This window comes from Vanellus vanellus (assembly GCF_965231255.1).
Source record: "Vanellus vanellus genome assembly, chromosome: Z".
NCBI lineage: Eukaryota > Metazoa > Chordata > Aves > Charadriiformes > Charadriidae > Vanellus > Vanellus vanellus.
The window spans coordinates 28,815,000-28,887,088 of record NC_138908.1 but is presented as its reverse complement, the minus strand read 5'-3'; the positions used below and the strand labels follow the sequence as shown (position 1 = coordinate 28,887,088).

Here is a 72,089-nt window from a genome sequence, read left to right as displayed (position 1 = left end):
TATGCCACCAGTCTGGTGGGACAGCCACCAGACTTACACCACAGTAGTAGGAATAATAAATAAGTTGCAGACAAAAAAAGCCCACCCTTGCTAATAAAGAGACGTCTTTCGCTGCAAAGGCACGTGTTTCTTTACAGATGAAAAAGATGCCATTCACTGCCCGGTTTCACTGCTCTTATCCAACTGAAATAATACTCTTGATTGCTGTTAGGCTGTTTGATAAAGGCTGGCAATTATTTTGGCAAAGGCTGGTTTACCTCTCCACACAATGTAAGTATGGATGAATATTGGTCTATAATTTTATGATTTGTAAGGACTCATAACCCATTGATTTTTTGCCTGTGTGAGACAACTAATATTTAGTCACTTCCTGGGCAAGGGAAGAAACTCTACATTTATGTACTGCTTCTGCAGTACTCAGTGGTAAACCTATTAGGCTCTGATCCTACAAAGACAACTACATTTAACTTTTTATACTGTGACACAATTTACCAAAGTCATTGTAATAGCTGGAGATTATCTGCAAGCTTGACATGCATGTGACTTCTTCCTTATGGATCAGCAATTTAATGAGGAACTGGAAGCCACAGAGTGATCGTCCAACAGTAAAAGTAGTGTCCTGGAGACGTGACAAGAAATTGGTATCTTGGTTATGAAATCTGTAACTGACAACTGGCATAAATATCAGCTTCTCACATGAAATTCCAGAATTAGCTTCAGTTTTACAAATCCCTCAGCTTTAAGAGGTGATGGAAGACATTACCATCTCAATGTAGTTTATGCATTTTCAAGAACCAAATCTTAACCACACACACCAATAGGGTGGGAATTGTTCCACTTTTCAAGAACCCTGAACGAAAGCTTGTTCTATGGAAGAAGTATTCTAAACACTGACTATTCATTTTCCTCAGAATGCCTGCGGTGACTGAGAGACAGCATCAACAGAAAAGAAACAGCTGCCACTGTTTGATGAAGATGGCAGCATTGCAAAAGTACACACTGAATGTGTAAGAGGAAGCATGGCTGTATGTTAACCAAGTCTTTGGGAATTTCCAGCATTCCTACTGCAGAGCATGACAATTTTATTTGCTCTGGTAAAAGAAAACACATTTATTTCTTCAGTAGCACAATTTAAAATAAACTCTCCAAAAATCAGTTCTCTGATGTAGTCTTTCTTTTATAAGGCTTTAGAGAACATTCTTTTGTTATTAAAAAATAGTCTAAACATGTACCGTCTGCACTAGTCAGACAAAGTAAAAAAAAAGTTTCCATTGCACAAGCAAAATAAATGTGAACCCTGTCCACATCAAAACAGAAACACAATCAGAAAACGCTCTTTGAATACAGTTCAGCCTAATTATGCTTCTAGCATGTTTTCACCAGCCAGCATGAACAGGGCCAAACCACAGATTAGAAGCAATTTTAATGGAAGCTATTTTTAAACAGACTTTAAACTCGATTCACTAGCTCTATTCTAAGCTCCGCACACTCCCTGTTCTTACTGAAAACTGCAGTTATTACATTATTACCCCGCATTAGTTTAATTCACACTGGTGAGCGAATGATACTTGTTCGCTCTGATAACCTAACCTAACACCAAGGCATGACAGGAAAGTTAAAAAAAATTAAAAACCCAATATTATATATATATATAAAAATACACACACACACACACCTTTTTCACTGGACCTTCTTATGTACGGCTTCAGGTGAGACATCTTGATGGGTCTTTTCAACCTGGATCCTGTGGTATCTCTTAATATTGCACAGCCATTATCTGTGATGTAATCTATAATACAAGGACCAACCCATTCTGACTGGAAACGGCCGTCTTTCCACCAGTTTTTTCTTTGCCTGAGGACTTCATGACCAACTTTAAGTCGAAGGGTATTTAATTGCTTTGACTTCTTTTTCACAGTGATTTTGTTTCTGATTTTTTGTTCATCTAAAGTGTTTTTCTCCACCTGCAGAAAGATACACATGAATTACATTTTCTTTTTCCAAAAGTAATAAAGTATTTTCATAACATTAGTTAATAATGCAGAAGCATAACGTTAAGTGGTTTTGGATGCGTGTAATTCATAATATGTAGGGCTGAAGAGTTCTGAAGAAATTTATTTTATCTTCATAAATCAATAGTCCATAGGCAATGGTTTTCAGCTTCCATAGATACGCAGCCCTCTAAGTCAGGTTTGAATCTCTCGACAGTAGGTCTCTTCTAAGGTTACTCCCTCCAAATACATATTGGAATTGTTACACTGGAATCTAGGAATCACAGGTGAAGGAAAAGAAAACCAAACAAACAAACAAAAAAAAACACACAAAACCCCACATTGCTTTAAAAGGCCAGTTATACTTTACACTTCAAGCTTTTCCATCTTTTTAATTTTCAGTCTTCTTACTAGTAAAATTTGAATATAACATTTACCTGGCAATCTGAGGCTTTCTCTTCTTCCAGTGCTTGACTGGCTTTTTTAGTTGTTTCAAATATTTTGGCAAACATACTGTATTCTCCTTCCACACATATATTTATTGGCTCAACAACATGTGGGTTACGATTAAACATTTGGAAATACGGGGTGTTTTGATCTGGCTCCTATTTAAATGGGGAGCAAAAAGCAAGCAAGTTTTGTGTACAGTTCTGTAGATATTTTTAGGGAATTCAGTCAAAAGAGAAAGAACCACCACATACCAAATTTGTCAAATTGAAAGCATAGGCAATAGCAGACAAGTGTTCATCCCAATCATTTGGATGGTCAGTGCAGTATTTGTTAAGGAAAGCTTTAATTGTCTTGCATGTTCTTTCATTTATATCATCTGTTTGAGGATAAGACAATACAATTTGTTTCATTCCAAACAGTGCAAACAGTTCTTCATTTACCTTCAAAAGAAAAAGAACACAATTACTGAAGGTTTCCCTCTTCTGTATCACAGTTCAAGTAAACAACCCAGCTTTCCATTTTGTTGATACGATGGTGACTGAGCAAGTCTCACATACACATTCTCACCAAACAGTCCAGGGTTAAGAGCGAGTGCTAAAGGAATCAGTATGGCTTAGGAACCAGTAATTGATATAGTTTCTAAACACATTTCTGCCACTAACTCCATTTCTTATTTCCTCCATATCATATTCTCATGATTTTATAATTTCTGAGAGGATCAAAGTGTGAGAAGTTCTTCATAATCACTATAGGCCAATCTAAAAAATACCCTTAGCTATCTGCTATACTGGACAATACGGATGAATGAAATACAGCATGTTGGAGTGTGAAAGATTGTGCTAGTTCAACTGAGTGACAAAACCTGCACTATGACTGCAGGAAATCATTTTGCTTTGTTCTTTATCCAAATAATAAAACCCTGGGAAACATTGCATAATGTTGTAATTGCAAATAATTGGTTCATCATTTTCTGTATGTGCTAACTTCTTTTTTCCCTTTTTTTAAATTAAAGAAAAAATATTTACAGTGGTTTTCAAGAATGGTCTAAAATTCAAATTTAATACAGGATAAAATGTATTTTTTCCTGGGGAGGGGGGGAATAAACCAGAGAAAAAAAGAAACCAGTCATGGAAATACTAACCTGGTAAACAAGCTCCTTCCCTTGATCAATAGGCATTTTTTGAGGTGGGCCATATAAGAAAAACACATTTATTATTGCCTTAGCAATTTCAGCTGCTGAAGTGTCATGCAGCGGCAAGATAACAGTCCATCTTGTAAACAAATCTGTCATAATTATGATGTACTCGTGGCTTCTGCTAGTAATATTAAAAGGTCCCATTAGGTCTATAGTGACTGCTGTCCATGGGTCCTCTGCTTTGATAGGGTGTGTTTTGGGTGCTGTGGTGGTTGTATTCTTTGCCATTTGGCAATGCTGGCAAGCATACACCTAGTGCAAAAATCAGGGAAGATGCTATCAATAAAAAGCAATGGTGAAGGTTTGAGACAATCAGCAGGATCATAAATCTCCACTATTCCTCTGTAAGTTAGGTCAGACCAGGCAATGTAAACCAAATTCACCTTATCATCTTTCTTATAACTTTTTACCCTTAGATTTTTGAGCCCCAGCATAAAACCAAAACCAAATAACAGTGAAGGTCAGAAGACGGACACGTGCAGGAATTCATAGCTGAACTCTGCCCACCATGAAAGCACTGTGCTCTTTCAAGTCCACAGTATAAATTTTAATATCCATTACCATCTGTAAATACTAAAGGAAGTACGAAGCAGCTGGGATTGAAAGAAAGTCCCAATCATTCCCCTTTTCGTTCTACTGTCTATGCTGTGGCTGAAAAACATTGGCACAATCTTCCATGCATAACATGGAACAGCTTTATCTACAGGACAGAGCCCCTTTCTCCAAGTCTGAATTGAAAGCAAAAACTCATTTTCAGTTCATGTTACAGTTGCGCGTGAACCCAAAGTATTCAGGTAATGCAGCAAGCTCATAGGAACGGTAATTTGGCCATAAAGGACATTTACACATAGTTTCCTCACGGTTCGCATTCTGCCTGGGGATCATGTCCATGTATCCTTGTGTTAAGGAGAATAAGTAACTTTCCCAAGATTTGTTTTATTGTAAGGCAGAGGCACCACTTTCATGTTCTTCTCTGCCAGCAGCCACTCTAGCCACATATCTTTGGGATGATATGCTGTATCCTAACAAAGATATAGAAGAGCCATTGCAAGAGAAATCCCTCTCAAAGAGCAGATATGTTCTGCTTGCTTAAAGGCGGTGTAGTTCCCCACCACTGGGTAATATAGAGTAATACGTAAGCCACATGGTCAGCAGTAAAAGAAAAAAGGAAACACTGTGCTTGGCCAAGACCATTTACAGTTTGACTGTAAGCTTATGTTTCCTCATCACAAAGCAGTATGGGTTCTTGCTGTATCAGTCATATGATTACAAAATGTTTGTAACAGACTACATTAAAAAAAATATCCTGTGGCTATGAAACCATACCCACTGCTTGACGTCATTTGTTACAGAGGTCCAGTAGTAATTAGATTCCACTAAAGTCAGTGTCCTTGATATGCCATGATGAGTGCCAGCAGCATTTTCGTGGCATTTCTCAAGCACCTTTTTCTTCTCTTCATCTGAAACAATTACCAGGCGCATTTGTTTTCTGTCCTTTCCAACATAGAACAATTTATTTTCTGAAAGAAGAAAAGTACCAGCAAATTATATGCAAGTGTCTTTTGTTTAGATTAGTACTAAACTACTGGGCATGATTCAGTACAGAATTTATTAAATCAACTTCAATTCCCTTCTGTGTAAATGTAGCTTGTTTACAAATACTTTAATTATTTCCTCTAAAGAGCCAATTGTTCACCCATGTTTATTAATCTGGACATGAGGCCTTAAGAGGGCAAGTCAGAATGCAAACAATGTTCCCATAGGAAGTCTGACTAAAACACAAGCTAATGCCTGTGGTGGGAAGGGGAAGGTAGGACATGTTATGAGACTTACTGTCTGCCTGCCAGCAACCTGACATTGCTGTTCGCAGCTTCCTCCCTGCCTTCTCTCTACATAGACTTGGCAGATCTGATGGGACTGAGAGAGCACAGCAGACTACAGAGGCTCATACACCTCCTTGCAGGGATGCAATAAAGTTCGGAAGAGCTGAGAGGTTCTAAGGTGACAGATGGCAAAGCCACCCTTGCATTTCTGCCCCGCCACACACAGCATCCTCCAGACGGGACCAAGCATTCCTTGTCTACAGCTGCAGATCAGAATTTTCCTTTCTGTAGTGTTTTGAATTATGGATTGCAATGGCTACATATTTCTGCAGTATCTAGAACAAGGTTTGGCTTTTAAGTTGTTGTATGAATCCCTCCTGGAAAGGACTACAGCAGACTGAGTTTTTGTTTCTGCAAACATCCTGTTATATATTAACAGAGGTTAAACAGTGTGTTTGTTTCATAGAAAATGTATATTACAATCGCAGTATTCTACAGAGCAAAATCTTATTTTCTTTTTTTCTGTATCAGCAAATCTTCACCTAAAAAGGTATTTTCAGAGTAGTCTGAGAGAATCTTTTACCTTTGAAAACAAATTTTTTGGCTGCTCTCCTAATTCCACTTCTCTCACTTGATAGTGTTGTGGGATGATACTCCCCTGTTCGCTTGTAGTAGGCAATCTGCTTCAGGTGGAGCCCACCATTTTTTCCACTACGGACCATTGTCAACCTGAACAAATGCACAGTATTTGTTAGATGGAGCAACTGTCAGAGGAGCACATCTTCAGTTTTTACTGGTTTCTTTATAGTTCAGCAGTATCCTGATGATGTAGCATCTAAAAGGATGTTACACTATGCACTGCACTGCTCTTGATATCCCCATGCTATCAACTTAAGCAATAGGGAACACTGCTTGACATGCTAATTTTGTTCTATGCAAAGTTGGTTTTGTCCACCTACATTTTAAAACTTCCAAGCAATGGGGACTTCCACTATATTCATTGGACAGGGGGGAAAACAAGAGTAGAGAGAAAAAAAATCGCTCTTCTCATTCCTAAACATTTGGATAGCTCTCAAATGCAGGTGCGCTGGAGATTAGATGTGTCTAAAGAGCCACACTAGTTGGAAAAAAATCACACAGACAAATAGGAAAAAACAACTCCCCAGACAGAAACTGACAGAAATTTATTTTGTTCATTAATTCATCTGACAAGTAGATTCTGAAGTCCCAAACCAGACCCTGCATGTAAGGTAACAATTCATTCCCTGACATGGGCTGACTTCCCTGATCACATTAATAAACCAAAACGTCATTAGTAAAATGCGTCATTGATAAAGGAAAAGTTTGTGTCTAGCAAGAATAGCATCAAAATAATTAGGAATTAATGACAAGCAGAAATATTCATGCAGGCTCTATATGATTTCAGTAATTTTATTATTTTTTTCCAGATCTGCTCCAGCAGCAACGAAGATGTAGATGGAACGGCAGTTTGATCCTGCTCTAATTGATGTCTACAAAAGCAGGATCAGGCTTGGGGTCTGCGATGTCATAATTTCTTAATGAATGCCGGTTATCCACAGCATTAAGCAAATTTCTTCCTTACTCTGCCAGTGTCTCAAGACTAGACAATGTAACAACACATAGCCTTCTAAAAAGAGTAATCAGTTTGTCTGCCAAGTAGCATATAATTATGGGGAAGTGACAGTATCCAGTCACTCTGGAATCCATGTTATCTCATTATACCATGATGCTATGTGAAACTCAAATGTGTAAGTCAGGATGTTTATTTTTCAATTTACAGATTCTCACCTACCTTTACTGTGCTGGTGGTGAGAAGGGGGCAAAGAGCTCTAAAAAGTAATCATGCCTGCTTTTATTTACTCCATTCCTCCCAGAAAATAAAATGCTGCACGATATTTATAGAATATCATGTTCTACATAAACAGCTGGGCTAAACATTGCTGTGTTATCAGTGCTAAACGGATGCCAGGAACTTCATATTCAAACAGTGACAAGACCTTTGCCCTACTGAATACTTCATTTTACATAACCTAGAGCTGACTTTCAAAACCAGCCAAGTCTCTTGCCATCCAACATTAGTATTTTAAAGTAAAATTCTCATGCCTGAGAGAACTAGCACAGATAAACTTTCCACCACTCCTATCCTGTCTGCAAAGAAAGAGGGTGTTTCAGAACAGGGAAGGAATGGAGCCAGAACAGAGTACTGTTTCTGGTGATCTTGGCTGACACAGCAGTTTTGTGTAAATACACATGAAAGCATAAGCCAAAGCAACCCACTGAGTTGGTAAGTCAGCTAAGTAACAGCAAAAAGGAAGGTGAGGCTGCCATGATAAAATGTGGGTTTCTGTTCTTTCAAAGAAGTCCATTAACTAGCATTTCTGACAGTAAAAGAGTACTGGTGAAGAGCAATTAATATATCCTATCTGCCAGGGATATGCATTCAAGCTTCATTCAGGGCTCTCCTGAAGCTGCAGTTACCCAAGCACAGCTGGAAGTCAAAACCAGCCAGGTATACTTTATCACTTAACTACTGGGATGTTGGACCATTTTGGCTTGACACAGACTTTCACACATGGCAAGAAAAGATGTTCCAGAACAATCACTATTCTTCCAGTAGTTTTTGCTCATTAAACTCTTGCTTGAAACAATGAATATTCTCCATGTAGTAATCCACATGGTTATCGATTGTAACAAAACCAAGTTGCACAGCTGTAAGATACGTCTGAGCAGGACCACAACTTATACTTCAGCTTAACAGAAATTCTAGCCTCTTTCCTGCAATGGCAGTTGCCAATGAAGAAAGAATGCATTATGCAGTATCCATATACATTTAATGTATTTAGTAGGATCCTGATCCAGCAAACTCTTAAGTGCTTCAATAGTCTGATGGATTGCTGCCTAAGAGGACAACATTAAACAAGCTTCCTTCCTTCCTATTTAGTTTCCTATGTCCCTATACATTTTTCCCCAATACCTAGTTTACTTTGTTTGGCCTAATTTAAAAAAAAAAAAAAAACTGAAATTAACAAATTATAAAATGTTCTGGGTTTGTTATTTAGAATAAACCATACCACTTCAGATAATTCATATGCTATTTCTATCAATACTCATACAGTATCTTGTAGTCTGTAAAATTCAAAGACTTTTACAATCAGTAATCAATTCTTGATACCTTTGAAGCTGCTTTACAGTCAAGGGAAGCATTTTGGCAAAGAGAATGAAACTCCTATACAACTAGGGCTCTTTTTGCTTTCATGTCTTCACCAGACTTTTTAATGCTCATTTATCCGCCACACAATCACAACACTAACTGCAAAACTGTTTTTTTTTTTTCAGTCCAGCTTTTGAGTAGTTCCCCTACCTCTTTCTGTAATTCCTACCAGAAAGTCCACACGGAGCCTTGAATATATCTTTTCTAACCAAAGTGCTTCCAGGAACCTGCAAATGAGAGGGGCACACTCACTTACATCCCTCCCCAGCTTCTGCAAGCCAGAGCCATTTTTGACAGAGACCCCTGACATTTCAGGACACCCTCATTTCTTAGGTATCTCCACCTCCAATCTTGACACCACCTAACAGGCCACTGGCACCGTTAGGCCACACGCGGGCCTGGGTTATGATGGCAGCTGCACCACAGATGACAACAGTGCCACCTCAGAGGCACAGGCAACTAAATTAAAGCATTGCCTTAGCCCGTGACAGCCAACTCACAAATACCCCTTTATCGTTTACTGCGACTGCCACACAAGGACAGGGGATGTGAGCAGGTGTGGCTCCCACATGACAGGTAGAGGGCCAGGGCAGGGGCCAGCAGAGCCAAAAGGTTGGGCACGCTAAACCGAGGGCCCGTCGCCCGCGGCAGCCGGACCTCCCAGAAGCGCGTGCTCCCGAGAAGGAGTCCCGACCGCCCTCAGCATCCTCTGCTGCGGCGACGCCACAGCGCCCAGGCCGCGCACACGCCTCGTTCCCGCCCGCCGCCAAGACTACAGCCCCCAGCATGCAACGCGGCCCACCGTACGTACAGTCCCTTCCCGCGCAGGGCACGCTGGGAGCAGTAGTCCCGCGCCACCGCTTCCCTGCTCGGCAAGCCTCACGCATGCGCGAAGCGACGTCGACGCGATCTTTTTCCTTCCCCCCCCCCGCCTCCTCGCCGCCGCCGATCCCCACCCCCTCCTCTCAGCTCCGCAGCGAGGTGCGTTGGCACGCCGGGAGCCGCAGAGAGCCGCCGGGCCCCTGGGCACGCACCTGCTCTAGCGGAGGTACCGGCGCGACCTACCCCGGAGGCCGCAGCCCACTGCCCTCACCCCTTCCCTGCCGCTTCACCGCGGCGGCAGCGGCCCTTGCGCCCCCGAGACTTATGTGGCGCCCCCGGAAGTGGCGGGCGGGAGGGTGTGGCGGGGAGGGGGCGGGCCGCCGCGGGGGGAGGGAGGGGTGCCAGGGCGGGGCGGAGCGGAGCGGAGCGGCGCGGCCCGCGCGCTGGCAGGCGGCGGTAGCGGCGCGTCCTCAATGGGACGCAGGGGTGCGGGCGGCGCCAGGTGCGGCGGCGCCAGGTGCAGGTGAGGTGGTTTCTCCCCGGTGCCGCTCGCGGGCCCTCTCCTTTCCCCGCCGTCCCGGGGGACGCGGGCGGCGCTGGCGGCATCGACCCCGCCGGCCGCGCCCCGCTTTCGAGGCGAGGGGGGAAGGGGCGGGTCGCCCCCTCGGGCTGCGGCCTGGGGACCGGCTGCGGCTGACGAGCCGGTCCCCGTTCCCGCCCCGGCGCAGCAGCTCCCCTGGTCTGAGGGCGGAGGGGCGGCGCCCCGGGGACAGCCGCGCCGGCGGATCTCGCCTCGGGCTCCCCCGGGCCGTGTCGGCGTCGCCGCGGGGCTGGGCTGGGCGCGGCGGCGGAAGGGCGGCATCCGCGGTGCCTGCGGCGGCTGCGGCTCCGGGCGGCCCCGCAGCGAGCGGGAGGTGCCGTGAGGGGTCGGCGGGCAGCTTGCTGCTCTGGTGGGAGTCGGTTGGCCCAGATCCGGCCCCAGTGCCCGGTAGCAGGGTGGGCGAAACCCTTCTGGTCCTCTTTGTCTTCCGCGCAGAGCGGAAACGTGCTGTTCAGCGAGCTGCAGCCATCAGTAGAACACGGTGTGCACGGCCAAAAAGCACGTCGAGTTCTTTTTTTGTTCTTTTTTTTTTTTTTTTGCGCCTCATTTTGTGGTTTATTATGTTCTCGGAAGCACTTTTACTGAAACAGCAGCGGCATGAGCTTGCAGCGTGCTGTGCTGTCAGAAAGACCAGGGGAAGCTTTTTAGTACGAAGAAGTACATGGGTGAAAGGCACTGTTCCTAAACGGGGGCGTGGTATGACATCTCCTAAACCACTGGATTCGGGGCAGTCTGTTAACATCCCAAAAACTGGTGATAAATTCCATGTAGAAATCAGACGGGCAAGGGAGATTGCTTGTAATCAAGCTAGGAAAGAAAAGCAGCAGCAGTCTCAGAGCTGAGAATCAGCTACACATAGTAACCAGAAAAATAACCCATTGGGAGCTGAGATGGGAGAGATGTATATAGATAGGGTGGTCTGTGTAACATTTATCTTTGTTCTAGTAGTGATTTCCTAAACCTGGGGACTTTACTAAGTATTCATAAGCTTTGAATATCTTGGTTTTCTGGCACCCTTATTGGTGCCCTGTAGTAGTTGATTTTGTAGTTAGCCACCCTCCTCACACAAGCAGGAAGACTGGGGGAGATCAATATCACAACCACAGTGAAATAAGTGGTTTCCTTTCTCATCCAAACCACTTTTATCTAGTTCCCTAAGCTGAAAAGCTACTCTTTACAGTTGTTTGTTACAGTATTTCAGCATTATATTGCATCTTTCTTTATGCATGTTATTTCCCTTCACCTATTGAAGGTGCTTAATTTCCATCTCTTCTGCCTCCCTTCTGCATCATTTTTCTACTCTAGTAGCAAGCCAAACTTTTTTTTTTTTTTGTGTAGGCTATCCAAAATTCCCTAGAATCTTCCTTTGTCTTGGTGAAAACACGCATGATTGTAAATGAGGAGAGGCAGCTAAACCTAGCACTTTAAACAAGTTTTGATTCAACCGATAGCAAAATTGTTCTTAACTGTTCTTGGTATGTAGAGCTGGTATTGGCATAAGGATTTGACTTACACAATATGCCTCTTTTATGGCTCAATGTGTGAGAAATATGAATTTTTATACTGGTTGGCTTGTCTTGGTTGGCTGATTCTTTCTGTGGAAGGGATTTTCATCCTTCTGGCAGTTGTGGTTACAACAGATCAGGCCTCCAGAGGCTGCGCCTACTGAACTTTGGTACAGAATTTTTTGCAAAAACTTTCTCATCTTTGCAAAAACTTTCTCATGTCTTCAAAGCTGAAGTAACAAGTTCTTTGCGAGAATATGGAGAAGCTATTTTGACATCTTTGAGTGGGATCTCCAAAAGTTCAGAAGCCAGGCTTTGGTGAAACATTGAAGTGTGTGACAAATACAAATGTCTTTATGTGATGTGTTTGACAAGGTTTGATTTAGAAAGGAACTTGAAGGTTAATGAGTGTGAAGGTTATCTGTTCTGTGGCTATGCAGGAGACACTTGTAACGCATGCCAGATGTCAGTTTCTGGTAGTGTTTGCCAGTTTAAAAAAATAATGCTTTTCTATCTTGAGGGGAAGACAGTGATATTTACCAGACAGGTTTTTCTAGACTTTCAAGGCTGTTCTGACACTTATGTTGAAGGACGGTAATGGTTCATTTTGCAGTTTATATTCTTATGACTGCCAAAGAGTTGAAAGATGCTCTGTGATAGTGCAGTCTTTGGGACTAAAACTCAGAGTTGTAGCAGATGTCATTATGTGTGCTGAAGAGTCACATTTCTGCTGGTGAGATACTGGGGGAAAAAAAGTTTGGCAAGCAAATAATGTGGTAAGGGAAAGACGCTTTCAAAAGTTATTTCACTTTAAGCTTGGTAATTCTAAATGACTGGAAATATTTTGCTTAACTAACTGTATAATTACTAGGAAAGAAAGCAAACATGGGGAAATCAGCCAAGTAATTACTGTTTGAAAACTATAACAGTTGTGCTTTAAGACTAGCAATCTCATTCATCAGCAACCTAAAAGGCATGTCTTTCCTTGCAGCAAAGCTGGCTTCTTAACACAACCCTGGTTCACATGGCACAGTACAACTCTTTAAGTTTTCAGTCCCCTGGGCTAAGCTACTGTAATACAGAGGGTCAGACTGAAATCTTACTTTAGGGACAAATATTTAGCTGGCACAGTTCTTGGAAAATAATTCAGGTCCCTGGGAGAAGATTTAGGCAATGGCAGTTAGTTGACTAGCCTAGCTATATAGCATTTCAAGAAATGTTAAATTCCCCTGTAAGTAACGCTGACAAGAGTTGTTTCCAGTAGGAAATGCCAGTAAGGTCGCTATTTCTGGATTTGTGTTGCTTGAGAGTGTAGGTGTCTCTCTGGTAAGATTTTGCACATTAGGTACCTACCTTCTGCTTGGAATCCAGAGCAGTGAGCCCTCTCCTATAAAAAGAAACCCAGTGGCCACCTTTAAAGAAAACTATTGGTGTATGGGGAAAGTGAAGTTGGATTATGGTAGCCTAATGGTTAGAACAGTTGAATGGCACAGAACAAATACTCTTTCTGTTCCCTCCTGTTGCAGTGGTTTCAAGTCCCTGTTTTCCGTTTATCAGAAGAATGTCCTAACCACCAAGCTGAAAAAAGTGTGGCTAAAAGCACCTGTACATACACTTTACTGCTGAAGATGGGGTGCGGGTAACAGTGCAGTAGTTTTTTGCCCATGAAACACATTTGGAGCAATGTGGTGAGTTGACCTTGGCTGGCCACCAGGTGCCTGCCAAGCCACTCTATCACTTCTCTTCCATTAATAGGGCAGGGAGAGAAAGTATGACAAAAAGTTTGTTGGTTGAGATAAGGACAAGAAGGTCACTCACCAACTACTGTCATGGGCAAAACAGTAGGATAATGAGAAATAAGAAAAAAAAAAAATCTACAAACACCTTCCCCCCCACCTCCCCTTTTCTTCCCAGACTCAACTTCACTCCCAACTCTTCTACCTCATCCACCCCCAAGCAGCGCAGGGGAATAGGGGCTATGGTCAGTTCATAACGCTTTGTCTCTGCCACTCCTTTCTCCTTACATTCTTCCCTTGATCCAGCATGGATTCCCTCCCATGAGAGAAACTTCATGAACTGCTCCAACGCAGGTCCTTCCCACAGGGAATTAGAATAGAATAGAATAGAATAGAATAGAATAGAATAGAATAGAATAGAATAGAATAGAATAGAATAGAATAGAATAGAATAGAATAGAATAGAATAGAATAGAATAGAATATTTCAGTTGGAAGAGGCCTGCAATGACCATCTGGTCCAACTGCCTGACTGCTTCAGGGCTTAAAGCATGTTACTAATGGCATTGTCCAAATGCCTCTCAAACACTGACAGGCTTGGGGCCTCGACCACCTCTCTAGGAAGACTGTTCCAGTGTTCGACCACCCTGTCGGTAAAGAAATGTTTCCTAATGTCAAGTCTGATGAACTTCCCCTGGGGCCACTTTGAACCATTCCCAGACGTCCTATTGGTGGGTCCTGGGGAGAAGAGATCAGCACCTCCCTCTCTACTAACCAGGTCACAAGAATGGGAATCTTGCATTGATACCACTACAAGTGGTTCTTCATGAACTGCTCCAGCGTGGATCCTTTCCATGGGGTGCAGTCCTTCAGGAATGGACTCTTCCAGCGTGGGTCCCTCATGGGGTCACAGGTACTGCTCCTGCATGGGTTCCTCACCACAGGCTGCAGCTCCTGCCAGCTGCTACTTCATCGTGATCTACTCCATTGGCTGCTGGGTAATCTCTGGCATGTGGAGCATCTCCTTCCCTGACCTTGGTGTCTGCAGGGTTGTTTCTCTAACATTTTCTCACTCCTCTCTCTCAGCTGCTATGCAGTGTCTTTTACCCTTTCTTAAATATATTATTGCAGAGGCACCACCAGCATCGCTAATGGCCTCAGCTTTGTTTAGCGTCTTGAAGCTGGGTGAAACTGTCTCTGTCCGACATAGAGGCAGCTTCTGGTGTCTTCTCACAGAAGTCACCCTTGCAGCTCCCCTGCTACCAAGGCCTGGCCATGTAAACCCAATACAAGCCCTCACCTGGCAAGGAAGACTCATGACTTCTCTTCATTCTTCAGAATGTTTCTTCAGGTCTCAGTAGAGTGAAACTGAAGTCTCTTTTGGAATGGGAGCTGCTATAATTTTTCTGGTAGAGTAATGCATAAAGTACTAGATAGTAATGCTTTTGGAACACTCTGCAAAATATTTGCAGTGTTTCTGCAAACAGAAAGAACTTAGCATGTTCACAGTTGTCATTTAGCATAGATTATGGCTCTTCATCTGACAGTCTGAGGGCTGTGCTTGGCTCGCAAGCACAACCAAGCGGCTGGCTAAAAGCAACAAATAAAGGCTACTTTTCACCTTCTCTTTTGGGAGGGAGGTTCTTGTCATGTCATTGCTTCCTGACAGAATTTGGAGACTGCCCTACCTCATTGCTGCAGTGGAGTAGATGGGGACTAGCAGGTAGAGCTGGTAGTGGTGACACATTGGACTGGGAGTCTAGGTGGGACAAAAAGGTGCGGTGTTCTTGGTGTGGGGAGAGGAAGGTGGTAAAGGTGTGGCTGTCCCTGTGCTGGACTGCAATGGAGCAAGTTATGGTGGAGTCCTGGGAGGGTCTAGGAGGAGAGTGAGTGGGTTGCAGCCTCCTGGCTGGAGCGGATATTCAGCTGCTTTTGAATGGAGTAGAGGGAGAGAAAAGGCTTGTTTTTATTTTATTGAATCCCTGTGTGGGTGCCTACCACTTTTTGCCTATGACATACTGTCGCCAGCAGAGAGGGGAACGTGCAGTGGTCTGCCCTGCTTTCTTCTGAAGCTTTGCGGATTACCTATCTTGATTTGGCTGGGGGATAGCAGACTAAATCTTGCATCTGGTTTCCTGTGAAAATACAGAATGAAAAAGAAAGTTTGGAAAAGCTTGTATTGATGTGTAGGTTACTTATGATTGGGGAAGATGTTAGCGTATTGTGAAATCTAGAGCTTGATGTTAGTTTAATGCAAGATCACAGCGCGTGACTTAGTTCCTGTAATGCTGTGTAGTGTAACCTTTATAGTTGCATCTTTTTCCTTTGCTACTTTTTTTTTAGCCTATTTCTTTTCTGTTCTGTTGTATATCAGCAGAATTCCTTGCTTTGTGTTATTGAGCAGAGTTACAGAAGATGGTGCTAAACTTCTTCAGGCTGAAGTTTGTATTTGATGAGGATAGCTAAAGGCTTTTCTCAGTTTCATGTTTCTTAATCAGCCTGTTACACCACTGGACCTTGTAAATTCCAGCAATTACTGAAAGCCTTTATATCCGTTTCTGTGGTTATTGTTTTGGTTGGTTTGGTTTGGTTTTCGTTTGTTTTTTGTTGTTATGTACAAAGCATTATTGGGCTAAAATGGTAATATTCTTTGTGGTTGAGGGATATTGGGATAGAGCTGCTCTACATGTTTTTTTAGATTTAGTCCATATCAGTAATGGGCTGACAGCTGCTACTCACCACCTCACAGGATGTGCGGTAGAACAGAACAAGGTCTGTGTGTAAATATTAATGTTTTGTATTACTGAGTACGTGACAAAGTAGACATTGAATATTTAAATTGGAGAGCATATGTATCTTTTGCTGTGTAAGGCACATCAATAAACAAACCGCTTATGGTTTGCTCACAGTGTTGTCTTCAGCAGCTTCTGTGTCTTGACGTCCTTTCCCACTTTTTTTGCCTTCTGCCTGTCCTGTCTCCTTTCTCTTCCTGGTCATCTGTCAGACCTTAGGAAATGCTGTTCTTGAGCATGGGCCTTGTTAGTAGTTCTAGAGTCTCGCATTTAAATCTGAAGTATTACAAAATTACTTTGAATTATCTCAAGAAAGCTGTCACACATCCACGCAGAGCACTGGGGATCGCAGTTGCTTGCTGCCAGCTCTCTCTGAGTTCAGACTCTGCTAGTTCTTTTCTTCTTCCATCTCCCCTCTGCTTCCTCCTTGCCCTCTCCCCATACTTTCTGTTTCACCAGCAACCCAACAAACTGACTGTCTTTGGTGGGTCGTTACACCATAAATCATGTTGCAGAATTGGAATTTTAAAACAGGTTAAATGCTTCTGCAGGAGTGAGGCAAACCTTTTTGCTGTTAAATGTACTGTTAATGGAAATGTTAGGTATAGCAGTTGTAGCAGGAAGATGTCGAAAGCTTTTTAAAAGTCATCTCACTGGGACACTTCCTGAAAAATTGCTGTTAAAATCATTTGGGTTTTAACTACTTAATTTGAATTGGAGGAAGCTGGTACTGGAAGCAGTTTGAATATGCCTACGGCAGTAAGAACTAAAACTTTAAAAGGAGCAATATGGAGGGAGGGTGCAGGGGAGTGGGCTGCTCTCCTATTGTTATGTACGTAGATGGACAGAATCATGTAGCAGATAAGTGCCTCTTATGCTTCTTGTACAGTTAACTGTTTGTTAAATTCCACAATGTAAATGTCACAAAGTTTTTTGTAGTTATTTTGTTACAATGGCATTCCCAAAAGTTGTTTTCCTGAGTGGTTTGTGATTTAGAAATGTTTTACAGGTATTTAATTTATGGTGTGGTGTTTTTTTTCTTGAGATAACAGATGAGAAGCATTTTTACTCTAGTTTTGTTCCATTAGTTTCCATTAGAGTGCAGTAGAGGATACACTGGTATATTTGTTCTTCTGATAGCTGTAGCGACACAGAAGAAAACCTGGTGAAATGCTTCTGTTTATACAGGAGTTGTATATTTGTTTTTATTAGTATTTGGAACATGGCTGTTAAAACATTGAGTCCTTCTTATATGACTGTTCAGACCACTGCTGCTATGTTGAGCTGATCTGTTGCTGACAGTTACTGGAATGCTAATCTTTATGGTCTAAGTAAATGTGGGAAGCACCAGGGCTGGATTCCTGAGCTGCTGAAACATGTGGAATGGGGACAGGAAGACTTTGTGGGAGTATCTGTTAACTTACTGAGGACTACGTTTTGGCTTATTCTTTTAGAATCCACTTGTGGAAGTGTAGAAATGTTCTGTTAGAAAAAAAAAAGTCTGTAGCACGCTGCTCGAGTGAACATGGGACTTGGAGTCTTTATCAGGCTACCAAAACCTGTGGTTCAAATACAGTCCTATTTGTATTTTAATGTTCTCTGTGTGTCATTTTATATATTTAGAATGTTATTTTGTGTACCTTCCACTAGTAAGTGATAATAATATCAGCTAAACTTAAGGATTTTTACTTCTCCTTTGCAGTGTGCTATTTTAGTGCTGTCTAGCTTAGTAGAAAAAAAACAGATTCGTGTATTTTAAGATGAGAATGTAAAAGTAGCAGATTTACTGTTTTCTTTTAATTTTTTTATTATTTTTTTTAACATATCATGAGGTCGTTACGAGTAGAAAGTTTTAGTACAGGTGGAATGAGCAGGCCATACGTTTGATTGTAAATTCTTTTAAGAAACAACACTATTAGTTAAATCGTGTTTTTCAAAATTAGCTGAGATTTTTTTATCTGTAAGCTTTAAAACAGCAGCCTGTGTAACAGCTGAGGTTTGAAGGGAACATAGTCTAATTAATTTTACCTGGAAAGGTCATTGCACGGTAGGAGATAGTTGCCTGGATATTCTTGATGCTATCTCTTTGGAAATGGATCAGTGTATATTCCAACACACAGCTTTGGGGTTTGTCCTGCTTAGATTGCAGTCTTCCATGGTTGAGGCATGCATGTAATCTTCTAATCTTCACTGTCTGATGAGGCTTATGCGCATGCACCAAATACTAGAGGATCTAACATAGAGCGTCTCAGCCCCTATATTGCCGCTGCTGCTCACTTCTTAATACAATAAAATGGTACTGGGAAGACTCTTCCCTGTTCCAGGGGCAGAAAGATGGAATTCTGCATAGGGCACCTTGTGTTAAAAGCTTCTCCCATCACCATTGGCAGTGCTTCTGGGGTGGGAAGACAGTTCCATCTTCTTGCTCTGCCATTTATTATTTCTCCTTGGTGTACAACTTGAGAACCACATTTTTATTCAAGCACAGTCTTACTGCATTTTTGACGTCAAATAACTGTAGATGTTTTTAGGAGACTTGTGCAAGTTGTTCACTATAGTTACAGTCACTCTCATATTTCTCTTGTCATAGCTCTCTTCTTGGACTCTTTTTATTTCACACACCACAAGAAAGAAGGGTATTCTTCATTTTTTATAGTAGCCAAAGCATTTGGAGGGAAAGAATTTTAATTCCCATCTCTGAAAGCATTTATTCTAAAAAATAATTTATTCATTATATTCTGACTCAAATTTATGCTAATGACAGTAGTTTACAGCATCTGATGGCTGGGAGATAAGGTGGTAACTGTCAGCAGTCAGAATGCCGATTTATATGCAATTCCATGAGTCCCTGCAGTAGTTTACAAGCCTAAAAATTGTCAGTATCTTTTCTCAAACCTGTGTCTTTGGCATTATTTTTACAAACGATCTGGAAACTCTGGGGCCCAGTGACAATAGCATGGAGTGGCAATCTAGTAATTCATCCACTTTCAAAAGGGTGAACAACATACTAGAACTTGCAGACAATAATCTGTTAACTCCAAGCAGACTCTGTGACTGTTCAAAGTCTGTTTTCCACGAGTGAAGCTCTGCTTGAAGGTTCTACTTGCCACCAATAACACCGGCACTGTCCAGATTCTTGAGTTAGGAAGGTAAAAAACCAGTAAGCTTCAGATAGGTTTGTTAGAGAATTAATCTTGTCAGGTTATATCTTTGTAGACGTTGTAGTCATTTGTAGACAAGTGTGTTGTGCTTTCCCTTTAGTTTTTATTTGTGTGGTTTCTACTTGCTTTGAAAAAATAATCACTTTGAGTGAGAGAGACTCAGGTAGTGCCAGAGATCCTCATGAAATAACTACTCATTAACTGCACATGAACTTCCCAACTTCGGCTGCTCTCACAAATGCACTACAGGAATAGGTAGGGGAAAGAAAGCTTGAGAAACCTGTTTTTGTGACCTGCTTATCTGCTTCAAGTGTTTGCTTTTCCCTTTTTTATGAGAAAACCTTAGGTTTTGAAAAGCTGTTAGGACACTTGTTTCCAATTTACAGAATCTGGGTAGTGGGAGGGGAAGCTGATGCAAGAGGAACTGTTAAACTTCATTTTCAGGCTTTACCAGGTTTTGGGGGTCTTTTTTGTTTTTAATACCATTTCAAAATTCTGTATGAGTTGCCAATGTATGTTGGCAATAACCTCTGCCTTTCAGAAGCTTGCTAGGAATAGGATTTGGAAAACTCGCTTTCTTCACCCTTTCATAAACAGGATTGATTTATCTCAGTACCTAATTTCTAACTCTCATGGGAGCAAGATGAATTAGGTGTTTGAAATTTCATTTTGTTCTTGTTGCTTGGAGGACAAATGGATGCAGTTTCACATTCTAAGGGAAAGTAGTTTTTCGTTAGCGGAATCGAAGCAGAGCAGATGCATAACAAATGCATTTAAGAAATGAATCATTTTAATCCCCTGCTGTCATTTCAGCATCCTTATGTGTCTGTTGTTTGGACTTCAGCTTCTGGGTCTGGAACAGCTGTATTGTTTACCCACGCTTAACCTATTGCTCCCTGACTTAGGACAAATTCATTCTGGGTAACTTTTGCTCTGTTTACCATTCTTTTTCACAGGAAGCTGAATGGTTGATCACCATTGGGAATTTACTATTGCTTCATTTCGTTCATAGAACAGCCAAAGTAATTTTGACAGATATTTAAAGACAAATTCAGTTCTGCTGAGACGTCATTTTTGAATAGCACTTACATAATGATCTGACTAATAAACAACTTACAGCGTTTGATCAGATGAGCTTCTAAACAAGTAACTGCTTATTAATTTTCTAAGTGGTAATAATGGGTTATCATTAATGGTATAAAGCCACGCACAACTTACAGCAAGAACAGGTACCTAGTTGAAACAGCAGAAGACTGAGCTCTGAGTCTGTCTGTTTCTGTATCCAAGTTATTTGGCCAAGTTTTTATTTTCACATGACTGGTTAAAAGGGCACCATATGTGTTCACATTAGTGAAGTACATCAGTGCTTAGAAGTACTTTTGACAGAAGGCAGTGCTAGTGTACATCTCTGCAAATACTCATTTAATCAGTGTGAAAAATAAAGCAATGCTTTGTTGGAAATAAATAAGCAGACATCAAGCTGGCACATACATTCTGCTTTCACACTGAAGATTCACTCAGTTTTTGAAAGAATAGGTTTCCATTTAAGAATAGTCCTAATGGAGGCTTTATAGTTTTCATTAGCATTTTTGTCTGTTTGCCATTGCCATTTGACCAGGAAACTTTTTGGGGAAAAACAGATGACAACAGGGATGGTGAGTTAAATATCACAAACACTAGAGAAGATTTTTGTTGTTTTATTTTTTAATAAAAGATATATGCTGCACTTTTTCTTTCTTAAGTTAGGAAAAAAATGCATTTGACAGCTTTTACTTTCGTGAGTTTTGTTATCTATTTATAAAATGTCTGTGTCAGTAGTTTGAAAGTATCTTGACATTGTTCTCCCTGCTCTAAACACACATCTGAAAGTGTAGACTATGGGTAGTTTGCACAGTTATATTTCTGATAGTTTGCTCAGAGGTATGTATATATCCAAACACTTTTTCTAAATGAGTTTATTTTTATGTGCCTTTATCAAATGTGTTTTTTCTTTTTGTTGTTTGTTTTTTTGGGCATTTCTTTTAGGTTAAAAAGTTGTGTCATCTCAGGGATGCAGTAGCCTATCGTGGGTTTCTTGGAGCAGCACCTCAAACCAATAATAAGCAGATGATACCAGTTAAACAGTGTCTGGCAGACTACGTCAGCAAAGTGGCAACACCGCACAAGCAACATCAAAGAGTGGGGGACTTTTGTGTTCCCGAGTCAGCGGGAAACATGCCCAGTATCTCAGCTGCCAAAGCGGCTGCAGTTTCTACATAAGATCTCTATAGATCTTGTAACCATGTCTGTTAGCGCAACAGAGAGTGATCCTCCTAGATTCTTCGTGGGTGGAGAAGATGGAGAAGAATTACTGGATTCAACCCGATCTACAGATTACGAACACTTCTATGACCATGGGGAAGAAGAGGAGGAAGAGTACGACTCTGTATGTTCTGTAGGGGCATGTGTGTGGTATTCTGTATGTTCTTTAGCATTATTTTACTTTGAAATAGTATTAGATCACAAAAGTCTACCAAAATGGTGTTCTGAATTGGGAAATTGTTCATAGTCAGATCGTGATCTGTCACTTATGTTTGGAAATGCAGCACACTTGAAAAATAAGTATACCCTGAACTTTGAAGTTGGTGTGCTTGACCTAATACAGAGTTTCACGGCAGCTGAGGTTGGTGTGCCAGCTTTGCAGGCTTGATGTAGATTTTGGGAATGAACTTGATGGCATAAGCCTTCATTTTATTTATTTGGATAATTAGTAGCAAAAAATGATTGTTCCTTTTCCTTTATCTGTGTTATCAACAGCTGCGGAGTTAACTTTTGATTTTTCAGTTTGAACAGACTAAACATTTCTTTTTTCATCTTACTGTTGTTTTCATTAAGATATGACATGTTTTCATTCTTTTCCCTTGTTTCGGTGTGTAGAAAGTGTATGTTGAATTAATCTTAAGTTATGCCTTTGTTTATTATGCTTGCAGAGTGTTCTGAATTATATTTTAGCATGGTGTTTACCAATTTGTAGGTTGTTTAAGACAAAGTCTTAATTTTCATCATGTTATGTAATTTTTTAGCTGTATTTTGCTGTTCTTTTAGTCTGTAATGTTTTACTTTAGGGAATAGTCAGATTAAATTTTCAGTGATTGCAAGCATGTCTGAGAAATTTAAGTACTAAAAATAACTTGAAATGCAGAAAACTAGTGCAAAATTAGCAGCTCAGACAGCTCAATTCAGTCGGTGTATTTTAGCAAGGGAAGGTAATTGGCTATGTTTTAAAAGACCAACAAGTTGAAATAAAGGCTTGTTCTGGGTTTGGAGGTTTTTTGTTTCTTTTTAAACAGGGGACTTGGTTGGCTGTTGGTTCCACATAGGAATACCACTGGGGAAAGAAATTTTTAAAGGCTTATAGCATGAAAAAATATAGAGTATACAGAAGAAAAGTGAAACCGTCGATGCACAAAATAGCTCAGAAATCTAGAATAGCATTTTCTGGTTTACTAGTTTTCCTTTTCATAATTAACTTGTAATATTAGGTAATAAGATGACAAGCCTTGTGACTACTAAGTAGATGTAGAAAAATTAAATAGTTTAAAAACTAATTGCTAGTTAATTTCAAAATAAGCCTTAAGTATGATTTAATTCAGATTTGGTATTTCTGACATACATTTGATCCTGTATATTTGTTCCTGATATGATACAAAAAGTAGTGTAGAGCTATTGAACAGTTTAATTTTTTGAGGTGTTTTTAGTAAGGATGCAGTGCAGCATGCTGTCATACTGCCTTTTGTTACCTGCTAGCAATTTACCTGATTAAACATTAAATTAAAGGTAGTATGTGAATTTTAACAGAAAATATTTACTCTAATATTGTGCTGCTAAAACCCGGTTGTATTCTGAGAAAACATAAAAATAATAATTGCTTTTCCCCCCCCTTCTTCAGCCACCAGAAAGACAAATCGCAGTTGGGATTTGTTCAATGGCTAAGAAATCCAAGTCCAAACCAATGAAAGAAATTCTTGAACGCCTCTCCATGTTTAAGTACATAACTGTGGTAATATTTGAAGAAGATGTTATTTTGAATGAGCCAGTAGAAAACTGGCCTTTATGTGACTGTCTCATTTCTTTTCATTCTAAAGGTAAATCTTCTAGTAATACCATAAATATTTTTGACATCTAGACACTTTAACCAGTTTGAGGGTATTTTTAATTTTTTTGTGTGTTGTTTTATTGGATTTTCCTAGGAAGTGATTCATTTGCCTTATCCAATATAATACAACTGACTTCTAAAATACAAGGTTTTTAAATTATACTGTTTTCATTGCTTGAGAAAGTCCTGTCTGACATGGTATTTAAAATAGCTGTTTCATTGATAAATATTTGTGGAGCCAGTGGAAATGGTGATCTAATACTTGGTCCAATAACTGTAAAGGCATGCTACTTTCTTAATGGGAGCATCAGGTCTCTGAATACTTGTTCATGTACCTCTTCTAATATATAGGTTCCTTTGTGGGCCTGGCAGTGGACCAAAGTTGAGCAGGGTGAATTAAAAATCGTATTTTCAGGCAGGGGCAATAAAAGCATTTGTTGTGGCCCTATGGAAGTGGAGGGCATGTGGAGTCAGGAGGAGGGAGTTGGAGACAGGACCACTAATTTTGGCAGCTGTACTGAAATTAGGCTGTAGTTTCATGATCGTCTTAAGCTGATGTTATGTGTGTTTATAGTTGAGGGAACATCCTCCCACTTAAGCTGTATCTCTGGTTGTACTCTAAACTTTGAGTAGGAATGTTCCAAACTATTTACTGGTGTTGTGTCTTGTAATTTTAACTTATTTGCCTTAATAAATATTTTAGGATTTCCACTGGACAAAGCAGTTGCCTATGCAAAACTCAGGAATCCATTCATAATCAATGACTTGAATATGCAGTATCACATACAAGACAGGTAAGTAACGCTAATTACCTGTAAACAGCAAACTGCTTTTAAGTCAGAGACTGTGAGAATCGTGTTATTGCATAGCAACAGTTCCAGTGTATTATACAGTAGTCTAAATAAAATTACAGTGAATGCTATGCTTTGTTAATGTATGCATAGTTTTCTGGGGTATGTCTTTAGGTGTGTGTTTTCTTTTACTGCTTTTATATTGATACAGCTGAAGATTTACCAAGGTAGAAATTTGGTGATGCATTTGTCTAAAGCTTAGCAAATAAAAAAGTTTAAACTCTGAAAATTTGTGTAGCATAGGTATGTATAGCAACAGTACAACCTCCTATAATTGTAGAATTCACATGACTTACGGAAGGTCTTTTTTCTGTTAAGTGGATATTTAACAGAACTTGTTGGTTTTTGAAGATTTGTGGTTATTCAAAGTGAATTTTCTTTTGGAGTTGCAGTCATGCATAGCAAATATTAACAAAACAATGGTGAGCAAAAAGCATCAACATTGGAGCCTTCTGAACACTGAGCAGACTTGCTGTTTTGTATGCCTTCAGTTGCTATTCTGTATAAACTTTTTCAACCCTTCGTATTAATAATCTCCTTTAACAAGAGAATTGTTCTATGTAAATTGCTGTTGCACTGCCAGAGTGGAGAGGACAGGACTGGCATAGGAAATTACATTTTTGTTGATATTGATGAGATCACTGGAAAGGTACAGCTGTGTCAATGACCTTTAAAGCATTATATTAATGAGTATTCTATATGTAATCTTACCTGTGTGATTTAAAAAAAACCCTCCCTTATTATGGACTGTAAAATACAAATATTAGCACAATTTGCTGTCTTACTCTGCAACTTTTGTTTTTTTTCTTCTAGGAGAGAAGTATATGGTATTCTTAAAGCTGAAGGCATTTTACTTCCTCGCTATGCAGTTCTGAACCGTGATCCAAACAATCCCCAAGGTAAAAAATGATGACTAAAGTATCAACCATTGGCATCTCTCTGTTTCCACCGGAGAACAGTACATACATAACCGAAAGCTAAATTTCACTTGCTAGACGATTAATTCATTTGTGTAGAGGTTGATTTCTCTTCCAGCAGTTAAAGTATTTTTGTGGATTAACCCCTACCTTGAGGCTGCATAAACACTGTTCAGCAATAACTAAAACATTAAGACTGTTTTGGTCACAATTTCAAAACATAGCACCATACCAGCTGCTGTGAAGAAAATTGATTCCATCCCAGCCAAAGGCAGTACAGATATGCATTTGAAAAGCATGATTCTGAAGCCTGGGGTCCCATTCCTCTTACAGCCGTCATAGAACAAGTAGAATATAAGGGCCTCCAAACTCAAACTGAGGTTCTAATATGTCACCAAAGAGAGCAGCTTTCATGTTACATTACCCACAATAAGTAATAATTTTGCTTAGGAAAGGAATATTGACAGAAACAAGTCAAGCTATTGAATACTTTCCTTTCTGAGTACAAGCAACCATGTAAGGGAAATCTAGTCCAGATAGATCTGCAGATAATATGCTCTGAATATAAATTGGAATTAATTTTTTTCTGTACCTGAAAACAAACTTAGCAGTTTTTTCTACTGAAATGAAAACTTACAGCAACAGTAGGAAATTGCAACAACAGGTTAAGACACAGGAATAAGAAATAAGAAAGAATAAATAAAATTGAAATATTACTGTGGTGTAGCTTTTAAGAGGCAGGGAATTTTAGGTGAAAACATCTGCGTAATCAAGGGGGCAAAGGACTCGGTTGTCCTACAAAAGTCAAATAAAAGCTGCTGCATGCAGCCAACCAGTAGTGCAGACATTCCTGATGCCTGGTTCCAGAGGATCTAATCATCCATGCAAGGAGCATCAGTAAACAATATGAGACAGTTCCCAGCCTATTAAAATACTATTGCGTCTGGCACCACACCATGTTCATTGTTTCCTGATATGTTCATGGTTCCCTGATACCTCAGAGAAAGGCACTGAAGAAAGAGACAAACAGCCTTACCCTCTGTCCTTGAAACGTTTCAAAAAACATATGACCCATGCAAGCTTATGCATCTGTAGGAGACAATTTCCTGTCTGACACTGAGGGAATCAACAGAACTCCTGGAACATAGTATTAAAGTAACATAACATAGAGGTGGTACAGCAGACGTGTTCCGCACACGATCATTAACTCTTTGTGCAGTCAGTAACAAAGCAGTGAACCAAAAATGTAACATAATCTTTTTATTTCAATATGCAAAATTACCCCGAATCTCTAATAATTTTGTTCCTTGATTGTATTATTACATCTCTGTTGTTTGCACTGTTTCTTCAGAATGCAACTTGATTGAAGGAGAAGATCATGTGGAAGTGAATGGAGAAATTTTCCAAAAGCCTTTTGTAGAAAAGCCAGTTAGTGCTGAGGACCACAATGTTTACATTTATTATCCAACATCTGCTGGGGGTGGAAGCCAGAGGCTCTTTCGAAAGGTGAGGGTGTTGTACTAAAGCTATTGAAAAGTTGCAGAAGTCTAACCAAATCGCTCGATAATTCTGTCCAATCCTTATGTTAGCTGGGACCTGTTTTGTTATGTCCTGCTTGTGTAGGAGTAGTGACAGATTGCAGAAATTAATTTCAGGAGAACATGTAGATGGAATGAAGACCCTTGTTCCTTGCAGTAGATCGTCAGCCACTGCAGATTCTTAAAGGTAAAAGAAGCATACACTATTGGTGCACTTTTAGAATCTTAAAAAAATCTTTTGGGAACGATCAAAACCTACTTGCTTCCTTTGGTACAGGAAGTGTTTTCTCAGTACCAGTGTGTTATTTTAAAGAGTTTTAAAGTTTCTCAGGCAGTAGCCTATGAGTTTATTAATAGAAAAATACTCCTTTCAGATTGGCAGCAGAAGCAGTGTTTATTCCCCTGAAAGCAGTGTGCGAAAAACAGGCTCCTATATTTATGAGGAATTCATGCCTACAGATGGCACTGATGTGAAGGTATGACAACTGCGTGTGCTTATTTATATTTAGAACAATCAAGTGCTCCAAGAGCTTGTCACTTTTAAAGATGAAAGTATATCTTTGTGTCAAGGATTAATTTTTATGATGTTTTGATACAGTTCACAAGTAAAGAATGTAATTCTTATTCTATCTAAACACAGTCCTTGTAATGTAGAGCAGCTTTGCTTATGTTCTTAGAATCAAGTGCTGGAGACTTACTACCCAACACATTGTCTTCCTTTTTTTGTATTGTATTAGTGCCAGAACAGCATATATTTTCATGTGTAAACAGATGCTGCCTAGATATTTTGTCTGAAGGTTACACAGAAATATGTATTTGAAATAGATTTTACCAACTATGTTAGTATTCTAATTAATAAACAAAAGTTACTTACTAAAAATAATAGGAAGTTGCAGAAAATAATGCATTGACCTTATCTGTAATTATTTTTGCTTTTCTGTTCATTTATTTTCTTAACAGATATAAAGATTAGGTATCATAGAAGAATGCTAAAATAGAGCAATAACAGAACAGGTGTTAAGCCAGCCATATGTGAGGATTGCATTCTTTACCTTTGTGTTAGTTCTGGCTATTTTAAGTCCATCACAAAACATGTGAAATGTTTTACAATATGCATGAGACATTACTGTATTTAGAGAAAAAGTGGAGGTTCAGAGAGTGTGAGATCTAATCCAGTCTTAGGCCAGAGAGACCTTCTATCAGTTCCAGCCAACATCTTCCATTTGGTGATACATGAGGGGAATGCTTGTTTTATTTTTTCAGACATTCTCTAAGTTGCTATGTTTTCATGAGCTGTACTTTTCAGATGGTTATACTGTGTAACACTTTGTGATAGATTAATCTGAGTTTACAGGTATCTGTGTAAGAGCTTTACAAACTGTTTCCAAGAAGGAAAGTTTCTTGGAACATGAAGAGATGCAGATGACTTGAGGGGTGGGGACCATTTTGTCTACTTGTTTTAGTGTAGTCATCTAACAGCAGCTGTGGACTTTAAACACCCCAAATAAAGTAACACCCCTTCAAGTAACAAGACTGTCAGCTTTATATTAAGCAGCTTCACCCAAGTCACCCTCCTGCCTGAATTGACTAAATTGGCAGTATTTGCAATCATCTGCTTTAGTTGAATACCTTTTTATCAAAGCTTAGAGTTCGGGTTTTAATTAAAGTGACAAGTAGCCCATTTTTGAGAGCTGCTGACAAGTCTTTTCCAGCATATGCCCCAGTTCTTTCAGCGAGCATCGAAACAGCAGCAGAGTAGATAACACAATCATTCTCTCAAGACCCTGCCTTGTCATGCTAAAACTGGGCAGGTATTTGCTTTGTTTAGTCCTGCCTAAAATACAAAAATATTTTTTAAGTGAGGCAATCACTTAGTCCTGCAACCAGATTTCCATAATCACGTAATTCTCAAACTAATCTGCTGTCCGAATTGTGCGGATGTTTTGGAGAGGAAAGCATTATTCTTTAGCTCTGTACCACCATAAATAAGAAACTCATTTTTATTCATCAAGTTTTAGAATTATTATTTTTCTTTATCTGTGCTACACCTGTTTTCTCCTCTTGCCTTATCCTAGGTTGTCAGTAAGTGGTGGGTGTTCTCTGAAGGCAGAGAATGCCATTGAGGAAGGTACTTTAAAGTGACCTTTTCAATTACGAAAGCAGCTAGTATCTTTGGAAGTTGCTACCACATTTTAGATAAATTTAGCGAACTGTATGCATATATGTAATGTAATTTAATGACACTGAATGAAGAGTTCCCGTTTTCCACTAAAGGTGTACACAGTGGGTCCAGACTATGCTCATGCGGAAGCGCGGAAGTCTCCAGCTCTGGATGGCAAGGTAGAACGAGATAGCGAAGGAAAGGAAGTGAGGTATCCAGTCATCCTGAATGCAAGAGAGAAGTTAATTGCTTGGAAAGTATGCCTTGCCTTTAAAGTAAGCTGATTACTTTCCTATCTGATCAAACATTTAGTGTTAATCAATTGTTTATTACATGAAACTTCCATAGGGTTTTAGTGCACAGAGACAGCAGTGATAATTGCTACAGAACTCCTAGGAAGGTGTAAAGTTCCACATCCGCATCTTTTTTAATCTAGAAGAATTCTTCCTTTAACGCATAGAGTTCTGGGTGGGTTGCTCATGTTGCATGGGTTTCCTGAATACACATGTTGCTATTGTGCTTTGCTAGTCCCTGGTGCACCTGCTCCATACATAATATGTTCACACCTTTTGTTAATGGTTTCCATGTTAGAGAAACACAATTTCAGTAGTTAAGGTTTTGTAAATTTTATTACCTATTATTTCTGTTAAGCCCATATAAATGTTAATTTGGTACTGACATGACTAGGTCCTTATTTGAAGTGTTTGATAGTTTCCTTTTTCTTATAGTTTAAAGATTCCTTTGTTCAAAACTTCATTCAGTCTCTTGCCCTCCTTTCATATGTCTTATTAAAAGGCTGTGTTTCACTCTTTCTCATCATCTGTGTGTAGCTATGATGGCATTCTGGAGCCTGTCGGGTGTGAACCTCTATCACTCAGCAAACTGGGTTTTGAAATCTAAAAAAGGAAGCTGTTGAAATAGCATCTGGTATCCTGTACTAATAATGTCAATATTATGTCAATGTCAAAATTATCCTGTCAAATTTAAATTTGGACAAAAATGTTTTTATTGGTATTTTGCGATTTCTTGCTTGCCACCCTTAAATACTATGTGGAGGGGGAAACTGCTGTCAGAGTGGGGAATTTGCAGGCCCATCATTGCTTATCCTGAATAACTCTTGAATGTTAAGTTTGTGCACATGAACTTGACCTTCAATATTGGTATTGCTAGGGATCCATGTTAGCGAAGGGTAGGAAGATGTTTACATGACATAAACGAAACTAACATGGAACTGGCAAAAGGTACTAAGTATAAAATCTGTCATATTTTTGTCATGTTTTCGATGAATACCATGTTGAAATATAAATTTTATTTAGAATAAGCAATCCCAAGGAAGGTGACCAATGACTTGAACTTTTATTCTTAAAAACAGCAAACAGTTTGTGGCTTTGATTTGCTTCGTGCTAATGGACAGTCCTATGTCTGTGATGTGAACGGCTTCAGTTTTGTGAAAAACTCCATGAAATACTATGATGATTGTGCTAAGATACTCGGGTAAGAGTTTACTGATTTTATTTCAGGAGTTTTGCCTATTCACTCTCTTGTATGTGACTAAAGTTCATGTGCTACTTATTCCTTATTCCTAAATTAATTATTTAAAATGAAATAGCACATAAAATCAGTCATTAAATAAAAAATATTAAAAGTAATTCTAAATCAATAAATAAATCCAAATAAATTCCTTGTTCCTAAAATCATCCAAAACATCTGAGTCTGAGTGTTTTGTGAACACTTAGAGCTAACTGAATTAAGCATTTTGAAAGCCAAGTTAAGTTCTTAAAGGTAGTTGAGATTTTTTTTCAAGTAGAGAAACACCACTGTATGGTTATGCTTGCTGCTGTTTAATACATTCCCAAATTAATTTACATTTTCCTTGATCTGAAGCTGATGTGTCCTTTCATATCTCTGGGTTTCATGCTGGTAAATCCATACTGATGGTAGTATCAAGGTGTCTCCTGTCATACCATCTTCCCTCTACTATTGGGAGCAAAAAAATGTATAACAAGGGATCATACAGAACTAGATAGCAAACTCAGTGCCAGTGAAATGTTGCCCTCAAAGCAGGCTGATACCCTTTTTGTCAGTTACACTGGCTTTATGGTAAGATTGCACTGATGAGATACAGCATGACTTTCTGCATTATCAAATGGTCTGGGATATTATTAAATGGAGGAAGAGCTAAGCTGAAATACTAGATAACAACTATGGTCCTTTTGTTTTAAGCCCCTTTTTGAGTTAGAGTTACAATTCTGAGACACGTTTTGATTTCTCTTTATTGTTGTAGCTGTTGAATTCTCAAAAAAAATGATCTCATCATTTTTTCCTTATGGTTTATTTCCTAAGGTAACACATTGCAGTGTTAAGTAACAGTAGATTTTTTTCAAGCTTTTTAGAAATTAAATTTTGGCTTATGTTACTTCAAGGTGCACAGTTTTTTTCCTCTGTGTTACTGCTTCGTACGTAGACACTAATCTGAAGTTCAGTATGTTTTGATTAAATACTTGGGAAACAGAACATTAGAAGATCAGCAAGCGGAGGCAGTGTTATCATTTTGTAGTTATGACCACAGACTTTACCTGTTTTTCCAGTTCTACTGCAGAAACTGCCACTAAAGGTACAAGTTATTCTTTGATGAGAATGGCTTGCTAGTGACTTGCTGATTATCAGGGACTTTCAGTTAGGCTGTGGAGTCAGGTATCTGAATACTTTAAATGAACTAGGCTAAATCATATTCAAGGAACTCTTTTAGGAAGTGGACTTCAAAAACTGTGGTTTCTTACAAATCCAGGGCTATTAGGCTAATGTTCTCTCTGTAGCAGTTGTAGTACCTTTAAATTGTTAAAGTAGGTTTTTATTATACAATTAAAAGAAAAATCTGCATCTAGAAACTCATGACTGCTAGTGCTCTAAAGCCACATTCATAAAAATGGATGTATATATTATCTATTTGGTTTGGAGTTTGTGTATGTTGTATAAACTGTGCTTTAAACTTAGGTTGTTTTTTTTCTTTTTAACCCCTTTTTTTAGAAATATCATAATGAGAGAACTTGCTCCCCAGTTTCAGATACCATGGTCAATTCCTTTGGAAGCTGAAGACATCCCTATTGTGCCAACCACCTCTGGAACAATGTAAGAAAACAGTAGCTACATCTGAATTGTGCAGAATCCTAATGTAACTTTTGTGTGAATTTTTTTTTCTCTTCACAAGGTGTGACCACTTTGGCCTATGAACGCATGTTTTGTGTGATGAAAACAAGGAAGGAATCACAATTGCTATGCCAGCAATCAGAGTTTCTGACCCTTAGTCAAGCTGAGTATAGAACAGCAGATTTTCAAGTGTAGCATCTTTTATGCATAGCTTCTTTCACTGCTAATCATTGTTCCAGCACCAACTTAATATGCGCTTCTAATAAACATGCTCTCTCATTTAATGAACCTCAAAATCGTTGTTTTAAAAACTATTTAAAGTAGATATTCTGTAGTTACCCAAGTCTTAAAATCAGTATTTTATATTTTATACTTTACATCATTTTCAGTTAACCTTATATTCTTGCATATCCTTCCATCACTTCTGTAGTTATGTCAGATAACTACAACTGTGTCAATTGTCTTGATTAGTGGTGGTTTTAATATTAAATAAAAGACCCTCATACATCGAATTGTGAAATATAACTCTCTTGAAATTTCAGGATGGAGCTTAGATGTGTTATAGCTGTAATACGACATGGGGACCGAACACCAAAACAAAAAATGAAAATGGAAGTAAAACACCAGAAGTAAGTAGAATCTTGGTAAAAATTAGGTTGAATGTTTTAGAGCAGAGCTCACTTCTGGGGATTTGCAAGCAATTAATTGAGCAGGAATTCCTTTTTTGTTTTGTTTTATTTTCTTTTAAATCTAACTGATGTTGCGCCTGATTAACAAATACGCCCCTGTCTGTCAAACAGACGCTCAGAGCCTTCCTTCATCACATGCTGTGCCTTGTGAACAGTCCTGCTTGATCTTAATAAAAATGCATTTGTCTCTATAGATGTCTGTCTTCAAAATAGCACAGCAGAGAATATTTCTGGTTCACCATTTCACTGTGATTTCTGCCTTTGTCTTTTTATCATAACTGTGTGTGAGCTGTCATCTTACTGCACCACCTTTTTTGTCTTTTACTTTTGTCAAAGTTTGATGACTGAATTCCTGGTAGATACCATCCTTATGTTAGCATTCATAAAGTGATTTACATAACTGGCCTGGAGTTAGGTGCAGTTTCAGTATAAAGTAATTGTTTATTTTGGGACTAGATTCTTGCGTTCAGAGATACATGCTATAAAAGTGTAGGACTGCTCATTTGGTGGTTTTGGTCCCTACTTCTGTTCAGGATGACTCTTGGAGATTAAGAATTGATAGCTGTGTGTTATGTCATTTGATATATAGAATATCTTCCCTTTTTTTTTTTAACACTTAGCAAGTCAGTAAGAGAACATTTTTAGTGCTCTTATTTCTCTCGTGTGTTGAAGACTTTCTTGGGAAATGGGATTTGAATAAAGGTTGGTTTGACGTCTGTAGTGCAGGTTTTAACATGCTTTTCAAATAGCATAAAGGTGCTAATTTCAGACCAGTTTAAGTTCATGAGCCACTTGTTCTAGTCATATTTTAACTTATTGACTGCATTTTTTTAAGCAATATTCTTTCTCTTAAAGGTTTTTTGATCTCTTTGAAAAATGCGATGGATATAAATCTGGAAAACTAAAACTGAAAAAACCAAAACAGTTGCAGGCAAGTTTTTCTTTGTTTTCTCCCTGTGGTATTTTATAAGTAGAGAATTATTTAAGTAAATTGTATGTTTCCTTTCTATAGGAAGTGCTTGATATAGCAAGGCAACTCCTTGTAGAACTTGGGCAAAACAACGATTCTGAAATTGAAGAAAGTAAAGCAAAACTTGAACAGCTAAAGACTGTGTTAGAAATGTAAGTGTCTAATTTTCAGGCTTCATAGCAACAAAGTTGTATCTGCTGTTTTGTCTTGTTTGATCAGTTACTGCTTGGATTGCAATGGTTATCAAATATTTAATGAGATATTAATTCAAGCACAAGGGTTATCAAGAGAAAGGATGTTACATTTGACATTATGAAGGAGAACTGGATCATCTCTCTGTTTTTTCTTCTTAGCTTTTTAATTTAACTTACTGCTTTATCTAGTGTATCAGTATACTTCCTACATGAAAAAGTTACTTTTGTTGGTTTCAACTTTTATCTTCTTGCATGTTTTTAAAATGAAAGTATTTTAGTGCAGGGTCTGCTTCTTGCAGTGTGTGACATAATGAAATCTGATGAAGGCAATAAGAACTTCCACCATGTGTACTTGTACTGTCTACTTAAAGCAAATTTGGAGGATTCCAAATAAATAAGGCTTTGTATATTAAGACTGAAATATTTAATAATTTGGGGCGAGGGGGGGAAGAAAAGCCTAAGGCTTCAACGTTTGTTAATGATCGAGGATCTCAGAACTCTAAATGGTAGTAGATAACTTTAATTTTTAAAAAAATAAGGGCAAAGACAGTTATTATTGGAATTTGTGACGGTTGTTTCAAATATGGAGTTCTGCTTGAGAACTTAATTAGCTAACAAAATAGTAGCCATCTACACTGCCAGGTCAGATTCTGGATACTGATAGCCACTGTAGTTGTGGATCCAAATGGATAAATTACTTGTGCAATCTGAAAATGACTTCTTTTTTTTTTTTTTTACCAGTTTTATGTTCAGTGTTCTGAAAAAAGTAGATAACATCTTTAAATGTTTCATTATAGAATGGTCGATATTTCTGTAATTATTCTGTGCGTGTTGAGTTAGGTTCGTTCTAAGCACTGCTTCAACAAATGGTGGTCAAATGCACAAATCAATGACCAGCATAGATTTATTGTATCCTGTCACAGAAGCATAGCCGGTTTGGAGAAAAATATTTAAAATGTTTCTCTCCTTCTTCCCCTCTCACTTTCCCCTGTTCCTACTTCAGGTATGGGCATTTTTCAGGCATAAATCGCAAAGTTCAGTTAACATATCTTCCTCATGGTTGCCCAAAGACTTCCAGTGAAGAGGAAGGTATTGTATCACTTTTGCACCTAATCATTTAGTATAATGTGTTTAAATAGTCACGGACTAGTGGTATAACATGTCTTCATGTTAAGAAGAAGGAATATGTTGTTTAGAATGAATGTTTGTATTGTTTTCAGATATTTGGTCTCTCTTAATCTGCTGAATCGTACACCTAAAACTATGTAGTAAATTTGTATTCTAACGCTGTTTTTTCGTAACAGAAAAGTAGGGTGAAAATAAGCTTCCGTGATTCACCAAAAACAGTGTTTTGGGGCCAGGATGAGAAAATCTTACTCAAAATTTACTTCTATCTTTAAAACTTTTTATAAACTTTCCTGATCCTTGACCCAACATTATTGACTGAAATAACTGTAGGGTATTTAGCAAGCAATTTGTCTTAATTTTCTGTCTCAATTTACTTTTTGCTTCAGATTTCATGCTAAATATTTTTCACTTATGTTTTCTGTGTAATCTAACTACTTCAGGTTTCTCTGTTTAAGTGCCCATTTAGTTCTCCAGTTCAATATTTTCTTAATGTTAGAATGCTATTAAAGATTCATAATGTTGAAGAGATCCTTTACTGAACCCTTGCATAGTCCAAATATTTTTGGTCATTTGCAAAACAAACAAACAAACAAACAAACACCCCAAAATTTAGAATATACTTCACTACTAAACTCCTCTCTTTGTGTACAATTAGATAATAGAAGAAATGAGCCATCCCTGCTTCTGGTTCTAAAATGGGGAGGAGAATTGACCCCTGCAGGCAGGGTTCAAGCAGAGGAGCTTGGAAGGGCTTTCAGGTGTATGTATCCAGGTGGACAAGGTAAAAAAACAAACAAACAAACAAACAAAAAGTATTGAATGTCATAAATCCCTTTTAAACATGTTTAAGTGCAAACTGAGATTTTAAGCAGAATGTCTGTTTGGTAGGAGATTATGCTGGATTTCCTGGATGTGGTTTACTTAGATTGCATAGCACTTACCGACATGATCTCAAAATCTATGCATCTGATGAGGGACGAGTTCAGATGACTGCAGCAGCTTTTGCAAAGGTACAATCTGAAATTGTATTTTCAATTTTGAAAATTCTGGTGTTCTCAACTTTGGTTTTTCTTTTGAAGACTGGGAGAAATTTATGGTTTATTAGAGTCCACAGTGTATAACGAGGCTGTGTTTTAAAAGAAAGGTATTTTCAAGAAGTATTTAGTTCTATGTGAAAAAGTATCCAATTAACGTTCCAAGCATTTGAAGTTCTTTGAGCAGATGCAGACAGGTTTTAATTGTACAGTCCTAGTAATATACCTTAGTCCTTTCCAGTAACAACCTCCAAAATCACAGAATGGTTTGGGTTAGAAGGGACCTTAAAGATGATCTAGTTCCAACCCCCCTGCCATGGGCAGGGACACCCTTCCCGAGACCAGGTTGCTCAAAGCCTCATCCAGCCTCGCCTTGAACACCTCCAGGGATGGGGCATCCACAACTTCTCTGGGCAACCTGTTCCAGTGTCTCACCACCCTCACAGTAAAGAATTTCTTCCTAATATCTAATCTAAATCTACCCTCTTCCAGTTTAAAACTGTTACCCCTCGTCCTATCACTACACTCCCTGGTGAAGAGTCCTTCCCGTCTTTCCTGTAGGATGCCTTGAGGTACAGGAAGGTTGCAATAAGGTCTCCCTGGAGCCCTGTCTTTAGGCTAAACAACCCCAACTCTCTCAGCCTATCCTCATAGCAGAGGTGTTCCATCACTCTGATCATTTTTGTGGCCCTCCTGTGGACCCTCTCAAGCAAGTCCATGTCTTTCTTATGTTGTGGGCCCCAGAGATGGACACAGTACTCCAGGCAGGGTCTCATGAAAGCGGAGTAGAGGGAGAGAATCACATCCCTCGACCTGCTGGCCAAGCTTCTTTTGATGCAGCCCAGAATGCCATTGGCAACATTTTTAGGTTGTGCCTTTCTTATTTGTTTAGGTCTTACTTTCCTCAAATTTTATCAGATTTCTGCGACAGATTGTGTGTGTGTGTTGGTTAAAGCACAGACATTAGAACTGATTTGAGATAAGGTATTCATTTTACATAAGCAAAAATTGCAATTTTCAGTCACCCTGGTGATTTGGACCAGAAGATTTGGGGTTCAAAAGGCAACACTTTTCATTGAAACTGTCTTTGATTCATTGATTTGTAACTTTACAGGGGAAATTAGAGGGCTTGAAGCTATTAGAAATGTGGAATTAACAAGCTACTTTGCATATATTTTAATGGAAATGGTACTGACTGTACATTCAAGCTTTTTCGGAATTAATAGAAGTAGCTTGATAAAGTTGTTATAGGAGACTTTATTTTGGGCCTGTCAAAATGGATACCAAATAAATAAGACATGGTAACAGTACTACATCTTGGCACTTTATAGAAATATTTTTATATGTATTTGTTGATGTGAAATGATAAAAATTTTGTGATGTCTAAAAAACATGAACTCTTTTTTCATTACAAATCTGAATTTACAGGAAATATTAATATGAACCACAGAATACAGAACTTCCTACATCTATAATGCTTGCTAAAATGTTCTCTTACCTTCTTCATGCTAGGCAAATTCCTCTTTTGCCCCTCCCAAGTAACCCTTTGCATGCTTAATACTTCTGTGTGTTAATAATTTATTTACTTCTTTCCTCATTTCAGTGATACAGATCTTTTAACTGTGTGAGAGGACACAGACAGCCCAAGTGTTACATAAATACTTCTTAAGTGAATGAGTTTCAGTAATAATGCAGAGTGATAGAGAGGTTTAGGTTTCAAGGGGCCTCTGTAAGTCATCTAGTCCAACTCCACACAGCACGGAGTCAGTTTGGATGAGGTTGCTTAGAATGATACCCTGTCAAGTTCTGCGTATCTCCAGGAACGGAGATTCTGCAGTGTCTCCAGGTTTTTAATTCCACCCACCATTTTCAGGTCGTGTCTCTGGTCCTTCCAAGTAGCTCATCCCTGCCTCCACCTTCTGTGTGTTCCTTTTTCATCCATGCTGACCTTCTGCATGCCTTTCCATATGTCAGAGTGGACTGCTCTTGTGCTTTGAGAAGATTGTCTTTGGAGATCATCCAGCTTTCCCAGGCACCTTTGTTCTTCAGGACAGTGCTCCACAGGATTCCACAAACAGGCTAAAGTCTACTCGTTTGTAGTCCAGGGCTCTAATGCAATTATTTGTCTTGTTCAGTTCTCCAAGGATCTGTCATAATATCAGGTTTCAATTACCAAGGCTGCCATAGACCTACAAGTTCCTGACACTTCCGAGTAACAGGTACAGGGGAATGCCTCTGCTCGATAGTTCAGTAAACTGTGTCAAAGAATTGTCCTTGGTGTTTTCCAGAAATCTGGATTGCAATGTTGCCCATGCATGAGGTACCCAGGGCTAAGGGCACCCATGGAAAACAGGGCCTGCAATCAGGAGGCTTTCTACAGTTGTGTTAAGAAGGCTTCATCTGTTTCCTCTTTTAAATTGGGTGGTCTGTAGCAGAGGCCCCCATGATGTTGTCCTGTACTTATTTGTCTTCTGTTCCTTACAAATAAGGTCTCAACTTGCTTGTCAGTGGTTTGAAAGCAAAGGTTCCGGTGTTAAAGCTACTGCTTTATATAGAGGCCAACTCTGCCTCCCTGCCTTCCTGGCTTCCAAAATGCCCTGTGTCTAGCTATAGCAAAACTCCATTTGTGTGAACTATTCCACCACATCTCTAATTTGAACAAATCTGAGTAAGTTCAGCAAGTGTTCATACTTCTTATTTTTCTTTGTTTCCATGCTGCATGTGTTGGTGCAGAAGTATTTCAGCCATCTGTCCTACTTTCTCCTTTGTCAGCAGGCTTGAGGAGACACCACCCCATCTCCTTTCTGATCCCAGGGCCCTTCTGTTGCCAGAAAAGTCACAAAAGTTTCCAACCTTCTCCATTTTGGAAGTCTCCATTCACCTCTTCTTCAGCTGTAGCCTCTGACTGTCCTTCTGTGCCACACAGGGTTTGGGCTTTTGCCTTTGTCTGTCTCCTGTTTGTCCCCCCAAATGCTATTTGGTTTGCTAACTCTTCCCATAGCTAAGGTCTGGTGACTCAATGCTTTGAGGAGACCATGTCCCCCACAAGTCAGGCTGCTGTTGCTTCCAGCTTCAGGGAGAAGGCACTTTGCACTCCCTGCAACCCAAGACATGAACAGCTTTGGCCTCCCAGGAGCAATGTTGGCACCACTGAGATACTAGGATCACTTCAGCTGGCGCTGGGGACCATGCTCTATGACATGTCACCATCACTTTCGCACCAGCTGTAGCAATCCTGCACACCAAGGCAGTGTTTGGGGGTCATTTCTATGCAAATACCTGTATTGTCTGCAAAGTCCCTGTTTATCTAATCCATAGGCGAATGATACAATCTTGAATTTAAATTAATGTTTTAGATGTTTTTTTTTTAAGATACTTTTATATTCTCATCTTTATCTGTTTGCCTGATTCATTGTATTATTTGCTTCAGGGACTTCTGGCCTTAGAGGGCGAGCTGACTCCTATTCTTGTCCAGATGGTAAAAAGTGCTAATATGAATGGTCTGTTGGATAGTGACAGTGATTCTTTAAGCAGCTGTCAGCATCGTGTTAAAGCAAGACTCCATGAAATTCTTCAGAGAGACAGAGAATTCACTGCTGACGACTACGATAAGGTTAGTACGTGATTAGTTTCCTATGAAATGAAATACCCGTGCAAATTCTTGTGTAGGAGTAATGAGCAGTGATTTTGTGTATCCGCTTTGAAAAATTGTGTGCTTTCAAATAGTTTGCAGTACAAAGGAAGCTCTATCAATTGCGATACTAGATATTTTGAGATGTTTTGCAATTTGAGTAATCAGAACAGCTACAAACTTTGACATAGGAGTAGGTAGGGACCTCATTCGTAAATCTTTTTCACTGTTCCATTAAAAATATTTTAATTTTCAAGAAATGAAACTATTTTGTTTACACTTTGTGTAATCTTTACTTTGGCAGCGTGTGGTATTACAAAATGTATTGCCTGCCTACTGCAGTTGTTTCAGTACTTAATCGGCTACAAGGCCTTGTTTTGTAACTAAGAATACTAAGATGATGAAAACCAGTAGAATACTTTCTAATCAGTGAAAGGAAATGTTTCATTAACATGCTAAGTTAGTGCGTATTAATATATTTTATGCTAACTTAGTACAGAGCACACAGGATTGTTCCTGTTTTCAAATGTAAGTAATGTTTGTTATTGTTAAGAAACTTCTTTCTCTTTCAATTTCCCTTACTCTATCTGGTATAACAACTAAATACAAGTCCTCAAATGAGGTTTAAGCTTAAACTGCTATTTTCTAAAAGGTATTGAGAGCAAATTATTGAAAAGTAATTTTACTACCCTGCATGTATACTCTATGTGGATTTGTTTAAACGTACAGATTAAAAGTATCATCCAAACCACTGCCAGCAGTGGATTCAGCAGTTCTTGGAAAAAGTGAGAGTGTACAAGGTCTCAAGGATTTATTTGTTTCCCCCCTTCTTTTTGCTATATAGATATAATGGGACTTGAAATGTGGCTGGAACTAATAGAGCACACTGTTCTAAGAGAGTCACTGAAAGTGACTAACCTTTGTGATTTTAAAGTGATAATAACTTTTTTTCCTTTTTTTTTTTTTTTTAACTTGCGATTTGGGAAAACAATATGTTTTTTTTTTTCTGTGCCAGAGCACCTTTCCTATCAATTTACTTGGTCATAATAGGAACGTAGGAACTGCTTACTGTCATAGAATCACAGAATCTCCTAGATTGGAAAAGACCTGTAAGGTCATCTAGTCCAATCATTAACCTAACACTGACAAGTGCACCACTAAACCACGTCCTTAAGCACTATAAATACAAGACCCTTAAATACCTCCAGGGATGGGGACTCCACCACTGCCCTGGGTAACGCATTCCAATGCCTGATGACCCTTTCAGTAAAGAAATTCTTCCTAATGTCCAATCTAAACTTCCCTAGGCAGAATTTGAAGCCATTTCCTCTTGTTCTATCACCTGTTACTTGACAGAACAGGTCGACTCCCACCTCTCTGCAACCTCCTTTCAGATAGTTGTAGAGAGCAATAAGGTCTCCCTTCAGCCTCCTTTTCTTCAGGCTAAACAACCCCAGTTCCCTCAGCCACTTCTCATAAGACATGTGCTCCAGACCCCTCACCAGCTTTATTGCGCTTCTTTGGACACGCTCCAGCACCTCAATGTCTTTCTTGTGAGGGGCCCAAAACTGAACACATTACTCAAGATGCGGCCTCGCCAGTGCCGAGTACAGGGGTAGTCACCTGCCTGGTCCTACTGGCTACACTATTCCTGATACAGGCCAGGATGCCGTTGGCCGCCTTGGCCACCTGGGCATACTGCTGGCTCACGTTCAGCTGGCTATGAATCAACAGCCCCAGGTCCCTCTCTGCTGAGCAGCTCTCCAGCCACTCCTCTCCAAGCCTGTAGTGTTGACGGGCGTTATTGTGGCCTAAGTGTAAGGCCCAGCATTTGGCTTTATTGAAACTCATACAGTTTGCCTTGGCCCATCAATCTAGTCTGTCTAAATCCCTCTGCATGGCCTCCCTACCCTCAGACAGATCAACACTTCCACCCAGCTTGGCGTCATCGGCAGACTTACTGAGGGTGTGCTCAATCCCCTCACCCAGATCATTCATAAAGATGTTAAACAGGACTGGCCCCAGTACTGAGCGCTGGGAGACACCACTCGTGACCGGCTGCAACTGGAATTAACTCCATTCACCGCCACTCTTTGGGCTGGCCTTCCAGCCAGTTTTTTACCCAGCATGCACATCTAGGCCATGAGCAGCCAGTTTCTCCAGCAGAATGCTGTGGGAAACAGTGTCAAAGGCTTTACTAAAGTCCAGATAGACAACATCCACAGCTTTTCCCTCATCCACTAAGCGGGTGACCGTGTTGTAGAAGAAGATCAGGTTAGTCAGGCAGGACCTGCCTTTCATAAACCCATGTTGACTGGGCCGGATCATCTGGTTGTCTAAATAGAAGGCAGAAATTTTCCGTATCCAAATTATCCTGTCCATTTGAGGAGACTGGGGAAAGTGCAAATATGTATGTATGCTAAGTATATAAATTATTGTTTATTATCATTGTTTGCTTTGCACTACACAGACTTTTCTGAAAAAATGAGGCTAAGCCTCACTTACATGGACATTGTATTGTTTTAGTGACATTCAACTTGTTGAGGATAATTTGCAATTATCTACAATTTGCAAGCTTCTACAATTTCTATGATTAAGTCAGCTCTGAAGGACATCTTATGTTCTTGATATACGTGCATTTAAAGGGTTTCTTTTTGTTTGTGCTTGTGTGCTGCAGTCCTACAGAAACAAAAACCTAAAAAAGGAAGAGACAAACATTTTTTCAGGCATCAGCTACTATTGGAATGCGGTTCTTCCTTCTAGTTACGCTAAGGAGGGCACTTTACTGAACAAAAAGTATTTTGTGAGGCATGTAGCCGAACAGTAACATTTCTTACAGAGTTTTTTGTAAGTTTTTGAATACAATAGTTACTTGAAAGAAAGTTATGGGATGTTGCTAAGTACATACAAACTTTTAAATGTCTTTCCAATTTTCCTGTCTTGGAACAAAATAAGAGGTTTAGGAACTCCTGAAATCGGTCATGTTTACTGTATAGTTACCCTATTAATTTCTTGTCACAGTTGAATATCTAATAAATCTTACTAACTTTCGATATATTTTATTTTATTAATGCCTCAAAGGGAGTAAATAAGTGAGAAGTGGTTTCAAAAATTAATAGCAACCTGCTTGAATGCTTTTTCTCCAGTACTTGGAATCTTTCATACTTTCCATCTTATCTCTCCAGTTCTTTCAAATCTAGTCAGTTTGTTTAGATAATTTTGTGTTTATCTTGAATTGCAGCTTACTCCATCTGGAAGCATCTCATTGATAAAATCAATGCAGGTTATTAAAAATCCTGTGAAGACGTGTGACAAAGTCTATTCCTTGATCCAGAGCTTGACTTCTCAGATCAGGCAAAGAATGGAAGATCCAAAGTCTGCAGGTACTTAAACGTTTTTCTAGTTTTATGTAGTTTCTATTGTTTACATCTGAGAGAGAATTGTAACATAACTTTTCATCATTAATCTGGCTTTTAGCAGAACTTTAATCAACAATGGGTTAGGGATTTTCACAGTTTGATTCCATATGCATAATTTTAAAGTAAAAAGCAGGAGGAACATGTGGTGATATTGTAGATAAGGGCTCTTTGTAGTGTTTGGAAGTTCAGGCTAGGCCTCAGATATTTGCAGAAATTCTTGTCTTAATTATTTGAAACTTAGCAGCCCACAGAATTACTAGGAAAAGCAAAAGGTGCTAAAGCTAAGTTACATTGGTAAATTTTTATATTTAAGTATCTTTGCTGAAGATCTGTTGCTTGCTATATGATGTGTAGTAGTACTGCATAGAATGATGCTCAATATTAATGGTGGTGAACCAACGACACAGGAAAGCTAGAGCTGGAAGTGACCACAATGCTTTTTTGGTACTAGCTAAATACAGGAATATTTGCTATCAGTGTTCTCTGCTGTGTATAGTATGCAAAGAGCTTCTGTTCTGAGGCTGGTACATCGTATCTGTGGGTTTTGTCTATTTGGTCTAATCCCCTGTCCTGGGATGGCGATAAGCCATCCTTTCTACCAGTCTATTGGCTCTTGCTGTTGACTCCTGCAGGAGAGAGAGAGAAATGGGATGTGTGTTCTGTTCTAAAACAGAGATGTCCTGCTCCTCCTGCTCCCTCATAGAGTTTTCTTACAGCCTTTTTTTTTTTTGTTGCCTTTTTATAGATATGATCTGTACTATAGGACACTTTATTCTTGGTGCTGTAGCTTTGCTTAAAGGGCCATTGGTGCATTTCTGCAGCAAAGCTTTCTACTATCTTGATGTAGCTATGTAGCTGTGATACTTTCAGCAGTAAAATTAACCATAGTCATATCTGTTCCCTCTTCTTAGAAGTAATGCACTTAACTTATTTGATCCATTTTATCCCTCTGTATTCAACTGTTACTACCATGTAATTAAAATTTCCATTTTGTTACTTGGATGGTCTTGATTACTTATATGAGATATGTGTCTATCCAGATATTCAGCTGTACCACAGTGAAACACTAGAACTGATGCTGCGCAGGTGGGCCAAGCTGGAAAAAGACTTTAAAACAAAAAATGGAAGATATGATATTAGCAAAATTCCTGATATCTACGACTGTATAAAATATGACGTGCAGCACAACGGCTCCTTAAAATTAGAAAACACAATGGAATTATACAGGCTTTCAAAGGCTTTAGCTGACATTGTGATCCCTCAGGTAAGCATTTTCAGTTATGAAAAAGAATAAATTGAAGAATAAACGCTTTTTTACATTTCATGAAAATGTCTGCTCTTCCTTTTCTATTGAAGGTTCCTGTATTTTACATAATAGAAGCCTTTAACATTACCTCTTATTTTCCAGTAGCAAGCTGATTCTTTTTTGCAAGAAAAATTTGATTCGTAATTCATTAAGCTGTGTTCAGAGTGAATTTTTCTAGCAATTTAAGCTATGAACATGTCCGCTTCCTTTACTGCAGTGTATTAAAATAAAGTGGCTCATCTCAGCCATTCTTCATAGATTTAAGTGGAGCCTATGAACAACTGTGTATTCTGAAATAGCATTTAATTTCATTCTTCCTGCTTTTAGAAATTTCATTTTCAGGCTCTTTACAAATGACACTGTTAATCCTAATCTGTGCAATTTCACGTCTTAAGCAATTTAAATTTGAAAAGACCTTTCTGCTGCTTCAAAATGCTAACACTCCCTGATAAAAACGTACACAATAAGTTTCATACAATTTGAGGCCAGAAGCTAACAAGTTAAACTTCCATATACTACAGGCTATTAAACTCAGGTTAGCTCTAAAATGTTATAGGTTGCAGGACATGAGATTGTTTTGTGGTAACAAGACAAAACAGACAAAAGCTTTCCCCAAATGTCCCTGCAGTTACAGAGGTATTATCCATATTGTACGCAGCAGGTGAGGGAACTTCCTATCCCCATCTCTCAGATTCCCAGACACCAAGAAGTACAAAAAAAGCAATGGTACTAAGTATGTGTTGTGTCATGTGGGCCTGTTAAGCTTAAATTTTGAATAGTGTTAGAGAAGAGTAGGTAAAAATGAGGACACATACTGAAGGAAGAAAAACAAAGACAACTTGATAAGCCTACATACTGCAAAAGGAAAGTGCTTATGTTGCTTTCTAGAGTAACCAGAAGTTCCATCATAATGATGAGTGCACTTTTATCATGTGCAGTGCAGAGCATGAAGTTTCTGGAAGAGCAGATTTTTAAATGTCATAGATAGTGTAACAGATATAATATTTTCCAGTCATATTTAACTACTATTTTTAGTATTACTTGAGGTGAATAGGAGAACTTCTGTGGGGTGGTTTACCCCAAACTAAGATAGACATATTAAATAGGTAATGTGCCTCTTTTAACAGTCAATAAAAAAAAAAAAAGTTTCTTCAAATCAGGTGAGATGAAATGCATCATAAACATTTAAAGCCAGGGGCAGGGAGGGAAGAGGGGAAATAATTCCCTAGATGTTTTGCTTAAGAAAAAGAGATTCATCCTACCAGAGGTGAATCCATTTTGTGGTTTAATGAGTTAATGCAAAACTGTTCCTCTGTGTCAAACCAAAACAGCAAAAAGGCAAATCGTGTGTTACTTGAAGGGATGTCAGTAACCAAATGTAATAAAAACATTAAACAAAATAGTTTGCAGCCAGATCAAACTAATAAATAATAGGCTTTAATGTACAAACCTTGAATTAGAAGGCTTTTTAGTCTTTAACTAAATTTTAAAAGTCAGTTTCTTCTTACACAGGAATACGGTATTTCTAAGGCTGAGAAACTAGAGATTGCCAAAGGTTACTGCACTCCTCTAGTTAGAAAAATCCGTTCTGACCTTCAGAGAACTCAAGATGATGATACTGTAAATAAGCTTCACCCTCTGTAAGTCTTCTACTTTTTTACGTGCTTATATTAATTTCTGTAAGACTTAATGGAGATAGTTCATAGCTTTCCTATTTGAAATGTCTTACTAGCTCATAGTAATTTAAAAAATTCAAAAAGTATGATTTATTTATTTGTTGACAGCTATTTCTAAAATAGGGACACATCTCATTATGGTCTAATAAGATTATTTTTTTTTCTTTCAAGTTACTCCAGGGGTGTTATGTCCCCTGAACGCCATGTTCGTACACGGCTCTATTTCACCAGCGAGAGTCATGTTCACTCCCTGTTATCTACCCTTCGTTATGGTGCCTTATGTGATGTAAGTTCAACATGTTTTCTGTTAAAGCTCTGATAGTTTGAGAGGAACCAAAAGGATTCAATCTTACTAAAACTGTATCATTTCAAAGCTTAATTTTCTTAAGTGGCTTTGAAAGTTATCACACTTCTTCAAACATTTGATTTCCTATTATATGTGCAAAGACATATTTCAGATTGCTGGTCTCCACATTAGTGGAAATCAGCATGCCCTTTAAAGTAATGCTGAGTTCCGTTGGTGTGTTCATCTGGATATGTTACAGTCTCAAAGGGATTTGAAAAGGGCAGATAATCTATTTTTTTGTCTTATGTTGTCACCTGTAATTCTTCCAATTCTTTTTCCTTCAAGTTATCGTTCCGGGTTCTCTTGAATTCACTTTTGGACTGGCTTATTAGTTTTGACCATTGGCATATCTGTCAAGACCTCCCTACCTGACTTCAAGAATGCTCATAGCGCAAAATTTCTCCTGTTCAGTGGATTGTCTTACTTTCTTATACTGCTGTAGAATACCTTAAAGGTGATGGATTATTCTCTATCTGATTGCCTTTGAAACCAAAGATTAGAAAAGACAAGATCTCCAGATTCAGAAATCACCTGAGCTATTTGAGAGGATAAATGCAGCACCACGAAGTCTACATGGGCTGCTTCTGAGATAGAGCTTGATTAATGTACCAACTTTTGAAATGGATGTATTGACATACTTGCTTCTGGTAGCAGATGAGTAAACTTACTGATGGCAAAAGCATTTTTAATCCTAGACCTCTGTGACATATCCTACAGCAGATAACACTCATAGTTTTAGGCTGATAAACTTTTAAGTTTCCTTTGAGGTGGATTACTAAATGTATTTTCCTGGACCATAGAAAAAAAGGTGAATATTCAATTTAAATACTTTGGGATGTGATGGTTATATTTCATCTGTATACTAGAAGCCTTCAATTTACTGTCCGTTTGACTGGTAGACCGATACCTAGAAACATTTTCCACAATATACTAGTTGAAATGAGTTTATTGCAAAATTAACAATTCCCATCAGGAGAGTTTAAAACGGTGCCTCTGCCTACAAGACATATATCATCATTGGTGAACGAACATGAAAGATACATGGAAATAAAATATGAAAAGTTCTGATTTCCACTTTTGATTCATTTGATGAGTAATTTTAAGTCACTTTTTTTTCTGGTTGTATCTCTTTTTTTCCCTTAGCTGTGAAAAGCTTTGTATTTATGCTGTGAATGTAAAATCCATGTAAATGGGAGGAAAAGGGAAATCATCGGTCTTTTTAAAGAAAGTAGCTGCGTTTTATTTGTTGATTTTTTTTTTCCCTTCATAAGGAATCAAAAGATGAACAATGGAAACGAGCTATGGATTATTTAAATGTTGTCAACGAACTCAATTACATGACACAGATTGTTATCATGCTTTATGAGGATCCAAACAAGGTATTCAAAGTGGATAAATATCTTCAGAAACAAGTAGTGCTAAGCTATGTATTGAAGTGTAAACCTATTTAATCATTTTCCTTCAGGAACTTTCTTCGGAAGAACGTTTTCATGTAGAGCTGCACTTTAGTCCAGGAGCCAAAGGCTGTGAGGAAGATAAAAATTTACCAGCTGGATATGGATACAGACCTGCCTCCAGAGAGGTAATAATTACACCTTTCTTTAAAGCAAAAGTTAGCTTTTCTGGATGCGGACATACTTAAAATAAACACTGGGAAATTGTTAGGTAATAAATACAAACGTGATTTTTATTTTGGTAGAAAAATATCTAGTAAAATATAGGCAGTCCCAATGTATTATTTCATTTTGAACGGACACTGAGGTAATGGACACATAATTTAGACATTCTATGGCTTTGCCAGAGTTTTTATTAGAAATATGAAATATTCTAAGAGGAGTGATATCAGCATCAGTTTCACATCAATGATATTCTGGCAACTGAAAGAAATACTTAAGAAAGTAAGGTATGTTTATGAATATAGATTGTTGAGGAAGGATTGATATTTTTGAAGATGTATGGGCAGGTCTGGGGAGTTACTACCTGCTTTTTGAGAAATGAATGAAAGCAAAGCTTAGCTGGAATTCTTCTATTGACTTTTGGGGCCAGGATTTTATTACTATGTCAATAGAAAATTGGATTAAGATATGTTGGCTGACCAGTATGGTTAATTAGGACTACAATGTTATATGCGGTGGCTGGTTAGGAGCAAGTACACATAGATTATTGAAGTCTAGAGCAATTTGTTCAATAATATGTGATTTACATCTTGTATTTTTAAAATCGGTTTGCTTTACATTTATGCAGATTTATTTAACAACCACTTCTGTCTACATGTTGCAAGGTGTGCAGCTAAACTGAAAATGAACTATGTATTGTTTGTAGAATGAAGGCTCGAAGAAAACCTCTCATAGAAATGACAGTGATGAGGAGGCACATGCTCCTAAAAGAGACGAAGCAGATCGGTCAGTAGTGATGTTCAAGCCAATGGTATCAGACCCAATTCACATACACAGAAAGTCGCCCCTTCCAAGATCCAGGAAGATTGGTTCTGTTGAAGTAAGTGTTTATGTTCCAGATAATGTCTTTCACAGAAATTTACTTTTGCTTACTTTTAACAAAATAAAAACAAATGTAATTCTGCTTTTGATTACACAGAACCAGTATGATGTTATGTCTCACAAAAGGGTTGTTCTTATTCTATGGGAAATCCTCCATGGCAGTAATTTGTCTGAAGGAATATTTATTTTTTAAATGAATTATTATTTTGCGATAAGACTTACTTCCTTTTTTCTTTTTAAGCCATTTTAGAAAAGCCGGTATTTGAAAATGAAGACTTTTTCAGTCTAAACCTACATCTTCAAACTAACATACATTGCTTTTGTATTCATCCTTACAAGACAGCTGCTATTGGGAATTAAGCAAACCTTCAGGGTGATCATGCTGAGAGGGAACGGAGGGCTTGGGGGCGGTAGGGGAGGTACAGGAGGTGAGAGACATGTCTTCTGCTGTATTTGCTTTCACGTGGGGTGAAAGTGACTCCACTTGTCAAGCATTTGAAGGTAAGAGAATAAACTGGAAGCTTTTTTTTTAAGCGGGTGGGTTTGTGTTTCATGAATTCTGTAGATAACATCTTGAACAGTCTAGTCTCCTGTCTTGAAGGCCATAACATCTAGGTGTGCTTCACCGATACAGCTTTAATGTCACAGAGGTGGGGGTATGCATGGCAGTATCACTGATACCATTTGTATGGTTGAGTAGCAAAGCTTCAGGTGGTGCATAGGGACACTTCTGTGGTATTAATGCTAGAAACAGACTAACAGCTTCTTATTGCCTCATTTTCAGTTGCTTAAAACCATCAGAAATGAAGATTCACACCAAAAGCTTTTCCTTTCATGTTTGTGTTGGGAATGGGCTATTTGTATGCAATGAAAGTGTTACAGATTTGCAAGTAACTTGGTTATTGGTAGTATGGAGGGAAAAAGATGCATGGTTCCCTTCTATAAAGATATCTGTATAACTTCACATGACTTCCATAAATTAACAGATACAATAAATGTGAATGTCTTACATTTCCTACTTCCAAGTTTTATCATAAACAAATGCTCACAACATCAATATTTTGGATTTTTAAAAGCTGTTTTTACTACGATCATGCAAACTCCCCTCCTAGTTACGAGTTCACATACAGACAACTTAATAGTCTATTACTTCAAACTTTTAACCATTTTCATTTTCATAAATTATGCAGAAGTTACTTTCAAAAGGCATCAATAACATAAATTGCTAAATTTTGACTGTGCAGATAATATATATTCAGATGGAATGTATTTCGGCATTCAGTGCTTGTTTATTTGCTGGAAGAAAACGGCCGATTTAAAGAAAACATACACTATGAAATTTTTTTTTTTAAAAGTTAAATTGGAAGTTTCATCTGGCCTACTGAAATTTGCAAAACCAGTATTTGGAATATTTAAAGCAAATGGTATTTTGAAGTGTAAAAAAAAAAAAAGTCATTGCAACTTAAACTGCAACTGCCTTGAACTTTTTTTTTTCCCCTTCCTATAAGGCAATTCTTTCTTCACCTATGTCCATTAACTTGAAAGGACACTGTCAGGTGTGAAATTATGTGGAAATTTTAATCTGGGGTATAGTGAGCAGTATTTATAGAAGGATTGCAACTGTGATTGAGTCATGAAAAGAATAAAAAAAGCAGAGTTCTAACAGTAAATCAAGAAAGTAAAGCTCATCAGTATTGGAAATAAAATTCTGTATTGCTAAAAATGTTGAGTGCTAATGATACATAATGATGTAGGGCATGGGGGACTTGTAGCCTGACACTGTCCTCCCTGGAAGTCTTAATAGGTGTCCAGCATCCCATAATTTTTAGGGCTTTTTTAAGGTTGGAAAACTACTAGCAGTCAGGTTGGTGCTACTACTAGTGAGTCAGCTGTAAAGTCTCAAAGGAAATTCTAAAAATGAGAAACTTTTAGATAAGGTTATAGGCTAAAAAAGAAAACTATTAAGTAATAAATAGGAAAGTTTAATGTACTTAAGAGGGGGAAAACTATTAAACAGTATGTCAAGGATAACAGATCTTCTGTTTCCAACATGTGGGGAATTCTTAAAATTATGAGCGAATTATTGATAACAATTACTTTTCTCTCTTTTCTAATAATTAGTCCACCAGAAATTTGATCAAAGTGTTGTACTAAAAGATATAATTGGATTAAAAGATATAAGTGGAACCGATAACTTCCTAACATTGTAAGATTACTCTTCCCTATTCGCTGTTTAATAGTTTTAAAAGCAGTATATAAAAGGGTGCAAGCAGATTGGGTTTTTTTTTCTTTTCTGTTCATTTGGCTCTGTTGAATCTAACTTTGCATGCTTTGCTGTTTTTTGCCCCCTTTCTCACTTCCAGGAAGAGAGCCCCCTGAGTGTGTCTAGCCCAGAGTGTATTGGTACCTGGCTGCATTACACCAGTGGTGTGGGTACTGGGCGTCGAAGACGCAGATCAGGGGAACAAATCACTTCTTCCCCTGTCTCCCCTAAATCATTGGCTTTCACATCCAGTATTTTTGGCTCATGGCAACAGGTTTTTAAACTTTACTTCATTAAACATTTTTATGCATTCCAAGCAACAACCAACTGTCTTTAAGGACATCTAATCCCTTGTTATGGATTATGTTTGAAGCAAATTCTTCCACCTCTTAAAATTACTTCCCGAGAATGTCTGGGGGAAAAAGAGCAAGTGCATGTTTTTCCACTGAACGTGTTACATGTTTTCCTAAAAATTTGGTTTCTTTATAGGAATTGCAAATGTTACAACAGTAAAAAAGACTTAGTCTACTGCCTAACGAAACAGATTTCTGCTTTGGTTTAGTTGTCCTTTAAGACTTTAAAAACAGCATTGCTTAATTTGGTGGTAGGTAAATTGAAAAACTTTTTATAATAATTGCAACCAATACCATTTAAAATAATTTATTTGGTATTTCATACTGCTATTCAAAACTTGTTTTGCATATATCATATTTTCAGTGGCCTGGTATTAACTATTGCAGGGAAAAAACTCTAGCACTAATAATTCTCGCCTTCTGTACCCAGAGGTATCTGAAACTCCCAACACAGTACATCATCCATTGACTTGTACAATATTTTGAAGATTTTTTCTAAATATTGGGGGGGAAAGGCAGGAAAAAAAGAAACAGTATAATTTTTTGAAGTACCACTGAAGATCTAAAGATTGCTTAGTATGTCAAGATATTGTTTACATGTGTGACAATGGATGGTGTTCTGTTAACCGTATCCTTTTTCTTTGAAAATTTTCATGATTTCTTTTTATTGTGGAAAATTCTAAAACTGCATAGGAAAAGTTTATATCAGTAAAGGCTGTGAGCATCTGAAGATTACACTGATTGAGCCCGTGCATGGATCAGTGATTGTATGGTGTCCTGAATAGCTTGTCTGTCTTTCCTTCCCTCCCCTCCTTTTTTCAATACAGGCGCAGTTTAGGAGAGTGCATTTGGTAAAATGAAATAAAATGTCTCAAATGTCTGTTCTCATATCAGTCTTGGTCTGTGTCCTTTCTCATTCTGAATGCTTGCTTTGCACCACTTCATTGCAAGGAACTCATATGTGAAATGGACTCCCTTCAGAAGGGGATATTGCATGATCTTTCATGTTTCCTTTACATATTTTTACTAACACTTATCATACAGCTTATTAACACTTGTCTGTCTGAAACAGGCTGCTGTATCAAGTTAAATGGACGTTTCATGCTGCTGTTCTACTTTCCCTTATTTTTCTGTTTTTTATACCCAGGTCCTCTCAGAAAGCAATAGTAACTTACGAACACCGAGAACTATTCTGGAACAAAAGCAGAGTGGTTTAGGTATGTGCCTACAATTGAAATTTTGTTTGATGTTTGCAGCTTTTCATCTGCCTGTTGTTCTGTACAGTAGTACATTCTTTGAATAGCTTTTATGTTAACAGGACCCAATAGTACTTGTTATCAATTATATATGCTGAGTGTCGGCCTATGAACTGGACAATTTTTCTGCTGCAAAAGTTTTAAAATAAACTATAACTGAAAAGAGCAAGTTTTTGAGACTGTTCACACTACTGACTCTACAGCTCACAATAGGTACACAGGATTATTTTTAACATCAAGTAGATTTTTAAAATAATGTAGTTCGTGACTGAGTGTTGGGGTTTTGCAAGAATCTTTTGGATTGAAACGGCCTGCACTGGAAACTGTTAAAACATTTTTCTTGAAAATTAACATTTCCTGCTGTGGGCAGTTGATGGAATTGAAGGTGTTCTAGTGAAGGGAGGGGGATGGGGAACAAACCTCCAGTTTCTTGGTAATACCAGGGCTTTTGCACACATTCCCTCGCCTAAAATCAATTTCTTCCTTTCAGCATTAGAATGAATCATGCAATAATTCAATGAGTAGTTTCAAATTCTTTTAATTCAAGTGGTGCTTTTCTGTTGCTTCCTTGAAACAGGCATACATATGACTCATGCAAAAATACAAAATCTTGCACTACTGTAAATCAATACTGCATTTTTTTCTGTTAGTGTGTCTTTTCATGGGAAAAAAGAAGTGTAGAAAATGCATAAGCTACATGCATAAACTTAAAAGTAGCTTTTCCTTTCTTTGTAAAGATCTGTATTTTTTGTATGTCTAATCTTTCTGTGATACTTTTCTCCCTATTATATTTTTCCCTTAGTAAAATGCATACATCAGGTGCTCTTGTTTATCAAAGTCTTGGTTTTTATTGTGTGCTTGCTAAAGTTAAATGACTTTTCTTTTGCCAATGTGTGACACAATATGGCTTGTGTAAGTTGATGTATTTCTGTGCGTAGATTAAGGTACTACATTTGGTGTGAAATGCTTTTGCCACAGACCAGGCACCAATTTATTTTGGCTGTGATTGGTCACATGTGCTAGTAATGTTTCCCCTCACTGGGTCATTAAAAGTAATGAAAGGAAGTGTCACTGGATAGATAGTTGGTTTTAAAAAAAAATCTGCTGCTACTTATCTGAGATATAAAAGATAAGTTCTGAGTGAAAAAAAAACACTTCTTTCAACTAGTGGTAAAAACTGAAGGAAAAAAATTGAAACATTTTTTTTCCATTTTGTTCATTGTTGTATGTAAATTTCATTTATTGTTGATGATTATGAAAGTTATTTTTATATTTCTGTCTGTGGCTTTCAGTGATTTGTTAAAACTCCCATTCTTGGGGTAGGAATGTATGATTTGTAACAAAAGTACTCTCTTGCATGGAGATGTACAAAAGTCTTCTCAGGAAAGGAAATCAAGCTTAACTTGAGGGAACTTCTGGGTATTTTCTGTTTGTAACATTGTCAATGATGGTAGCTGAAATATGAATAGAGTATTCACAATTTGGTTAACATTTTGTTGGGGTTAGAAGGGAAATATTTCCATATTAAGTCTGGAAATGCATGAGTGTTTCATTGCAGCTTGTCATCTAGAAGGTTGATTTGGATGTAAGCAATGAGCAGTATTTTTCCAGTTTATATTTGTTGCAGAACTGCAGGTGTAAAACCACACAACTTTCACATCATCATCATCTTGGTTTTGTTTTGTTGTTTTGGTTATGTTTACATCGATGCTAACTGGTAACTTTTCTTTACCAAAAGTGAAAACAGGACAAGAAATCACTTTGTTAAAGCCAGTCCTCTCTTTGCACATATAGCAGAGGGTGCTGTGTCATGAGTAGAAGCACAATAAATTATGATAGTTTCAGCCTACAAGTACCACTCTGACATTACAAGCATATTGTGAACCTGTCCAAGGCACTGCCAAAAGCTGCCTTTTGTGTGGTAAGAGCCATGTGCTTGCATGCTGCATGCATCCCCAATGTGAATGGACGAACACCTGGTTGTTGTATGTATTTTCTCTAACTCCCATCAGGGTCTCACTGTGCGGGCCTGTTTAGCACCTCAGTGCTCGGGGGTTCTTCAAGTGCACCTAACCTACAGGATTATGCTCGTACTCATCGTAAAAAGCTGACTTCTTCTGGCTTCATAGATGGTATGTGCACACTCTCGCACATGCACGCACAAACCCATGTGCCACATTAAACTTCTAAAGATAAATCCTAGGTTAATGATTTTAATGGAATCCTAGAATCCTTTGCCTTAGTATTAATTGTATGAGTTTCTATTGCTTCTTTATTTCCCAAGGCTTGCTTACGTTTAACTTAATAGCGTAGTTAATTCTTGTTTCTGTCTTGAATTGAACACTAGCTCACAGACTTGTAATGCGTGCCAGGAGATTTCAGCAAGTGCATTTTTTAAGTAAACTAAAATTTTGGTTTTGAAATTCTTTTCTCATTTTAAACTTCGGGTTTTATCATTACCTATTGATCTTAAAATGAAATAAATTACTTGGAGCATATACAAGAAGTGAAAGAAATTATAAACTAATAAGTTAAATACTGACGGTGAAAATTTTAGGATTCCTGACCTTTTTTTTCGGTGGGGTTTGGATTACAAAGGAGCAGGAAATTTTCAGTTTTGGATAACCTGGGGTAAAGAAGAAACTCTGTCACTAGATTTCAGAATGTTAAGATGCTGGAGCACACCTTTATAACTCTGAGGTGAAACAGTATTCATGCTGTTTTCCCCCCAATTCACTACTCAGTGTTCAACTCTAACCTGATACAACTTTGTATGCCAGAATCACCAGCTCATTCTGCTTGTTTTCATACACTTCATTACACATCTTGTAGTTACCAACAATCCAAATTTTCTTCTTTTTAACCTCTATTTAGATTTTAGCCCTTTTCCTTGGTTCCTTCTGCATGCCACTCAGTTCTAATACCTTTTCATCTTTTCTTTTTTTCTTTCTTCTTCCTTTCCGTTTTTTAAAATGTCCCTCTTTTGGTAGCTGTTACAAATTTCAGGTACCTGTTTTTCTCTTTCTCAGACACCACACGCGGTTCTGCTGTTAAAAGGTTTTCTATCTCATTTGCTCGACACCCAACCAATGGTACGTTTTGCTTTTATTTTAAAAACAAAAAAAGAAAACAAAAGGTTCCTTGCTTCATCCCTTTTATTTTTATTTTAAATATGGGGTGTACAGTATCATCCAGCCGTCTGTCGTTCCTAACTTCAAGCACAATTCCAAATATATTTGTAATCATTAGATATCCTAAATCCCTTCTTTACCATTCATTAGTTTAAATACAACATCAAAATTCATTCCTTAGAAAAATCCTTGAAAAAAATTAAGTGCTACTGTTAATCATGATCTCTGTAATAAATTATTCTCCCCAGTTTCTTGTGTGATCAGACTATATGGTACAAGATAAAAACAGAATTAAATCTGATCTTTATTGGGCATACACTTCTTGATAGCTGCTGCTTCTTCTTTGTCTTTCTCCTGCTGAGCTGTTTCCCTGAGCCTCCTGATTCTAAAATAAATCACTGAATTGACAACTGGAGTTTATGACTATCTTCTTGAAGTGATGCTAAATTAAAAAACTAAAGCAGAAGCTTCGGTTCCATTCCTGCTAAATAGCTATATTTGTCAGCGGACAAAAATTTATTTTACCTTATACTTCTCTGTTCATCAGATGTGCAAATTACTTAAATATTGCACTAAAAATCACAGCAAGAGAGCTGCCTGTTGCTTACATTGCTTACCTCTTGAGCTTCAAGAGTGAGAGTTAACTTGTCTTCAGTCTACCATAGTTACAAAAAAAAGTCTGGTTTAACACACAGGACAGAGGTATGTCTTTCTCTTCCTCAGCAAAATATTTCGTGCCTACCTTTCTACGTGATTAAATAGGCCCAAAATGTATCCTGTTCATGAAAACCAGACTCGGTCTTCAGCATCCACCGGTTCTTAACATAGCTTTTCCAGATTTCTTAATTGCAGTTTTAAAATATGTATGACTGCTGGCTGAGTACAGGGATGGTGGTATTATTGAAACTTCAGTGGAAATCATCAGCATTTTCGCGTTAGATTCAGAATATATTTGCTTAGAAACAAGGTTAAAAAAAAAAGACTGAGTTTTTCTTTGGCTTTGCTGAAAAGCAAAGTAGTCCTTTATTATATTCATTTGGAATCCATAGTGACTTTTTGCACTGCAGCGCTTCTCGAAGGGAACTGCTATAGTAAGGCTGAATTAATACCATTAAGACTGTGTTTGACCTAAAAGGCCAATTCTAGTGTCCTGTTTCAAATAGGAAAGTTAGAAGTCCATTTTTTTATCTTTAGACTCAAATGAAATAATATTTCCAAAACATAAAGGTGAGGAAGCAAAAACTGCATTTGAGTATCAGTGTCTAATAATATGATTACTTCCTGTTCCATTTAGCACTATCTTTTTGTGACTGCATTCTTTAAAAAAGGATCTAAATTGCTTTTAACGAATGCATTGATTGTTCTGATTCATTTAATACAGCAGTTTTACCACACATCTTTTACAAGATTAATGCATGTTGTATGAGCTCCTATGAAACCTAAGTATATTGCAGGTTTCCAAGGGTTGTCTACTAACATAAGAACATATTGATGTTGTTTTGTCTGTCCTCTGGACTATCATTTTGATTCTCCTTGTCCCTTTCACTCTGTTTTTTCTTATTTTTGTGTTGTTACCACACCCTTGTAACTCATTTCAGACTACCTCCCCATCTTTAGTTCAAGGAACATGGTGAAACGAGTATCTTGTGACAGTGATTTACCTTATTTTCTGGGCCTCTGTACAGAACACCCACACCTCTTTAGGTGCCAGTCCATTTCCTCTGTGGAATTTCTAGGCTCCAGTGGTATGTCTCTATAGCTTTTAAATGTAAGCCAGCAGGGTGGCTTTTTGAGATGCTGCGTTAACCCTTTCATTGTCTTGCCTTTTGATGGGGACAGTGCTTTAAGAATAAATACAGCCAAAGCTCAAAGGCTGTTAGTTTATAGGAAATTGGTTTTTTAAAGGGATACTGTCAGGCTTCTTTATCATTAAAATTCAAGTTTATTTCTCATAACGTCATAAAATATGTATCATAAACTATTCAAGTAAAACACTGCAGATGTATTTCCAGGGTATCTTTTAAGTCATATCCCTTAGACACAAAGATACTACAACAACATGCTGAGATATGGCTATCTGATAGCAGAATTGTCAAAACTGAACAAAAACGTATGGTGGGGAAATTCCTGAAGGAAGAAAACTTTTTTTTCTTTTCTTTTTTTAAAGGGCATGGGTGTATTTTGAAATTCCTTTCTGTTTTTCTGTAACACTGCACTATAGCAGTAATAGTTACTAAAAAGTTAACCTGACATTGTCCTACTACATTCTTTGCAAAATGAGAAATATAAATTCTCATTCAAGTGATAGTGACTTTTCTGTCAGGGTAAAGAGAGAAATCTTGCATTTTTCTGTAATGCAAAGAAAGGGTTTGCGCTTTGCATGCATGCATAGTTATTTAGGGTATTAATATGTATGCCAAATATCTAGTGCTTACACTGAAGCTTAGCTACTGCCTTTATAGGAAAATAGAAATTAAGTATGTGATGGTGTTTCTTTTGTACATGAAAACCAAGTTTCCATGAAATGCAGCATTTTATTTCTAATACAAGTGAAGCTGACATAAGTACACTTCAGTTGATTGTATATTTGAATCGACTGTCCCTCAAATTTGAGTACGGCAAAGGTGGATCCAGATATAAATACAGACATTTTGGGGTGAAATTTTGTTGAGTTACTTCTCTATGGAAAGCACTAAATGAGGAGTGAATGGGGAATACTGGATATCACAGGAATATTGATGCTTATTAATTTAGGGGAGGGAGCAGTTTACAGTCAAAATGCTATTTCTAATAAATGTACCTTGAACTGAAATTCGAAACATTATTTCATTCACTATTGTTTCTTCATTTAACTATCTTAAAAGAAATGTAGCAACTGTAAATTTACGATATCAAATTGCAAAGTTGTAATGTTACAGCTGTATGTTGAAAACACTAATGGACATGTTTTCCTCTTCTGAAATGCAATTGGATGAAGAGCTGTTCATTGAGTTATCAAACCTGCATCACTTTAGAGAACTGCAATTGTTTTTTTTTTGCCAAGATGTTTAAATGTTTTTTAGTTTGTTAGTAATATGGATATTTATGGTTGGTGTATAATCAATACTAATGCAGAAGAGCAAAGTCCAATAAGTTTTTAGATTGTGGGTTCCTTTACTTACCTGTTCAAATATATGAAACTTCTAGTCTTTTAAGTACTGTTTTTAAATGCATAAAGGTAGGTGTAAATCTGTCTTACAAAGTTAAAACATGTAACCTCAAGGTAGAAAAGTGCTAACAATGGTTTTCCCTTGATACTGAAGGCAACAGTTTGTTTTCACAGAACACTGAAGATGATAGAATGTGAATTCTGCAAATTTATTTCTTAGAAGTTGTAGTATTTTTAGCCCTTGTCTGCTAACAGTTGACAACATAGCTATATTGTTTTATTTGCACGAATGAGTTATCTGTGTAGTGTTGTGCCAAGTATGAGAATGAGTAGGAGAAATACAACCATTTCCTGACTATGTTTTTTTTTTAGTTTGTCTTAGAGGAAAGTTATCTTTCATGAACTGCTTTGGGAGTAGAGTACAGTTGTAATGGTTGAAGACCACTTTATGTGTACATGGGATTTGTATCCCATGGTATGTTACATGGTACCTTTAGTTTAGTACATTCTGGAAATTGGCACATCTTGTTCCAACTCCTATAATATTTAGCATCCGTGATTTAAAGAGTACTATGTCTGCATGTGCTGATTTAAATTATCATGCATTAATACTTGCCTATACAATAGCTTAAATCATGTCTTATGTTTGGAAATCGCTTCTTTTTACTATTTTTATTCCAGGTTTTGAACTGTATTCCATGGTGCCTTCTATTTGCCCTTTGGAAACGCTACACAACTCCTTGTCTCTGAAGCAGGTGGATGAATTTCTTGCCTCTGTTGCTGCTCCATCAAGGGAAAATCTACAGGAGACATGTACTGATTTTACTTTGTAATTATGTTTGGTTTAAATTGTTAAATATTGTCTAGTTAATCTTTCTGGTATTTTACAGCTAACAAGTAAACTAAGGACAGTGCATTAAAAAAATGAAATATGCACATAAACCATAATTTTCATTTTTGCAGTATCCTTTTTGTGGTATAGATACAGGCATAATTCATTGAAGTAATCACGGAATTTTCAGAGTTGGAAGGGACCTCTAGAGATCATCTAGTACAACTCCACTGCTAAAGCAGCATTGCCTAAAGCACATTACTCAGGACTGCATCCAGGCGTGTCTTGAAAATCTCCAGGGAAGGGGACTCCACAGCCTCCCTGGGCAGCCTGTGCCAGTGCTCTGTCACCCTCACCGTAAAGAAGTGTTTCCGTGTATTTGAATGGAACTTCCTGTGTTCTAACTTGTGCCCATTACCCCTTGTCCTGTTACTGGGAATCATTGAAAAGAGCCTGGCTCCATCCTCCTTCAACCCACCCTTTAGGTACTTGTACGCCATATTAAGGTCTCCCCTCAGCCTTCTCTTCTCCAGGCTAAAGAGTCAGCTCTCTCAGCCTTTCCTCATAAGGGAGATGCTCCAAGCCCTTAATCATCTTAGTTGCTCTTCGCTGGACTCGCTCCAGCAGTTCCCTGTCCCTCTTGAACTGGGGAGCCCAAAAGTGGACACAGTATTCCAGTTGTGGCCTCACCAGTGCAGAGTAGAGGGGGAGAATGACCTCCCTCGACCTACTGGCCACACTCTTCCCTATGCAGCCCAGGATTCCATTGGCCTTTTTGGCAACAAGGGCACATTGCTGGGTCATGGATAATTTACTGTCTCCTAGGACCCCCAGATCCTTCTCCTCCGAGCTACTTCCCAGCCGGTCCGCCGCTAACCGATACTGGTGCCTAGCATTTTTCCTCCCCAGGTGCAGGACCTTGCACTTGCTTTTGTTGAACCTCATTAGGTTCTTCTCTGCCCAGCTCTCCAGCCTGTCCAGGTCACGCTGGATGGCAACACGGCCCTCTGGGGTGTCAGCCACTCCACCCAGTTTGGTATCATCAGCAACCTTGCTGAAGATACACTCTGTCCCCTTATCCAGGTCATTAATGAATATATTAAACAAAATTGGACCAAGTATTGACCCCTGGGGGACACCACTGGTTACAGGCCTCCAACTAGACTCTGTGCCGCTGATCACAACCCTCTGAGTTCTGTCCCACAGCCAGCTCTCAATCCACCTCACTGTCACCTCATCTATCCCATACTTCCTCAGCTTCCTAATGAGGATGTCATGGGAGACAGTGTCAAAAGCCTTGCTAAAGTCAAGGTAGATGACATCCACGACTCTCCCCTCATCCAGCCAACCAGTTATAACATCATAGAAAGCTGTCAGATTGGTCAAGCACGATTTACCTTTGGTAAATCCATGTTGACCACTTCCAATAACTTCCTGTTCCTCAACGTGTTTGGAGATGACATCCAGAATGAGTCGCTCCATTACCTTCCCAGGGACAGAGGGTGAGACTAACCAGTCTGTAGTTCCCTGGGTCCTCCTTCTTGCCTTTTTTAAAGATCGGAGTAATGTCTCTGTTGACTGGGGTAGTAAATTAAGGATTTAATGAAATTATAATTGGTTTATTTCCTCACATTAAGAACTTCTCTGTACTATCCACACTGTTAGTTGACTTACAATGAACACTTTCTAGTGAGCATGCAGTATTTCCAGCTTCATACTGGACTGTTGTACTGGCAGTAACACTGAGCAGAGGGTTGCCTTTTACAAGCCTTTTATGTCTTAAAACTCTGTTATTTCCTCTTTCTTTCAGTATTACTTGAGGCTTCACCTGTGAAGTGCCTTGTAGTTACTTAGTTTTTTAGTAGTTTGTGCTGCATGTTTAATGTTTTAATGACTTTGAAATGAAATGCAAACTGAGTTCTATCCATATGCATGTCTCTGGGAAGATGACTTCCCATTGCGATTCTACCACTGTGTCTTTGGAAACAGTTACAGTTAGGTCAGATTTACCACATATTAGGATGCTTATAATTCACGTGACAGATGACTGAAAGTCATTCTTCTTGAGAAAATGTCTAAAGACTCATGTTTTGATCAGAAAATTTGTACTTGCTGGTACTGATACAAAGGTTACCTAGATGTTAGGATTCTTCCCTTTTTTTGTTATAGGATTTTTCCTTTTTTTTCCCCTGTTGTTTTAGTTTTATATAGTTTAGATTTTAATCAGCAGCTAATTTGATAGGGTAGGCCCCCTACATCTGAGCAGGAAGATAAGCAATTTAAGAAAACTGATGTTACTGAAAAAGAACTCAGGGAGGCTTACAGGTATTTTGAAATCCTCACCTATTTAAAATGCTTTGTTACACTGGTTAGGAAGTTCATGTCTCTTCAAAATCAGTTCAGAATTTAGAGCACACAAGAAGAAAAAATACTTTAAAAAGAACTGTCATATTTCTGTGGTGATCTGGCTGTGATTCTGACCTTTCTACAAAGGAGTGGTCAGAAATTAGACCTGATAGAATTGAGGCCATATGTGCTTTGCTTTCCTTCTGCTTTCCTATAACATTTGGAAGTTGTCTAGAGAAGAATATGTTGTGTGCACTTTTCATAGGTGTTTTGGACTAAATGGCTATTTAGTGCAATCTTCATAACCTATGAGAAGTAGCACTAATGCTTTTGCCAGTCTTCTGGCAAGGCAGCTGTTACTAAAATTCAGCTTAGCTGCCTTAGCAGCATGAAGCTATCGTGTTGCTTCCTGAGGTAAGAAGGAGATTTTTAGATTTATCTTTTATGCTTTGAAGTTCTGACACTGGAGTCAAAAATCGGTAGCTGAGCTGCAGGTTGTGTAACTGTGGCAACTGTATTGCTGAACAGATAGACAGTTCTGTGGCTACTATTGTTGATGTTTTGCTCAGGTGAGAGTATTTTACTGTTAATGATGTGTATCTTTTCTCCCCCCACCCCATTCCCCCATTTCAGCTTCTCCAACTTACATGACTCCCCTATCAGGAAGAAAAATTTCTTTAAATACATATACCCCTGCAAAAATTCAACCAACACCACTTGAAACTTTGCCTGAAAGGCTAGCAATAGAGAAACCAACCTTATGTAAGTAATTGCTGTCAGAGGCAGAATGGCTAACTTGATTACATTATTTCCAGCAGTAGGATTCTTTCTTATATATTACATAATTTCTTAGAGCAGCTATTTCTTAACAGTCCCTGTCTGTGTAAGTGGGATCGTTTTACAGGTCAATAGCATTGCACAAATAGTTTTAGCAGTAAAACTGCATTAATAGTTACTTTCTGTTACCCTCTGAAGTGTTTGAAAGAATTTCTATGGCCTGAAAATTCATGGGGTTTGGGTTTTTTTTTGTTGTTAAGTATGACAGTATTTCCAGCCGGCTCCAAGTAAGACAAGCAAAGGAAATTTATTTATTTCAATGGTAGAAATTCTGAGATGTTTTCTGAAGATTTACCATAGACCTCTGTGACCAGGTTCTGACTAAAGCTGCCAATAACACGATGATGCATTCAATCTTCAGTTGAACGGTTGGCCAGCTACACTGTCTGCTTTTGGATGGTTGTGCTGGTTAGAGGGCCCCTAGAACAAAATCCCATTGCATTTCTGGTTTCACTAGATACCGTGTAGCTTTGTGTGTGTTTCTGAGCTAGGTAACCTGCATTTTTCTTGCTTTTGATGCCTTTCAGCATGGAGATTAAGTGTAAAAAAACTAATACTTTCTTTTCCTTATCTGTACAGCTACCCCTGGATCTTCTGTTTGTGAATCTGATGTTAAGCTATCTCCTGAAGAGGCCTCGCTAGATGTAGAACTTAGTGGTGAAACTCTTTCTGAGAAGAAATGAAGTTGATCAGACAAAACTGGAAGCAACTTCTTAAATAATCATTTAGTGTGCGTTCAACTAAATTACTGAGCTTTCAAAAGCCGTTTATGTCTGCGGTTCATAGTGCACTTAAGAATCCTTAGTTTATACATGGTTAACTAGTGTGCACGCTACATATTTAGGTCAAATGTCTTCTCATTTTCTAAAACATTTCAGGAAATGTATTTATTTATCAGTTTGATGAACTGCACACCGTTAATGGAAAAGCTGCACATGAACCTTTTCAGAGTCTTCAAATATTTACTGTAAACTTGTACAAAAAGAAAATACCAATGCAGTAGTATGTGTTACAGTGGCTCTCTTGATGTCACTGTAATGAAGGCATTGTCTGTTGTCATTATAAACTTCTATTTTCAGGAGTTTATAATCTCCCTGTGAATTTCTTTTGTGGGCTGAAATCTAACACATCTTGGCTAGAAGCTTTTTTTTAATTTAACTACATTTCCAAAGAGATCTCTTTTGCCTGGTTTTGAAGATAAGCAGATGTTTTCTGCATTTGAATTATTTTATATCATATATGCTGCAATAATTGGGCATGATGGAGTGAGTTAATGTATTGTCACTTTTGACTCTTCTTATTTTTATTCTGTGTTTACATCAGACCTGTAACATTCAAATACACCTTCTCTTTTGTTGTTTAGTATACATGCTTGTATACGGGTACCTGTATATCATCCAGCAGATAAAACTGTCTTTTATATGTTTTTATCAAAAACTTCTTTTGTTTACTAAAAAGACAGTTTTATTTACTTTACAATGTGTTTCTACAAAAAGGTGATATTAAAAAGCAGGTTTTGTAAAAGGAGAAATGGTTACAGCTGGTCTGCTAGTCAGTTTATCGTAGAAATTGTAAATATTCCATCTATGCTTTATTATCATCCTTTCGGAGTAGAGAGAGACCAGAACTAAGTACTTACTGTTGCAGAATACTCAGGATTCATCATAGCCTGGGAATTTTCATACCTCTCTCCTTCCAATCTAGGTGGTTGACAACAGCTCTTAAAAAAAAAAAAAAAAAAAAAAAAAAAAAAAAAGAACAATTTTATAAGAGCTGTGAGAAGCATTAGTAAGTCAGTGGAACTTTGAGTTATTGGGTTATATAGAGTAATCATCCAGTCTCAGCAGTTCTTGTGATTTTATCTGTGGCATGAAAAATAATGGAATTATTACAATAATCCCAAATGTATGAAAATATTGTCCACTTTTGTAAGTTCAAGTGGCTGATTATTAATAACGGACTTCATAAACTACAAGTTAGATAATTCCTTTCACATTTAAGTTGCAAAAGACGTAGGTTCCAAGTAATATTTTTAAGTAGGGCTCTTACTCGTCTCCAGAGCCAGTGCAACTATAATTACGTTCACTTTGCCACAGGGTCTGTTTTCAGTATTTAAATGGCTTCAGCAGACTAATTCAAAAAATGCTGGTTAAATACCAAAAATATGAAGGGTTTCACAGCTATATACTTAAAACATTTCATTTTCTGTAGTGTAATTGTGTTACTGACAGTGTTGGTCTTGCACACAACTGAATGTACACTTGTTTACCGTTTTTTTTTTTTTTTAAAAAAAAAAAAACTGTTAAAATTTAAGTATGCATATCATTCCAGTCAACCAAAGCTGTGGCATATTTTTTTTATGTGCTCCTAAATAAAAACAAGGTCACTGGCAACTTCTTTCCATTTTGTTTTCTTTTAAGAGTATACGTTAAGTACAGTGAGTAGTTGACTCAGTAATCTCAATGGAAAGTGATTTACAGGTAAGCCATTAATATACAAATAAGCCAAAACTTATCTTGGCGGTGAAGGACATGACTTATAAGAAATGAGGGTTTATCATTTTGTACTGAAATCACTCCTCAAAAAGGTAAACGGTAGTCAAACATTCTGCAGTGCTTCCTCATGTTCCAGAATGGTAACATTAAATACAGAACCACTGTGAGTGCTCTTCTATTTCCTGTTACTACTCTGGCAATAAGGTAGAACGTGAACTGTCTTGAGCTGATTGGAACCTATTTTTGGTCCAATTTCTTTATGCAGTTGGACTCTCTCGCTCACATTAAACTTTTTGAACAGTACATCCTTTTCCAACCAGATTTGACAGACGTCAAAGAATTAAGTTCACGGAAAATTTAATGGTTGAACATGATGGTAACTCCTGAAATACTACCACCCTGAAACGAAGTTTAAATAAACATGTAGCATTTCCTTCAAAAATGAAGCATCATTACCAAACAGACCAGAGCACAGAAATATTTGTAAAAACTCGGAAAATTATTTTAAAATGTTGTTTTATCTGTTTTATGTCTATTTACTATAAAAAGACATAAATTTGAGTTGTCTGTATAATTATACTAGCAAGTACTTAAGAGAAAGCAGATGAGCTTTCCTAGTTCATTTTTGTAGGAATCCATATAAACAAGTCTAGGAAGGTATGCATACAAAAAATAATGATCGTACACTGATCAATAGGATCAAAATCAGCAGACTTTCAAAGGGTGATGGCAGAAGAGATGTAAGATTTTTAATAGCTATTTCAATGCAATAGACTGTTCAGGTAGTAGAATGTAGAGATTTAACACTGTGTTCTGTCATCTAACACGGAAACATAATGTTCCTTTATTTTTCCTTTATTTTTTCTTTATTAGTTTACAGCAATTATATTATTGATAGACTCATAAGTAACTTACTAAAGAAAAGATTGCAAAAACTTTTCCAAAAAGTCAGTTCTGGAAGAACTGGTGGAAGAAAAGAAGGGTACTTTCTAGTGGTTGTTTATGTTTATTTTTCTTTTTAAACAATGGTTTTAATTTTGCTTGGGTTTGTGGAGAGAACAAATTTCACTTAGTAATATCAAACACTAATTTCTTGTCTCCCTTACTTAGCCCTTACAAAGAACCGTCTTCTGCTCTGAAATATAAAAACTGGTGAGATAACAGAACACTCCAGAATGTATTACTGTGGAAAACATATGCCAAATAAAAAAAAATAAAGTTTATAAAGCTTTATAAATAAAGCAGTAAACCCCAGCATACCCCAGACCACATACTATTCTGTTTGCAGTTCACACTGTAGAAAAATCTTGGAGAGATCCCAGTGTCTATGAGTAGCATCAAATGTGGACCTTTGAGGAGGAGGATGCACTAAATACAGAGAATATGTATATCATAAACAAGGTAGAAGCTAGTGTGGAAAAGATCTTACAAGAAGCTTGAAGTCTTTGCATTGATACAACAACAGTTCTAGCATGTACTTACTTAAAAAAAAAAAGAATGGATGAAATGGATAACATGGATTATTCATGAAATGTGGATGATTCTATTCTAAACCATTATTAATTCCCGTATATTTTGACCTCAACATATGCACTCAATCCACAAACAATAAGGTTAACCAAGGATCATAGGAACACAGAATAATTCAGGCTGGAAGGGGCCTCACATGGCCTCTAGTCCACCCTCTTGCTCAAATCAGTCTTCCGTGAGACCAGACCAGGTCACCTAGGACTTCATCCAGTTTGGGCTTGAGATCCTTGAAGGATGAAGGTGGCATCACTTCTGTGAGCAGCCTGGTCCAATCATAGAATCATCTAGGTTGGAAGGGACCTTTAAGATCATCTAGCCCAATCATTAACCTAACACTGCCAACGCTACACCATGTCCCTAGGCACCATGTCTGCCTCCAGGGATGGTGATTCCTGCCCACTTCCCTGGGCAGCTTGTTCCAATGCTTGACAACCCTTTCTGTAAAGAAATTTTTCCTAATATCCAATCTAAACTTCCCCTGGTGCAACTTGAGGCCATTTCCTCTTATCCTATCGCTTATTACTTGGGAGAAGAGACCAACCTCCACCTTGCTACAGCCTCCTTTCAGGTAGTTGTAGAGAGTGATAAGGTCTCCCCTCATCCTCCTTTTCTCCAGGCTAAACAACCCCAGTTCCCTCAGCCGCTCCTCACAGGACTTGTGCTCCAGACCCCTCACCAGCTTCATTGCTCTTCTTTGGACACACTCCAGCACCTCAATGTCCTTCTTGTAGTGAGGGGCCCAAAACTGAACACAGTATTCCAGGGGCAGCCTCACCAGTGCCAAGTACAGAGGGAAAATCACTTCCCTAGTCCTGCTGGCCACACTATTCCTGATACAAGCCGGGATGCTGTTGGGCTTCCTGGCCGCCTGGGCGCACTGCTGCACATGAACATCTCTTCATCACTTCTCTTGCTTATTTAACAGATTTACATTTTGATTTTTATAAACTTCTTTGGGTCCACTTAACAGACCCAGAGCAACATTAGCAAGTACTTTCTGTTGCCTTCTCCTATGCATGTGCATACTTAATGCATGATTTGTCTAAGACTGGTCCAAAACTTCACTTTCCCACTAGCTTTTAAATCTTACAGTGTAGGACAGAGCACATCTTTTCACATTGGTTGGTTCTATTGATTGCTTTGAGACAGTGTGAATCAGAGCTGGTGCTAACTGAACATCTGCAAAACACACAAAGCTCTAAAACCACCACATTTTTCACATTCTTTTCTGTGTTTAATGCCTCCATCTGCACACAAATTCAGCCTTGTTTAAGTAGCCATAATTCCTACTGATATCAGCTTAATTCGGCAAAAAGTGCATTTGGCCCAAAAAGTAAATCAAGGGATATTTTTTGCACTGAAATTATTTTTTTTAACTTGCTATATAAAAAATAAATGTGGGATTTTATTAAATGGTGTACACTTTGTTTAGGTTTTAAGTAAATTTTCACTATACTTTCTTTTAACTTAGCCAAATAGCCTTTTAAGATATGTTAGAAAATTACTAAACTTTTGACTTAGGATGGAAAAAGTTGCTAAGTTGTATGACAACAGATAATATTTTTTTTTTCTTTTAATATATTAAAAAAATTTGGGTTTAATGATTTTTTTTTCAGTATAAAAGTTATGCTACTACTTCAGCCATACCCTGCTCGGAATTGTTTTACTCTTCCCGCCCCAAATAGATACTTTGTATTTTATCCTGAATTTGGTATTGAATCCAAATTTTCAGACTAATGGATACAATCCTTAACAAGGGAAAAGAAACTGAATATTTAATAAAAAGGTTTGTCTCATTAGGGTTTGGAATTAAATCCATGTGCACAAAACCAAAGAATTAAACACAGTAAGTAAATATTCTTTCAATTGCTCAGCTTTCAGCCATTGTGATTTAATAACTTCATTAATGCTCAAATCACCGTAGCAGTTTCCAATGTACAAGCCTGGAACATACAAAAGCAAGGAAAAAAAGTATTTTGAGAAAAGCTCTCTGAGGATGATAAATAAGGAAGAGCTTACAGAGAAGAAAAGAAATTGAGCCCTTTTTCTGTGTGTTTTATCTTTAATACGTTTCTTTTTTAAAAAATTGAGTTATATTGTCATTCTAAGGGACTGCCATTGATGCAGGAACTTACAGATGAGCATAGCCATCATGCAATGTAGGTAATTCATGTTCTGGTCAGGGTGTTGATGCAGAAAAAATGGTCTGTAACTGTCTGTGTTTTTCTCTGTGTTGAAGCAGCACTAAAAAGTGTTAACCAGCTCTTAAGTGGGGAAAACAAAGCCCCAGGACTTCAAAGTATCTTTGTTCTGCTTGTAAAATCTTGGGTGACTTTAAGAGCACTGAAAAAAAAATAATAGTGAAATACAGCATTTAGTCTTGGGAAAATCATGCAGAGCTTTGAAAATCGTGGGGGTTTTGGAGGATCTAGGTTTATTTTCAAATACTTGGTGTGGAGTTTGGATATTATCTTTGGGAGAAGTTTTCAGGATCTGCCTTTCTTTTGGTACCTAGAAATTTAAAAGACAATTTTGCACCACGTTAGTTCTGTCAGTGCAATAAATGTTGTTAAATATTACAGTTTATTAAATGTTAAAATGCATTCCTGGGGGGGATGACACACCGCTAATCTGTAAAGCATGTTTTATTTGAAACAGGTGCTTAGCTAGAACCCATTACAATCACCCCTGAGCATCTGTTACCTCCTGAAGTTGTTCACCACTGCTGCCCCCTCCCCCCAACCAACCTTGGAAGTCCATCTCAGAGACTGACTCACAAGTCAGTTGACAGCAAAGGGGGGAAGCTTTTCGGGTGAAAGTTGTGATATACTCACAGGATTTTGTAGCCCCATTTATACTGCAGGACAACACAGGAAGATGGAGGTTTCTGACTCCAGCTAAAACTAGTATTGCAGATGTCAACATGAACCAACGGAGTCTATGTACTGTAAACAACGTCAAGTATCACAATGAATCCGAATTACACTCTAGATTCCTTTTCTTATGCTGCTGCTTGACCAGATATATTCTCCATGTTCTGTACTAAATCTAATTTAGTTCTAAGAACACTTCCGTGAACTTTCAAAACCAATGACTCTTAAGGGCTTGACAAGCTAAAGAGGCTGTAGTTAAAATTCCTTACAAAATCCTTGTTCTTCGTTTCTCTGTTGCTTGTTCTAGCTGAGAATTTCCAAGAAATGCACACTCCAGGTGCAGCTGTGCGCACAAGGAGCAGCTAGTCTGGGTGCATACTTAATGCTGACACATTTCTCTGCAATTCAGGAGCAGATGACCTGCAGCCTCTGTGACCATTGGGACCAGAGGGAGGGCAGAGCATGGCCTTTGTACAGAGGACATCTATGCATTCCCAAGCAGGGTAGTAAACTTTAGCTATGTATTTAAGAACGTGTCTTTTAAAGACCCAGTTTTAGGAACAAAAGCTGGCTCCACTCCACTGCAGGGGGATTGGAAACACCAGCTGTGTGGTTCAGCTCCCAGTAAAATTATTATTATTGAGAGGAGGGAAAAAAAAAAAAAAAAACTATGATGTTACCCTTTCTCTTCCCCATCCCTTTTATTTTTACTTACAGGAGGGAAATTAGGCAACCATCTGCAAGGTTTGGTGCACTCATTACTGCCTTTGCTCAATCTTTGAGCAGCACAATAAAATAGGGAAACGATCTAACTGGTTGTTGGTTAAATGTTTGTATCCAGTCAGTGTCCAGACTTTGTAGATGTGGAAATGACACAGAGGTTACAGAGAGAGACGGGCGGTATTTCAGTGAAGCGAAAGACACCAAGAGACGATTCCTTGATCCCTTCTTACAGCTGTGTACAAAGCGAGAAGAGGTGTGAGACTAAAGCTTATTAAGCCCCCGAGCATCAGAATGGGTGGGATGGGTGGTGAGCAATCCTTGTGGCAACACGGCTCAGGGCCCACCGCTCCCAGAAAGTGCCTCTGCAGGGGGGTCCAGACAGACATTTCAGCCCTTGCGGCCCAGCTGACTTGGCGCCTCCCGCCTCCTCCGGCGCAGCCTTGCACCCAACGGCAAGAAGCCGCAGAGCTGCGGGCAGCCAGCAGGCCCCCGCCCCGCTCCAGGCTGCCGCAGGACACCCCGGGGCTGCCCTCCGAGCTGCCGCTCACCTCGGGGCCCGGCGCGGCCTGTCCCGCCCCAGCCGTTACCGGGGCCTCGGCCTCCTCCTGCTCACAGGCCAGGGGCGTTTCACAGAGAGAAGAGAGCGCGGGAGGGAAAGGGCCACGGCAGAGGGGGTCGCGGCTCGGGTGGGGTTCGCCCCGTCCGCGGGGTGCGGGCAGCCGCCGACGGCCGTTGGGACCCGCCAACCCGCGGTGCCCTGAGGCGGCCGCGGCCCTGGCGCGCCGCCCTCCGCCGTGCACCGCCCTCCGCCCCGCCGCGCGGGGCGGGCCCGGCCGGGTCGGGGCGGGATTAGAGAAGCGGAGGCCGCCGCACTGGGCGCCTCGCTGCTCCTTCCGCGCCGGGCAGGGCCGGGCCCCGCCGCCCTGGACCGCAGGTAGGAGGCGGGGATGGCGCCGCTCCCCGCAACCATCCGGGCAGCGCCTCGGCCTCGGGCCCTGCCCGGCCTTCACGGAGCGGGGACCAGAGCAGGGGCGGCGGGTGGGCCCAGGGAGGGGCTGTAGCGCGGGGCGGGGGGATCCGGACCGACCCTGCGAGCGGGGCCGTGCGGTGGGTATTGTTGGTGGGGGGCGGGCGCGGGCGGCGGTGGGGCCCGCCGGGGAGCCGGAGTGATGCCGCCCGCAGCCCCCGGGCCGGGGCGGGAGTCACGGGGAGCCGCTGGGCGCGGCGCGGCCCTCCCGCGGGCGGCGGCGGCGCCTCTCCCCGCTGGCAGCGGCGCTGGGCGCAGCCGCGGCGGGGCCGCTGCCGGCCTGGGAGGGAGCCGCGTGGCGGCGGGACCCCGGCCCCGGAGCCGCGGG

General features: G+C 38.8%; 3 protein-coding genes across 3 annotated transcripts in view; 2 read left to right on the top strand and 1 right to left on the bottom strand.

Moving 5' to 3' along the window:
• GIN1 (gypsy retrotransposon integrase 1) overlaps positions 1-6,188 on the bottom strand; it is a 7,874-nt gene extending 1,686 nt beyond the window's left edge. Inside the window, exons 1-6 of the mRNA XM_082497710.1 lie at positions 6,043-6,188; positions 4,963-5,156; positions 3,583-3,888; positions 2,693-2,881; positions 2,429-2,596; positions 1,676-1,964 (exon numbers count right to left, since the gene is read on the bottom strand). Coding sequence (XP_082353836.1) covers positions 1,676-1,964; positions 2,429-2,596; positions 2,693-2,881; positions 3,583-3,888; positions 4,963-5,156; positions 6,043-6,181 — 1,285 coding nt within the window. The 5' untranslated portion in view covers positions 6,182-6,188. The remainder of the gene's footprint in view (positions 1-1,675; positions 1,965-2,428; positions 2,597-2,692; positions 2,882-3,582; positions 3,889-4,962; positions 5,157-6,042) is intronic.
• A 15,400-nt stretch (positions 6,189-21,588) lies between these two features.
• On the top strand, positions 21,589-65,506 carry PPIP5K2 (diphosphoinositol pentakisphosphate kinase 2; the record flags this gene model as incomplete). Its single annotated transcript, XM_082497112.1, has 30 exons — positions 21,589-21,732; positions 23,236-23,431; positions 24,146-24,236; positions 25,107-25,192; positions 26,562-26,716; positions 27,123-27,224; positions 29,023-29,184; positions 30,282-30,403; positions 31,937-32,038; positions 32,599-32,685; positions 33,601-33,676; positions 33,758-33,867; positions 34,913-34,998; positions 35,693-35,818; positions 35,926-36,047; positions 39,502-39,684; positions 42,944-43,085; positions 44,162-44,385; positions 45,940-46,067; positions 46,275-46,389; positions 47,721-47,828; positions 47,915-48,031; positions 48,772-48,945; positions 51,311-51,484; positions 52,711-52,780; positions 54,832-54,951; positions 55,849-55,911; positions 59,780-59,911; positions 62,910-63,038; positions 63,693-65,506. The coding sequence occupies 30 exons, from the start codon at positions 21,589-21,591 to the stop codon at positions 63,794-63,796; spliced, it is 3,750 nt and encodes a 1,249-aa protein (XP_082353238.1). The 3' UTR covers positions 63,797-65,506.
• A 6,100-nt stretch (positions 65,507-71,606) lies between these two features.
• MACIR (macrophage immunometabolism regulator) overlaps positions 71,607-72,089 on the top strand; it is a 13,388-nt gene continuing 12,905 nt past the window's right edge. The window contains exon 1 of the mRNA XM_082497437.1: positions 71,607-71,668. The gene's annotated coding sequence lies outside the window, so the exon portion shown is untranslated. The remainder of the gene's footprint in view (positions 71,669-72,089) is intronic.